This window comes from Euphorbia lathyris, chromosome 9 (genome assembly GCF_963576675.1).
Source record: "Euphorbia lathyris chromosome 9, ddEupLath1.1, whole genome shotgun sequence".
NCBI classification, from domain to species: Eukaryota; Viridiplantae; Streptophyta; class Magnoliopsida; order Malpighiales; family Euphorbiaceae; genus Euphorbia; species Euphorbia lathyris.
In genome coordinates, this window is record NC_088918.1 from 52,044,411 (window position 1) to 52,116,499 (window position 72,089).

At 36.7% G+C, this 72,089-nt stretch overlaps 4 protein-coding genes and 1 pseudogene across 4 annotated transcripts; 3 read left to right on the forward strand and 2 right to left on the reverse strand.

Moving 5' to 3' along the window:
- The first annotated feature begins 1,252 nt into the window (after positions 1–1,252).
- On the forward strand, positions 1,253–3,880 carry LOC136207320 (uncharacterized). The gene is made up of 5 exons (XM_065998597.1): positions 1,253–1,618; positions 1,860–1,899; positions 1,975–2,135; positions 2,212–2,928; positions 3,499–3,880. Exons 1-5 carry the CDS (start codon positions 1,412–1,414, stop codon positions 3,676–3,678), a joined length of 1,305 nt encoding a protein of 434 aa, XP_065854669.1. The 5' UTR covers positions 1,253–1,411; the 3' UTR covers positions 3,679–3,880.
- Positions 3,881–14,860: 10,980 nt separating this feature from the next.
- On the forward strand, positions 14,861–15,507 carry LOC136207372 (triphosphate tunnel metalloenzyme 3-like; annotated as a pseudogene).
- Positions 15,508–21,947: 6,440 nt separating this feature from the next.
- LOC136206606 (uncharacterized) lies at positions 21,948–23,399 on the forward strand. The gene has a single exon (XM_065997723.1). The coding sequence runs from the start codon at positions 22,007–22,009 to the stop codon at positions 23,261–23,263; it is 1,257 nt and encodes a 418-aa protein (XP_065853795.1). The 5' UTR covers positions 21,948–22,006; the 3' UTR covers positions 23,264–23,399.
- Positions 23,400–26,146: 2,747 nt separating this feature from the next.
- On the reverse strand, positions 26,147–26,895 carry LOC136206607 (small ribosomal subunit protein bTHXc). Its single transcript, XM_065997724.1, has 3 exons — positions 26,667–26,895; positions 26,498–26,562; positions 26,147–26,412 (listed from the first exon to the last, which is right to left on the reverse strand). Exons 1-3 carry the CDS (start codon positions 26,830–26,832, stop codon positions 26,290–26,292), a joined length of 354 nt encoding a protein of 117 aa, XP_065853796.1. The 5' UTR covers positions 26,833–26,895; the 3' UTR covers positions 26,147–26,289.
- An 8,016-nt stretch (positions 26,896–34,911) lies between these two features.
- LOC136206057 (auxin transporter-like protein 2) lies at positions 34,912–38,710 on the reverse strand. The gene is made up of 9 exons (XM_065996971.1): positions 38,243–38,710; positions 37,898–38,097; positions 37,630–37,815; positions 37,432–37,544; positions 37,160–37,343; positions 36,985–37,082; positions 36,519–36,726; positions 36,180–36,437; positions 34,912–35,453 (listed from the first exon to the last, which is right to left on the reverse strand). The coding sequence occupies exons 2-9, from the start codon at positions 38,069–38,071 to the stop codon at positions 35,232–35,234; spliced, it is 1,443 nt and encodes a 480-aa protein (XP_065853043.1). The 5' UTR covers positions 38,072–38,097; positions 38,243–38,710; the 3' UTR covers positions 34,912–35,231.
- Positions 38,711–72,089: the final 33,379 nt, after the last annotated feature.

Sequence of the window (72,089 nt, forward strand, 5' to 3'; positions counted from 1 at the left end):
TGAAGTTAAGAGACACTAAAAGGTGGAGAGCTAAGAGCATCTCCAAGAGACTCTTAGTGCACTCTCTAAAAATAATATAAATAACTGGCTCTTAGTGATTTAAGAGTAACTAAGAGCATCTCCAAGAGACTCTTAGTACATTCTCTAAAAATAATATAAATAATTGACTCTTAGTGATTTAAGAGTCACTAAGATATATCATCTCCAACAATACTTTTTATATTCACTCATTATTTGTTATTTTATTATTAAGATTAATATTTATTGTTATATTTACCAATAGTGTGAGGAGAGAGACTCATCAATAAAAAAATATTAATAAAAAATGAAGTAAGAGACACTAAGAGGTGGAGAGAGGATATCTATTAATAGAGACGATGGAGAGGCTCTTAGTGATATGAGGAGCCATTAAGAGGCTGTTGGAGCTGATTTTTTATTTTCTCTCCTCAAATTTTAACTTAAGAGCCAATTTAAGAGGCTGTTTGAGATGCTCTAAGATATATCATCTCCAACAATACTCCTTATATTCACTTTTTATTTATTATTTTATCATTAAAATTATTGATTGTTGTTATATTTACCAATAGTGAGAGGAGAGAGACTCCTCAATAATAAATTATTAATAAAAAATGAATTAAGAGGCACTAAGAGGTTGAGAGAGGCTCTCTATTAATAGAGATAATGGAGATGCCCTTAGTAATTTGAGGAGCCACTAAGAGACTGTTGGAGCTGATTTTTCATTCTCCCTCCTCAAATTTTAACTTAAGAGTCAACTTAAGAGACTGTTGGAGATGCTCTAATAAAGGGGATGAATAGGCTATTAGTGATTTGATGAGGTTGTTGGAGCTGATTTTTAATCCTCCTCCTCAAATTTTAACTTAAGAGCTAAACTAAGAGAAGGCTCTTGAAGATGCCCTAATACATATCATCTCGAATAATATTCTTTATATTCACTCTTTATTATTATTGTTTATATTTAACAAATGAGAGGATAGAGATTATTCAATAATAAATTATTAATAAAAAAAAAAATGAAAATACTGTTAAATGTTCTCATTCCATAGAGATTTGAGAACCGTGATTTTTATAGTTCCATTCTTATTTTTAACTTAAAGAATTTTTATCAAAAAAAAAAACTTAAAGAATTAAATTAAAAGAAGTTTGTAGTTTTTTTTTTTTTAAATAAAATTTTGGTTAATTTGAAAGGTTTTCCTCTTTTTCTGTAAAAGTCAAAACATATAATTGCTTGTGAAAGACGTAGTAGATGGTAAGAGGGCGACATAAACTGACTGATTACTGTGATGAGCTCGTTTATCCATGAACGGCCACACATATTAATACCAGTCCCATGATCTCCTCTTTCATTATTCAAACTTGAATGCAAAATCATTATCCAACTACAGTTTAAGTTATGAAAACCCTAGCTTCTTCATCCTCCCTTTTTACCTCTATCACTTTCTTTTCTTCTCTCAAATTCCATCCTACTATTCATCCTCTTGTTTCTTTCCCCCTCAACAAACTTCACTCTCTGCATTTTATTTCTGTTCAACGCTTTCATCTTCATCCTATTTCTTCTTCTTCTCCTCCTCCTCCTCCTCCTCTCTCGCCGGAGTCTCAGGTACTGCTTTTCTTCTTTTATGTTAATTTTGATTCAATATCCTTATGTTTCTAGTTCTGTCATTCTTCTCTGTGATTCAGAGCGAAAGAAACCTAAATGCCCCAATTTTAGATTTCATTTTTATTTATCTTCTTTCTATCTTAGTTATTGCAATGAGTTTTGGTTTATTAGAAGAAATTTTGTTGCCTGTTTACGTTCTCTACTCTGATAAAATCCTGCTGGTTTCGATTTTTTTTTCTAGACGGACTTGGAGCTAGCAGAGACCTTTACCCCAGAAAAATGTCAGTATTATTTCTTTTCTTGCTTTATTGATTTTGGAAAATTTCTGCAGAATTCTTACTTTTCATCATTTGCAGATGAATCAGAGACAGTTCATATCAAATTCCAGCTAAAGAAAGAGTGCTCCTTTGGTGAGCAATTTGCTATAGTAGGGGACGATCTAAATTTGGGCTTGTGGAATCCTGATAATGCAATTCCATTGAACTGGTCTGATGATCATGTTTGGAATCTTGAGCTGGTAAGTAGAAACTGGTAAACTGATGTGTCAAAATGTTTGGAGGTTGGTCTAATTTGATTTTGTTCTGTTATTTCAGGATGTACCCATTGGAAAATCCATCCAGTTTAAGTTCATACTAAAAGAAATCACTGGAAGTATTGTGTGGCAACCAGGCCCCGACCGGATTCTCAATACTTGGGAAACTAACAATACCATTGTTGTCTACGAAGATTGGGAAGATGCTACATCTCAGAAATTACTAGAGGAGGAAGAACCATTTTCTAATGAAAATGTGGATCCTGCTGATAGCTCAGAAATGAGGTTCATTGCAGAGAATTTGATGCAACCAAATGCGTCTGATATATACAAGGAAAATATCATTCCGGATGTTGAATCAAACCTGGAAAAGGAACCATTGCCATCCATTGTTGTAATTGCTGATACTGCAGCTTCATCAGAAGAGGAGGCTATCTCTATAGTTACTGTTGCTGATAATATCAGTAATTCAAATGAGGAAACTGCTGTGAATGCAAACCATCAAGTTTTCAAGGATGAATCGGATAAAGACGAGATAACCTTTGAGAAGATTCTTGAAAATAACACAAGAACTAGAGCAGTACCAACGAATTCAGAAAGCACAAATGTTGAAGAAAATCTGATGATTGGGGAAGGGGATCCAGTTCTAGTACCTGGATTGCCTCAAGTACCGGTGGATTATAGTAAAACAGAAGTTGATGATGAAGAAGCAAAAAGTATGAGTGCTTTTGATGCCTCAGTTGGAGTTAATGAAGTAGAGAATCACGATTGGCAGGAGGTAACTGCTTGATGAATGCTGATGTTCTGTTTCTTGTTTTTCATGTTTTGTCTTTTGCTTTCATATGGTTAGGGTAGCATAGCTACTTTTGGTTTGTCTCAACCTGTCTGGCCAAAGTTCTGTCCAGTCTTAATAAGTTTAGTGCCACTGCTTGCATTGTATTTCCCTGAATTGATATGTTTCTTGAACATGAACACTTGGTCCCGTGGTGGAATATTGGACTAATTAGCTCTGATACCATGAGAAGCTTGGGCTTTAATCTACCAAAAAAAGAACCTAAGACGGATTGACAGATAGAATCACGTGTATGAACGATGTAACATCTCTATAACTAGCCAATTTGGAATACTTAAATACATGATGGCCTGGGAAAATAATCAAAGTTGTGCAATTAGCCTTATATATGATGAAATTGATACCATTATGCACAGACAAATTGAGTAGCTGAAATTGCAGAATCAACTGTAAAGAAAGGATATGGAAATGAGTTCTTTTCCATAGCACAATGTAGAATTGATTGCTTATAAAAAAAACATTCTTACTATTGTTATTATTTTTGTTGAAAAGCAGAAGTGTATTAGTATTGAGTTAGAGGAGAAGCATGATGTTGATGAATCAGAAAAGGTAGAGGTTTTCAGTGATATGGAGCAACAAGTTGAAAAGGATATAGTAGAGGAGGAAAATGAGATACAATGGGGTCGTAGAACAATACAGAGGCTGCTAACTAATTTAGGATTACTGTACCAATAAAACCAAAAAAAGACTCTGCTGCTTACTTGCTTACCTTCTTTTAAGATCTTGGAGAACAAGGAGTCAAACATCTTCATAGCTTTGCTTGTACATAAACTTCCATATTATTTATTCATTTTGTACTATGTTTACATTCTTAGAAAATTTCTATTCAATAATGTTCTCTAACTCTTGCTGTTTACAAAATTGATTAATTTAATATATATATAGATTTAATACATAATCATACTTAGTTCTTTTTTTATTCTTTAGTACCTTTTATTTGTACTTGGCATATCACATGCATGATCTTGTCAATTTTGGACCTATTACACATATATTTGGATCTGGATGATTTGGCAATCTTCAATGGGTTTTTTTTTTTTTAATTCTTGCTGACAAACTGAATGTCCAAAATTGATAAGGAAATTGACATGTTGAAGTGTGTAATAGGTCAAAATTGATAAAATTTAAGGTGTGTACAGTGTATGATAGGTTAAAATATGAGTACAAGGTGAAAAAAGACTATATAAGTTTAGGTGGTAATTATATCAATTATATATATAAGTCAATTGGTACAAACACAAAGGTGAGATTCGGAATAACATAAAGAAAATAATAAATGTTATCTGGAGTGAAGGGGTATGAAGTTTAGGGAATGATGCATGCAGCAGCAGCAGCTTAATAACCACACCACATGGCCTTGCTTCCAATTCCAAAATTATAAGCTTTAGGGTTTCACCCAAATCAACTACCTCCTTGGATATACCACTTTTTAACAATTTCAATACCAATACTTAAAACTAACATTAAATGAGGGTGTTAATAATAAATGAGATGTTTCAACTACATGTAAATACGTTGAGTAGTTTTGTTAACTGATTTGATTAGCTGACTATTAAACTTGTTTATTAAAATTTAATTGATTGCTAATAGTTTTGTGTAAAATGACAAATAAAAACATGAATTTAAGGTTAAAAAGTAATAATTAAGAGTAAAAATGTCCATAAAAAGAAATGAAGCAATAAGCTTTTAAAACCAGTTTTTTCTAAATTAACTTTTTAGATTCAATAAGTTCTTTCAAATCTCTCCTCACCAAAATTATCTAATCAAGCCCTTAGTGGTCCTCTCCCCTCCTCTCTTCAGCTAGCGTTTTCCTACCTAGTTGGATATCCTCATCTCCTAACTTCACTACCTCCTCCACCCCTTCACCACCTTCCCCCGCAAATACACCTCTCCCCCACCACCCCCTACCTAATCCACTATGAACACCCCTCTAGAGGAAATGCTAGCCAAAGTTAAAATCACAAACACAGAAGATAAAGTCATTGACTTAGCTGCGACTTCCACATGTAATATTCCAAAAGGGGATCAGCGGAGCTTGGTAGGCAAGGTACTATCAAACAAGCCCCTAAACCTTAGAGGCATGGCACAAGCATTCATGGGTGCATGGCGAGTCTAGGAATTTTAGTTAAAAGAGATTGGCAATAGTTTGTTCTTATGTCTGTTCGGCTCATCAAAGGACAAGGACCGGGTGATAAAGGACGGTCCGTGGCACTTCAAAAGGCAACTAGTGATACTCCGAGAGCTATCCGGCGATGAGCAACCATCAGAACTGTTGTTCGATTCATGTAACTTCTGGGTGAGGATCGGCAATCTCCCCTTGAACCGACGAGACCCTGACTCCATAATCAAAGTAGCACAATGCCTGAGAGAAGTCCAAGAACTAGACGCAGAGGGTTTACACTAATGCGACACTTATGTCTGTGCCCAGGTCGAGGTAAAAATTGAAGCTCCCCTGCTTCGCGATACAAAGATTAGAAACAGGAAGGGTCAGTAGTCTGGGTGAACTTTAAGTACGAAAAACTCCCGACTTTTTGCTACTGGTGTGGTAAACTGGGTCATATCTATGATGAATGCCACTTAGCACCCGAAACTTTTGAAGAGGGCGATTAGCCGTATGCACAGAGTCTCCGGACAACGCCGATGAAGCTCAAAACAGCCCGAATAGACGCCACCTCCATCAAAAAAATCACTGAATTTTTGTCTGAGAAAAAATGCACTAGCAGACAATTATTTCCATGTGACAAGGCAGAAGGTGCAAGCCCCGATAGCGAACAGTTCATGGAGGTGGATTTCGAAACTCAAAGCGGTGCAATTAATACTACGGAAGACCAAGACAAAATCACACCGCTAATGAATAAGGATGCATGGAAAGGTACCGTGAGTGAGACAAAAATGAAATCTCCAGCAATTAAATTGGGAGGTGGACCTCCACATGCACAAGGCAGCCATTACACTTCGATGATGGCTATTCCCACCCAAGGTAATGAAACAAAAAAGATTGGACTGGAAACAAGCCTACACGTGGATCCCACTCTTAATGAAATTTGCACTCCCTTGACCTAACATGACCCGACAACCCCAAAGCTTGCTAGTGGCTGCCCTCTAACAGCCCCCATAATATCCAATGAGGGGATAGCAGCCCATGCAACCCATATTCCTGTCCAACCTCAACACAGCAATGAAAAAAAGCAAACTAAAACCACTAGGAAGGATCGATGGAAAAGCCGTGCACGGGGTCAACACTCAAATGAAGGAAAAACTAGTAATAATGCAGCAGCAATAGCTACCCCTGTGACAGGAGAAAAGAGAAAGTTAGACCAAGAAGAACAACGAGAGCTACATACTATATTCAGTGTTGATCCTTTGCCAAAAAAGCTATGAGAAGGCATTGATGAGCACTATCGGACTGATCTGGCGGGGACTGAGAATCAGTCCCGTCACACACAATGAAAATCCTAAGTTGGAACGTTCGAGGGATGGGCAATCCTCAAACGGTCTGTGCGGTATCTCATCTAATGAGATCAAATTGCCCAGACATATTGTTCTTGATGGAAACAAAGCTGAGAGGAAATGAGATTGACGGAGTAAAACAGAGGTTCTCTAGATACAACTCCTTTGTTAAGGAAGCCATTGGTCGATCAAAAGGTCTCCTATTACTGTGGAAAAATGTTGTGGATCTCACCATATCAGGTTTCTCCCTACACTGTGTCCATTTCATTATCAATCAGGGTGTTGGCAAAGCATGGAGAGGATCGGGAATATACGGCTGGCCGGAGGCGCTTTCAAAACCTGGAGTCTAATTCGAGAACTTAAAAGCAGAGAAATGCTCCCATGGATTTAGCTTCGACGACTTCAATGAGATCATGTTTTCCTCAGAAAAGGAAGGCGAGCACGCAAGATTCACACGCTCTATGGAAGATTTTCGCAACTGCCTCAGCGACTGTGACCTCTTTGATTGTGGTTTCTCGGGACCTAGCTTCACATGGTGGAACGGTAGAAAGGGCCCAAATGCTATCAGAGAAAGGCTAGACCGGTTTGCATGAATAGTGGAATGGGATTATCTCTTCCCTAACTCTATTGTGCATCACCTAGGCCGAGACGTTTCTGACCACGCCCCAATGCTCCTAAACTCTGAAGGTTATGACATCACAATTAATAAGCCATTCAGGTTTGAATCTTTCTGGACCAAACAGCAGCAGTGTGAATCGATCATCGCCGAATCATGGTCATCCTCGAGCAAAGGCCAAACACTAATCTGGGATAAGTTGTCAGCATGCTCCACCAACCTAAAGAGATGGCATAGAAACGAATTTGGAGCCATGTCTAAACAACTCTGTTTCCTCCAGCAACACCTAATCCACTTACAGAGCTTGAGATGGAATGATGATGTGGAAGTCCAAATGAGATCAGTGGCTAACCAGATTGAGTCAATTCAAACAAAAGAGGAACTGAAGTGGCAACAACGATCTCGGGTTGTGATGGTGCATGAAGTCGAACCGTGCACATTGGTTTATCTTGGACGTTGCTTATCACTGTACTAGTAGCTTCCATTATTTAATATTGGTCTAATGCTTCTCCAGTCCTTAACTTGTCCAAATTGGTCATTTTACCCCCTCAACTCATCGAATGTCCTATTTACCCCCTTAACTTCATAAAAGTGGCATTTCTCACCCCCTCAACTTGTCCATTTATCCCCCCAACTCATAGAATGTTCTATTTATCCCATTAACTCCATAAAAGTTGTATTTTTCACCCCTTACAATCTGTTATCGAAGCCTAAATTGATAACTTTTTTTAAACGTTAAACCTATATTTATGCTATTTTGTAAGTTGAACTTAAATTGATACTTCCGCAAAAATCATAGACCTATTTTGGTACATTATCCCTACATATAATGTATTTAACTTGTTTATATTAATGTGTTTGTTATTTGTATTTTTTATTCGTTCTTTCTCTTTTCAACTTTTTTTACTACTATAAAGGGATAAGAAATACAATTTTTATGGAGTTAAGAGGGTAAATAGGATCATAAGTGGTGAGAAATACCACTTTTATGGAGTTACGGGGGTAAATAGGATATTCGATGAGTTGAGAAGGGGTAAAATGATAAATTTGGATAAGTTAAGGGGGTGAGAAATACCATTTTTATGGAGTTAATGGGGTAAATAGGACATTCGATGAGTTGGAGGGGTAAAATGACCAATTTGGACAAGTTAAGGGGCTGGAGAAGCATTAAGCCAATAATATATAAATAAAAGAATTGTATAATGAACAAACTAAAGCAAGTGTAGTTTCAAAAAAAAAAAACTAAAGCAAGTGTATTTTTATTTAAAAAAATATAGTATTGGATTTTTTTTAGTATTATAGGCACTTAATAATATATAAATAAAAGAATTGTATAATGAACAAACTAAAGCAAGTGTTTTTTTATTTAAAAAATATAGTATTGTATTTTTTTTAGTATTAGGGGCACTTAATAATATATAAATAAAAGAATTATATAATGAACAAACTAACACACAAGTATTGTTTGGTTGAAAATTGACTCACATATTCTTTAACTGCAAAATTCACAAAGTATGTACCATTGTTTACTAACTTTTAAATCACGAGAATTGTTTTTGCAAATCAATCAAACCATAAGTTTATTTTTGTAATTCTCTCTTTTTATATTTGTCATTGATTGCAACAAATAAAAAACAATGATCCTCGAGTTTCTCTCATTCACACGGCTAATGTTTGCGGTCAATATTTGATGATCTTTAACTACATGATATTGTAATTTCAACTCGTCCAACTTACTTCCTTTAACTCTACCACTCTAGCCATAAACATCTCCATTTTAGTTTTTCATGTCCGTCTTCTCATTTATCTTTGCCTTGACCTTTGGGGTAAATTACACTCATAGCCATAGAACTTTATTTATTTTTATGTTTATCTTTGTCTTTTCTCTCGTTTATATGGCTGATATCCGCAGTCAATATTTGATCATCTTTAACTACAGGATATTGTGATTTAAACTCATTCAATTTAGTTAACCTTACTTCCTTTAACTCTACCACTCTAGCCTAAATATCTTCATTTTAGTTTTCATATAGGCCTTCTCCTTTATCTTTGCCTTTACCTTTGAGGTAAATTACTCTCATGGCTACTGAACTTTACTCATTTTCACGTTATAACCACTAAATTCAAAATATATAATATAAGTCACTTAATTTTACACTTTTTAATATTATGACCACTAAACTTCAATTGACGTCTTAAAATGATTGTTGACGATCTCAAAATAAAAAGTCCAAAAATTAAAATTGTTTAGAACCACATTTTTATTTTCACAATTAGGATGGGTTAATGAGTTATTGGGTTAACCCTAACTAACCTAGTAAGTGGCGGAACCATGACCCTAGATGATCCGGGGCTCAAACATATCAGTAAAAAAAAATTCAAACGTCAAAAAAAAATCGAAATTAACCGTGCGGTTGATGGTAAATTTTCAAAGTCCAGCCCGTTAGGGCTGGCACAATTTTTTTAGCCTTTAACGTGTTAAAATTGTAAAAATGTTATTATTTTTAGAAACTAGTATTGAACTAATAGAAAATTAAATATGACTTTTTAAAAGAAAATGAGGTTGGAGGGAGTTGTACATAGGACCTCTCAAATAAAAGTAAGCATCCTTAACCATCTCATCCACCTCTAAACATTGAAATAATCCTACATAAAGTCAATATAATTGACTCCAAAATATTACCAAACACCATTACTAAAAAAAATTCTAAATTCTCCAGCGGCCTGTTGGGGCTCGAGCCCACTCCAAACCCCTTGGTTCCGCCCCTGAACCTAGTTATATCTTAACCCTAATACACACAACAAAAGTAATACCTAACCTAACATTGAAGTGAGAGAAGAAAAAGTCAGCTCCTCTCCTCTCCTATCCCTGCTTCGATCGCCACGCCTTCTCTCTCTCTCAGTCTCAATAGTTCATTCTTAGTTCATGGATCATCGTATCTTTTGATTGACTTCAGCGTAGTCAATGCATAACCAGTAATACATGATCATTATTTATGTTCTTCCACTACAATAATCTCAATGTATTTTTGCGCCTTAAGAACCTAAAAATCTGTTTCCATTCAGTATTTATCGATTATAATCCTTCATGTATTTTTTTTTTAGCATTCTTAAAAAAATTGGTAAGTTGATTTTCAACTTAATTAAATATAAATCAATTCTAGTCATTTAATCATTTATTGAGCTTACACATATAAAGTAATGGGTATTAGTAGTGACATCCCATCTGTGAAATAATAGAGAGAGTAATTAATTATAGAAGTAATGAAAGAAATCGGACCTTATGAGCAACTTATAAATATTTTAATTCGTGTGTTTATTTGGTGCATCATTTAATTAGAAATATATTAATAATGAAAATGTTTAACGTCTAAATTGTTTTATATATATTATCCCAACTCATGTCTTGGTTGTTGGCAGATGAAGGGGCTGCCATATTTTTCTTTCTATTCATTGGTCAATCTTTTTCCTTGGAACTGCGTAACCATTTCCAATAGATGGTATTTAAAAAAGTATTTGGTAATGTAACAATGATTTTAACAATTTTGAAGAGTTTCATTTATTGAAGTAACCGTATGAGTGTTGAAATTTTCAAACAAAGTAGGAGTATTAGTTTTTGACAACCTTCTTAGAATGGTTAACATTTTTTTTAATATAAAATGATTTAGTTATCTATTATTGGTTTATGTTTATGATAATATTTAAGGTGAAAATAAATTATATATAAAATAATGATTTGTGGGTTATTGTGGTAATTTTTAAAGTTTCTTAAGTGTATTAATAAAAGTTGTTTAAAATGATATAAATAAATTAAAAAATAAAATATTATATTTTAGTATAATACGTGAATTTTAGATAATCTTTATATCAGTTTTATTTGGAGAAGTTTATCAAGTTTTCTAATTCAAAAATGGAAATTTCTAGCTCCATATAAGAGACAACCTAACTATCTAACCATTCTTAGAAGAACTGAAATTAGAAGATACTTTAGCTTTGAATACAAAATAATGATCAGCCGAGAAAGATTGGTCTCTGACGGGACGTTTGATATTCAATTGGGATAGAGATAAGGATAAAAGTTGGGATAAGGATAAGGATAAATTGTTGGGATAGGGATAAAAATATGATAGGCGAGAATTATTATTCTATGTTTGGTACGCGGGATAGGGATAAAGATAAAATAATACATTTTACTATTTTAATCTTATTTAAACTATATAACATTAAATTGAGAGATAAGATGGACTTTTCCATCCTATTAAAATCGTATGAGCTTATCTCACCTCCTTATACCACCCCCTTTTGGGTATAGGATTTGAGGGATAAGAGACTTATCCCTCGTCTGTCTCACTCTTCTATCTCCCAAACAAACACGAGATAACTTATCTCGTGTTTTTTTATCCCTATCTCAACTCCTAAATCCTTTCAAACAAACACCCCGTGAGGGTATGCATTAACTTAATTGATTTCTGTAAATAGAATTAGTAAAAATAAGTAAAAAGAAAAATATTGTTCTTTATATTTCTATCTAATATACTAGCTAGTATATATATATATAGGGGAGGGATCAAGTGAGAACCCTCCCCTAGATGAGAACCACCCAAAACTACGTAGTTTTGATAGGAAAATAAAATAAAAAACACTGCTATCTAGGGGATTCGAACCTGGGTCTCTTCATCCACATTCCACATTACTTATCACTAAACCAATTGCTTTTTTTTTGTTTATAATATCGCGCGTTGCTTAATATACCACGATCCTTTTAGCTTCCATTGTTTAGTATTTGACGCATGCACTTATTAATATCGATTAAATATGCATAATAATGAATTATGAACAGAAAAAAAGTGCATAATAATGAATTATTAATAGAAAAAAATCCAAAAATATGCTCTAATTTCTTATTTATTTAATTTCTTTATATTTTTGTAATTTATGTTATATAAGAAAATATATTTTTTAAAACATACGTTATAACATATATTTTAACTTTTAAAACACGAACTATGAAGTTTAGAACGTACGACATATTTTTTTGAACATACGTTATGTTTTTTAGAACACTTGTTATGTTTTTTCGAACATGAATTATAAATTATATTATAGAACAAATGAAAAAACGATCCAGATATCTACTGATTTTTTTAGAACATTATACTAAATTTTTGGAACACAAACTATATATTTTTTTAAAACAAACGTTAGAACATATATTTTAACTTTTAAAACACGAACTATGAAGTTTAGAACGTACGACATATTTTTTAGAACATACGTTATGTTTTTTAGCATGAGTTATAAATTATATTATAGAACAAATGAAAAAACGATCGAGATATCTACTGATATTTTTAGAACATTATACTTTATTTTTGGCACACAAAATATAAACTTTAGAACATACGTTATGTTATTTAGAAAATGAGTTATAAATTATATTATAGAACAAATGTAAAAATGGTCCATATATCTTTTTTTTTTAAACATTATACTTAATTTTTAGAACCCAAATTATAAAATTTAGAACATATGTAACAATATTTAGAACATCGTCCTTAACATTTTAAAATATAAATTACAAGAATATAAATGAATTAAATAAATATGCTGATCGGTTAGCAAACATTGGACTATCAGCAATCTCGAAGATGTGGTGGACATCTGCTCCGCCCCCTTGTCAGAGTTTCGTTTTTGATGATATATGTAATGTAGCTCACGTTCGCTTTAGGTGAACCTTCTTTGTTTTCTTTTTTCTTTCGCTTTCTCTCCCTATGTATTCTTTTTTCTTTTTATTAATAATATTCTGGTTGCAGGCTACGCTGGGGGTGCCAGCCTAGCTGGGATGTCCGGCCAGCCTGCGCGTCCCAACCTTCAGTTAAAAAAAATGAATTAAATAAATAAGAAATTATAGCATGTTCTTACATTTTTTTCTATTAATAATTCATTATTATGCACATTTCTTTTTTTTCTATTAATAATTTATTATTATGCATATTTAATCGATATTAATAAGTGCATGCATCAAAATTAAACAATAGAAACTAAAAGGGCAATGGTATATTAATCAGCGCGCGACATAAGTTACAAGGAAATTAATTGATTCAGTGGTAAGTTGTGTGGAGTGTAAACATAGAGTCTCAGGTTTGATCCCCCCAAGCAGCAGCGTTTTTTTTTAAATTTTTCTACTCAAAACGACGTAGTTTTGGGTGGTTCTTACCTAAGGTGAGTTCTCACCAGTTCTCACAAGAGCTCTCTCCTATATATATATATATATATATATATAGAGGTAAAGGTTATGGTTACTTTGTTTTTTATAGGCAAAAAGCATCCTGAGGCCCTGATCTTTCATTGTTTGGTGCATTAAGCTCTCGATCTTTTATTTAGACACATTGAGCCCCTGATCTTTCACCATTTGGTGCATTAAGCCCTCGATCTTTCATTTAGACACATTGAGCCCTTGATCTTTCATATATGAGTGTATTAGGTCCTTCCATAAATCAATTAATATATAGGTTTATTAAGGGCATGTTTGGTGTGACAACAAATGATGTTCTAAAAATAACAAATTCTAAAATAAAAAATATATTATACAAATTAATAAAAATTAATAAAAATAAAAAATAAAAAATTTATTGAACACAATAAAACCTTGTTTTTCGATAATTATGTTCTAAAAATAAAAATAATGTTAAAATTAAAGAACATTTTGTGGAAATAAGAAGGGTAATTTTATCAATGACAAGTAACTACAAACAACTGTTCATGAAAATAGCTTTTCATGAAAAGCTCCAAAATGTTGCAGTGTCCAGAGAAAATGCGAAATGCTGCAGTTATATAAACCTAACCAAACATGCCCTTAATAAACCTATATATTAATTGATTTATGAAAGGACCTAATACACCCATATATGAAAGATCAAGGGCTCAATGTGTCTAAATGAAAGATCGAGGGCTTAATGTACCAAATGGTGAAAGATCAGGGGCTCAATGTGTCTAAATAAAAGATCGATGGCTTAATGCACCAAACAATGAAAGATCAGGGGCCTCAGGATGCTTTTTGCCTTTTTTATAAAGTAAGCATTACTTTAAAAACAAAGTAAGCATAGCCTAACCCTAAATTAGTATAAAAAAAATATATATTATTTTTTCTATTAAATTTTTATTCTTATTTTATTCATTATTTAATATAATCTTTTAAAACTAATATTAAATATTATTGTGAATCTTAATAATTTATACATAAAGTTACTAGAGATAAAAACAAGTTTACATTTATAATTTTACATAGTTGTACTAATTTATGAAATGTTTTTCATTCATTTTTTCTAATAATAAAATAAAGGGAAAAGTACAAAAATAAATCTTGTGGTTTGGTCCATTTTCAAACTGCACTCATGTGGTTTAAAAGTTTGCAAAGTGGTACCATGTACTTCATTCCGTTAGCAAACACATACCAAATTGACTAACGGTGTTAAAAGTCAAAGGGAAAAGAGTTAATTTGGTCCTTATATTTATTTATTTTTATAAATTGACCTCCTTATTATCTAATTATCACAAACAAACCCCAAAATAAAAAATAAAAATCAATTTCACCATCTTCCCCATCTCTCTTTTGATTTTTTTTCTTTCTCTCTCCTCTCTCATCTTTCCCTCTCTAAATTAATTTGGATTGAAATTCCAATCTCTATCTTCCCCCTTTTGCAAAAGCTGTCGTAATCCCTCCTGCAGTAGTTCCTGAATCTCTTTCACTATATTTTCAACTGAATTATTGGAAGGAGGTATCATCAATTCAATTCAATTCTGATAATGGAAGTCGAAGTTAAACTCCGCCTCCCAGATTCAACTGCCCACCAAAATCTGTCCTCCCTCCTCTCTCCTTTCCACACCAAAACATTAGCTCAACAAAACTTCTTTTTCGACACTCCTAACTCCCAATTAACTTCAAACCTCCTCGTTCTCCGAATCCTCTTTTACAATGAAGATTCTCATTGTGTCCTCTCCCTGAAAGCCAAGCCCGTCATTTCCAATGGTATCAGTCGCGTTGAGGAGGAAGAAGAGCCTCTTGACCCGCTAATTGAACACTTGGTCGGAGCCATGGGGATTGGGATCGTTGGAGAGCTCAAATATAATGAGGAGATTCAGAGAGGAATTTGGCGTTAAAGAGAAAGAGTTAGGGTTTGTGGGATTGGGTGGGTTTAGGAATGTAAGACAAGTGTTTGATTGGAAAGGGCTAATGCTGGAGGTTGATGACTATTTATGAATTTGGAAGCAGTTGTGAGATTGAATGTGAGAGTAAAGAGCCTGAAAGGGATAAGAGGTTGATTGAAGATTTGTTGAAAGATAATGAAATTCAGTTTTCCTATTGAAAGAAGAACAAGTTTGTTGTTTCCGATCAGGGAAGTTGTCCAGGCTCAAGTGGAGAAGATTTAAGAAATTAAATTGGGTTTTTTTGTTGTGCATAATTAACGATTTATGGTACTGAATTTCTAGCATAATGCTTTATTAATTTAGAGAGAGAAAGATGAGAGAGAAGAGAGAGAAGGAAAAAAAATTAAGGAGAAATGGAGAAGATGGTGAAATTGATTTTTATTTTTCATTTTGGGGTTTGTTTATGATAATTAGATAATAAGGGGGTTTAATTTATAAAATGAATAAATATAAGGACTAAATTAACTCTTTTTCCTTTGACTTTTAACACCGTTAGTCAATTTGGTATGTGTTTGCTAACGGAATGAAGCACATGGTACCACTTTGCAAACTTTTAAACCACGTGTGTGTTGTTCGAAAATGGGTGTAACCACAAGGTTTATTTTTGTACGTTTCCCTAAAATAAAGGTACCTTCTATTGTTATTTTGTTTTTGACAAAGTACCATTACTTGGTGTGTTTTCACCATTGGATGATTGTGTATAAAATTAATCCAATGGTGAAAACACACAAAATAAGACTTACTTTGTTAAAAACAAAGTAAGCATAACCTTTATCTAAAATAAAATTTATGCCGCTAAATTAAAGCTCTATGCTTATACAAAATTAATAAATCAATTATTATATATATACACCCCAGAGATTAATATTATTTAGGGAAAAAACATAAAGTAGAAAAATAATTATTTTATTACTTGTCATCTATCTATACAATATACTAAATAAGTAGAAAAATAGATGACGTGTCATGTTTTTAGAGTATTAATTGCTGAGGTGTCTTTATGTTAGTAATTGCTTATTTCCTTATTATCGTTTCAAATTTCTATTTCCCCTAGAGTTGTTCTCACTATTACGGTTTCTCCTTCCTACGGTTTTTTCTTCTCACGATATGCTTAGCCGTTTCTATCACGTACTCACACGTTCTGCTTTATCTTTCCACAACTGCACGGGATGATTTTCATTCAATTTGTTTCTCATCTCCTAGGATTCATATGCTTGGTGAGTGAATTTCTCATCTATCATTGTTCCAAATCTGTTCATGGAGTTGCGATTTTCATGGGTATTTCTTTTAATTGTTTTCTTTTCCCAGGTTTATGATTTCTCAACGCAAGAATAAGATCTTTTCAACTTATAGCGATTTACCGGAGTTGTTGGATTCACTCCTTAAACAGCCATCACCTATTTCCGAAGAGTCCGAGGAAGAAGACTACAGAGATGACGCCGATCACAAACAATTCTACAAAGATCTCCTTGAAGCGTTCGAGATGGATGAAGAATCGTAAAGTTTATCGAAATACGAAGAATCATATGCCGCTAGCGAGGTAGATTTTGATTTTCTCATATTGATTTTGAGCAGCAAAACCCTTAATTTTAATTGTTTATTTTAGGGGTTTGATATCATACCATTCAAAGGCAGCCAACCTTTTCCTATATTCACTAAAGACGGTTGCAGTTTACTCCGGGCGGTGGATCTCCAAGGTACACGTCCGTTCGATTCAAAGTGTGAGAATTCTGTCAAGTATGTTGTTCACCAACATAATCTCAAGGTTACTTTTCTTTCTATTTCTTAATTATTGATTTTTATATCTAAATGTTATGAATTTTTAAATAAATTGATGATGGATTAATGCAGGGTGGGAATCTGGAATTTGTAAGAGTTATGTACGTATTTGGTTATTCATATTTAAAGTATTATGCAACCTTTGAAGCTAAAGATATTACTGGAGAAATCAAAGTTTATCAAACTTGCCTCCTTCAGTCCAGAAACGAGATTTTCATATTCATATTTCATTTTGATTTTACAGGTATCCTGATTTGTAAAGTACCATTTTAACTTTCAAGACTTTTGACTTTTTTTGGTTTTGTGGCAGTGATGAATTGCAGTCTCTTTTCTCAAATTTGATTTGCATAAATTACAGTTGGAACGATTTGCTAGATTTTATTTTCTTAGCACTAAGGGTTCATTTATATTTCTCTTTTCTGTATAATAATGTTCCTTATTTTTGCTCAGATTAAAAGAGAAACCTCCGTCACCAAAGCACAAGTCTCTTGCTAGGTAAATATATTGAAGTTATTTTCTGAAGTGTGTTTAAAGTTTGCATTTTCATTTTCATTTGAGTTTTGCTTTTGTTTATTAAAATTGGTCATCCATTACATTTTCCTTTTCCGTTCATATTTGTTTATTCCTTTTTCTTCTTTGTGTAGGAACATGGTGGGAATTAAGAGATTCTAGAGGTTCAAGTCACATAGGAGAATTTAAAGGTGTCATGAGATGCATGGAAAATTTAAAGGTATATTGGATGAAGGAAACTCCCAATTTTCCTGAACTCTGCCCAAATGCAATTCGAGGTAACTTTCTTTGTTCCAACCTCATTTTTAAATTTCAAGTGTTAATAGTTATATTTTGAATTTCTGTGTCCAGTTACCTCCTTCCAATGTTTGTCAGCTGTTCAAATTCTTAATTTCTAGGGAACTGTATCTCTGTATTTTGCGCCTTTGATATGCATTAATCAGTTTTTTTTTATATATTTTTTATTTAGTTTGTATGTCTTCCTTGCATACATAGCTAGACATATTGTTTTTACTTTTACAAGATTATGATTTCTAATCATATTCCATGGCTTAATTCTTGAGGCTACTATTTCAAGATTTGATCCTCTTTATTTGATTAGTCATTGCAAACTTTGATTTCTTTTCTCTATAAAAATCATATACCTCTTATTCCCATAAGTTATTACATTTACAATCTGAATTTGTTTTGATTATTTTTATTAATTTAATTGTTTTCTTTTTAGTGATTGATTTATGGTAAGGTGAATTGAGCTTTATTCCCAAAACCATCATTTTTTCTCACATATTCAACTCTTATTCTTGGATTAAAGCTTGGTCGTTAGGATCTCATTCTTCAATTTCTTCTTTGCTTTCCATCCAATGTGAATCAAATGCTAGACAAAATAAATTCACTTCATAGGATAAAATTTAGGTATATTGGCATTGGTCAAAATAAATTCACTCTCTCTGAATACTCTTATGTAGCTTCCAGGATAGTTGCTTATCCTTCAAATTTGTTGCTAACTGATCTCTAGTTAGATGGAATTCTAATACTGCGTTTAATCAGGTTTTTCAACAACCCTTTTTCATCTTGCTACTTATGATTTATATTTTTGTATGACATTATATGTTGAAGAATACAAAAATATGTATCTGTATGGATTTCCCTTTGGTTTGCTTTACCATAACTGATATACAGTATTCAACAAAACAAAAAGTAAGCATTTTGGTGTCAAAAGCTCATATCTAGCTTGTGCTTTTAACTTAGTTCAAGGGCTTAATGTTTTATGCCAATGCAAGTCCAATTTCAATTTTTTACCAAACACATTAGATGCCTTTTTGATGTTATTCATCTTTGTCTTTCTTTTTGTTCTATTTCTTCTTTACCTTTAACGTAGTAAACATGTTTTGGTTTTACAACTCATCAGTCTATGTTGTTACTTGGATAAGTCAAGTTGAAAAAATATTTTGATGATTGGAAACCTATTTCTTTGCTCTTTTTTTTAAAAAAATTTGCGCAATGCGCTTACATTATTAAGAAGAAAGAAAAATCCCCACCAGACCCGGATGTGATTCGAACCCATGACCTCCCAAGGCATATGTAAGCTCTCAACCACTAGGCTAAGAGCTTCACCACAATTTCTTTGCTCTTTCTCATGTAATATACAGATGAAAATTGTTGTTAGAAAATAGAGCAGTAAGCAAGTTTTTTTTTTTAATTTTCATAGAAAATTCCATATATTTGGCTCATATAATTGGTGTTTTATAGCCCTTTTTTTTTGTATATATATAACATTTTAATCTCTATATTACTTAATTTTCTTCCATTTCATTTCAGGTAACCTAAGTTTAAATGCCAGTTTAGTTGGTAAGCAGCTCTTTTCTTGGTCTGGTTATGGGAAATCTTGGTCTGGTTATGGGAAAATCTGCATCGCAATAGATATGCAAGTTTGCATGGGTTATTTAGAGGGAAAATGGAAAATAATGAAAAAAATGGTGATACATCAAGGGTCAAAAGCACCACCCTTTCTTATGGTGAACTTTATATGGAAAATTTGAAGCATCTTTTTCTTTCCAATCAGTGTTACAATAGTCTTTTCTTTTCTCAGTGTTTTAGGTTTGAGCTGTGTAATCGAGTGTGTTTTAGTAATATATCGAAAATGAACACGGAACGTGAGCTGTTTTCATTGACAATAAACTTGGATATCGATTTTGATTTACCCATAATGTTGATAATTTGGGTCAATTTCAGACACTATTATAAAATACCGATATTTTTGTTATTTATTCTGTATTAATTGCATATCAATTCGTTCTAACAAAATGATTTCATGTTTTTTTATAATTTAATAATAGAATTGGAGTTTAATATTTATAAATGCAGTGAATTTTTTTGATTTTTTTTTTTGTCTAAATCGTACAAAGACAGTGTATTTTTTCTTTTTAATTTTTTTTCACATTCCAACATATGTTTGTGATTTGTTACTGATAAAATGATGCACATGTAAAGTGTAGATAACAAGATTTATGACCGCAAAAACAGTTTGATGAATTATTTCTCAAATTAACCTAATTTATCAACGTTAGAGGTAAAATTGCACCATTTTAGACATTAGCGATAAAATTGCTCCTGGTCTAAAACGTTAGGGATATTTTTACACCTTAATCCAATAATGGTAGATTTTTACTGATTTGAGCATTACACCTATTTTTTTTACCAAGCTGCATATATGTATTTTGATATAATGAATTTCTTCTAACAATTTTATATATGTATTTTGGATAATAATTGTGTAAAAAACCTATAAAATTATAATTACCGTCACTTAATTTTGATTATTTTCATTACTACAATCACTAATGTTTAATGTGTTATTAAAAAATGGGAATTTTAAAAGGGTTGATATGTTATTGTTTAGTTATTTATTATATGAAAATTATCCTTTTTTATTTCTCTTTTTTACTCAATATTATATTTACAAATGTGAAACTGTAATTCTAAATTATTTTTCAACCGAAGCGAGTTTTTTTTACAAAGAAATGGTTTTTGAGTGTCATTATTCAATAATAATTTTTAAATTTTACATAATATGAAACATTATTCAACATCCTGTGCATTGCACGGGTATTCGTGCTAGTTATTTAATCTAATTTGGTTCTTTTGAGTCTAATAGAACGATTAAAGTAGTAATACAATCTATCCCTATATATGACATGTCATGTTTCCTTCTTCCACAGTTGTTCTACACGGAAATTCAAGGTTTAATCAGTCGCTTTTGGTGCGGTGGTAATGGCTCTTAACTACTAGTAAATGGGACGCTCTTTGTAAGTGGATGCTCTTTGTCAGTCAAAAGCTCAAGTCTTTTTAACCTTGCGCTTCTGGCAAAGTAGATTTGGCGCATTGTATAAAATCGGATTCACTTTGCTCCAAGTTCTCACGACTAAGTATTATCCGAACTCGGACTTGTTGGCGGCCGATCCATGTCCCAATGGCGTTGCTAAGCTTAACTGTGATACTGCATGGGAAGACAATGGCCTTTCCGCAAGAGCCGGGTGGTCATTCGGGATTCGTTAGCATAGGCCATTGCCTCGGCTGGCTTACTGCTGCAATCTTGCTGCTCGGTAGAGGCTGCCGAGTTACACGCAATCCGTAAAGGACTAACGATGGCTAAGAACTGCAATCTAGAAGCCATTTGTGTCAAGTCTGATGCCAAGATGGTCATCGATGTTTTAGCTAAAGGTCCTATTTCCACTCATCTCTTTATTATTTATATTTGGATGTTTTGGCTTTGGCTAACTCTTTTCTCTGTGCAATTTCCATTTTATTGGAAGGGAGGGGAATAGAGTAGCATATGAATTGGCAAGATGGGCTCGGGATCTTTAGTCACCTATGGTTCTGTTTCATGTTAGCCCGAGTATTATTTAGCCTTTGATTTGTAATAATGCTTTGAGCAATTGATTAATGCAATTTCTGTTTTAAAAAAAAAAACTTGGAAAGGGAAAAAATTAGAGATTATATTATTATTTTTAAAACAGAAAGATTAAATAGTATAATTATTTAAAAAAAATCTTGAAAATCGAAATAAAAAATGAATGCTTATAACGTGCAATGAAATGGACAAATATCGTCTTCGGAAATGTCTGTAAGACTAACACGAAACCTGTGGGGAAACATGTAATCAGAATATCATTAATTTATTGTATGTAAGAAAATAAGGATAGAGAAGAATATAATTTCTTTTAAATTATAGTAGTAAGAGCTGCAGATTAGTCATGGTTGAAGTTGAACACCAACTAATTAGAATAAACCATACGCGTGGCGGCTACTTTCTAATTTCTATATTGCCTTATGATTTCATGTTTGACATTTAAATTTGAAAATTCTAACTCATCACTTGAAAATTTGTTTCATTTCCATGCATTTTTCTTTTGTTTCTTTCTCTCTATTAGTATTTTCGTCATGAGAAAACTCAAATTATCTCCTCAGTTTTTAGATGCAAAGAAAATTAGTCTCTCTCTCATTCTAATTACTGCTTTAATCTTTCTTTTCTTTGCTCACTCTCTACTCTATAATGATTTTCTGCACTCTTCTTCTTCTTCTTCTTCTGTAAATGAAGTTGCTCATGTTCCACAACTACTTCATGTAAAGTCAACTATCGAATTACTTTCTACAAAGGAAGATATTCATCATGTTCATACTCATCACAATCTCTATTCTTTAATCCCTCCCTTCAATCTTACAGAAGAAGAAAGAATTAAATGGTTCCGAAACAAGCTTACCGAGCATCATCATTTTTTCTACTCAAACAACTCATCTCGAACAAGATTTCATAGGCGAATTCATGAACTTTTTAACAATAACTGCGAGCTTCAGTTTTTTATGACATGGATTTCTCCTGCTGCATCTTTTGGAGGAAGAGATTTCTTGGGTATAGAGACACTTTTCAAACTCCATCCAAATGGATGCTTAATGATTCTATCAGAATCATTGGATTCCTCACATGGTTACAGAATCCTCAAGCCCCTCCTCGATCGCGGCTTCAAGGTCACTGCAGTGAAACCTCACTTGGAATTTCTCTTCAGAAAAACACCAGCACAAGCTTGGTTTGATGACCTCAAGAGCGGAAACAAGGATCCTGGCGAAATTCCATTGCCTCAGAACCTTTCCAATCTTATCCGACTTGCAGTTTTGTATAAGTATGGAGGCGTATACTTGGACACAGATTTCATTGTCCTGAAAAGCTTCACAGGGTTGCGGAATTCGATTGGAGCACAGAGTGTGCATCCGGATTCTAAAAACTGGACCAGACTGAACAATGCTGTATTGGTGTTTGACATGAATCACCCTCTTTTGTTCAGGTTCATTCAGGAATTTGCTGCAACTTTTGATGGGAATAAATGGGGCCACAACGGTCCTTATTTGGTCTCCAGAGTCGTACAGAAAGTCACCGGAACACCAGGATATAACTTCACAGTCTTGCCCCCGATGGCCTTTTACCCGGTTGGTTGGACTAGGATTGATGGTTTATTCAAGAAACCAGAAAACCGTGCTGAATCAAAATGGGTAAAGGCCAAGCTGAAGCAGCTCAGTGGAGATACTTATGGGGTACATTTATGGAACAGGCAAAGCAGCAAAATCAGAATCGAAGAAGGCAGCGTCATGGCAACATTAATCTCGGAGCATTGTATCATCTGTGAATACGTACACAGCTACTGATGGATTAAAGAGTTATCAAGTGAAGATGAGTATAAATTATTTCTTGATTCTATTTTATTCTTTCATCTCAGTGTATATAACAGATTTCAGAAAAGGAATAAAAGAAGAAATCGAATTAATAGTTTGAATTTGTTTAATTTGTATGAAAATTCATAACAATTTACCGCGGAACAGGACCCTAAGCCGTTTTAGTCTCAACCCTAATCTAAATCTTGTGCCTCTCCACAAACAAAAGCCAGGCAATCTTCTAAATGAACTTTTTCTGGACAACTTTTTCCTGCCTATTCTAATCCTTTTATCCTTCAATTCGGGCTCTGGTTTCACGGAGCTAGCACCAGAAGAAGCAAAATTACTGACTCCATGATTTAGAAAACTGTGGAGAGTCCTGGCCTGCTTGATTCCTGCCCATGGATCAGCCATCTCGTTGTCGTTGTCGGTTTCGCTTCCCCACAAAGGTATAGTCTTTGTAATAGGGGAGCAAGAATAGTCCTGAAAATGGGTTCCCAAACTAGTATGCTCCATATCAAACAATCTCCTGAGAGATGTGTCCCCGCCTCGCATCAAGTCTAGCAAACTAGTGCAATTTTTGGATGAGGAAGCAGCTGAAGTCGAGGACAAGGACAAGGACGACGAAGAAGATGAAGACCAATAAATTGATTTTTGATAGAGAATTATGCTTCTGATTCTTTCCTTTTCAGCCTCTGTGTTGATGAAACTACTACTGCCTTCTTGGTCTTTCACTTCTACTATCTCTGATGTCATCCTTCTTCTCTTCCATATGATTACTGATTGAATAAAAGATGAAACAGAAGAACAAAAGGAACACTAAGGAAACAAGAAAATCGGATATAATAATGACTTTTTTTTTTGTACGGCCTCAAATTTTTAAGCAAGGTTTAGCTACTGATAATAACAAAAGATAAAACCAGGAGCCTGCTTAAGGTTTAATATTATTTTATTCATCCATGGTTGTGTACATCCAACATCTGGAACTAGTCCTGCTGACCTCCTTAAAAGAATTGTTTGATTCTGTTTGTAATAGAATGGTTATATTTGTTTTTATTGAGTGTAAATAAACTATCTTTGAAATAAAGAGTATTAAAGAGCTCAATGTTGTGAAATTAAACAATTCATAAATTAATTAATAAATAGTTTTCTGCATTATGCAATATGGGACACAGTTTTATGAAAAGAAGCTATTCAACCCTACTCACTTGGAATAATTATCTTGCTAAACAAAAGAGTTTTTGGAATAAAAATTAGAGGTTTGAGCCACTTTAGAGGTTTTGACTACTCAAATCTCTAATAGCTGTGTTTGCTAAATAGAGGTTTGAAAAAGCTTATTGGATCTAAAAAGCTGATTTTATGAACTTTTTCAATTAGCTTATTGTTAGATATCTTTTTTGAAGGACATTTATAACCCTAATTACTATCCCAAATAAAGACTTTACAATGTCTTTATCTGTCATTTTACACCGTCAGCTAACCAAAAACATAATATACTGAGCTAACAGTTATTTGACAAAAATGGTATTTGACTCTTTCTTGTCATGCTTTGGAAGGAGGGATGCGATCATAATGGTTTATTTAATTTAAAAAAAAATGAATTATTAATAAGAGTACTTAATTATCCTTTTTTGAAATTATTATTTTAATTTTTTTATAGATTAATATTGATTATTAAAGTACTTAAATATTAAATACTATATATATATTAAAATATTATAAAACAAGAGAGGATAACTTTGTTTAAATGAAGCCATACCTACCCTTCCAAACACCCCAATTTGAAGGGTTTCTAACCCTCCATATTCTCTTATAAACCCCACCCTCCTAAATTCTATTCAATTAAATTTTACTTGTTTTAGCTATTTATAACATCTTCAAAAACAGAAAGGAAAGAGATAACTTTCTACTTGTTTTCTTCAACGGTTTATCTAGTTTAAATTTTCCAAAAAGAAAATGTAACACAGAAACAAAAAAACCAGAAAAGGAATTGAAGGCAAACAGCTTTAGTTTTGTGTTGAAGATGATTGCCTAATCTTTGAAAGGCAATGTAGTTTCAGTGACCAAGGACATGAAGGACCCTTGATATTAGAGAATGCAGTAGGCATCAGAATTGCATCTTCAAATAGCTAGAAATGGATATGCAGCAACACAGATTAGAACTTGGTGAATCAAGTTCCAGAACTAAAAAATCAATCAAATAAATAATAAAGAATGCATATGCTGTTCTAGTTAAACTGAAGAATCTGTGGTGAATTTTGTAATCCGTTGATCCTTAAGAGTATGGTACTCAAGTAATGGCTATCCTCATTTGGCTGTGCTCCTAAGTAAAACCCAATGAAGAATAATAAAAAGCCTAGCAATTACATAGCACTACTACTTACCAATTATGGTTGGAGTCAGCAGTTAAAGATATCAAGTCTCTTAAGCTAGATGTTTGGAGTTCGAATCCTAATGTACATTAAACTTTAATTGGAAGTGATCCACCTAAAGGATGCCTAACGAGACTCGAACAGATAATTTGGATAAATTACTAAAAAGATCATTACTACAGTGATATGTGAATGTAAAAACATCTAAGTAATTATAGTAAGTGTTACTGTTATAATATCTTCATCTAAAATTAAGATTATTTCTAACTAAAACTGTCCATCACTTGTCACAAAATTCAAATACTGTGACAGTAAAGCAAAATGCCTCATGTCTAAATATTAAAACATTAATGAAGGGGAAATTCAATAACTACAATCATAGACATCAAATGCATATCTAAATTCATCTGAACTATGCACATGAAAGCAACCAGTAAATCAATCTTCCCTTCCCTTATCAACATAGTCACTATAAACTCTTCAAGGCTTAAAATTTACTAACCTCTAAGAAAAGTAATTCACTTGCAAGAAAAATGATGGAATATTGTAATAGACAATGCACAGCATACAAAGCTAAGAAAGAGGAAAATAAAATTCAAGGTTATAGAAAATTACACGAGCTAAATAAAAGAACTGAATTTAACTCATCTATTCATCGATTTCAATTTTGACAACTTCACCCACATCTTCAAATTTATCTTTTGATGGTGGAGCTGCAGGAACTGGAATCCTCGGTGGCCCTCTGCCTTTCTTCTTGTTGCGAGGCCTCGCCTATATATAGGAAATGAAAAAAACAATTTCTGCAAGGTTAATCTTAAGATTAATTAACTCAATCAGAAACAATAAAGATACTGACGTTGCCAAAAGAGTGATTGAATCGCTTCCCTCTTTCTGTCTTTCTGTCGCCTCTGCCACAGTAAACTGAACCAGAAGATTATCAATTAGAACTAAAATAACATGCTTAGAACATAATGGAGGAAAATGTTTAGAACATAAATTTGAAGCCAGAGAGAAAAATTATTTACCGAGTGGAATGGGTGAAGAGGAAGTAGCAGAGAGAGAAAGAGTAGGAGTTGAATGGGAAAGAGAAACGCCTAGGGTTTCGGATCGAGAGGAGGCTAAGCCAGAAGAAGAAGAAGAGTTGAGCGCTTGAGGGATCATCGGCAGAGCTCTCGCCATTAAGGACGCCATGACCGAGTTTGGAGCTTCCGGATTGAAGGATAAGGTCTTTCTTTACAGACCGTTGGGCCTCTTCTCCGCTTATAAGCCATTATGCATTCCTTGATTGATAGCGTGCATCGCGACCCACTTAACTGCCTTGTCCACCCTAATTTACAACCAATCATAGATAGCCAGCAGAACAAAATCGAAATAGGGACCAAAATAAATATTAAAACTCCATATAGGGACTAAAATCAATAATAACCAACAAATGGATAAATTTATTTACGTATTATTTTTCATGCAAAATAAATAAATAAAAAAAGTAAAAATATCTCAAACAGACCCTACAAGTACAATACTATTAAGGATTTAGATTAGCCCATTTTGACTGCGAGAAAAGGAGACATTATAGAAACGAATTCGATTTACTACTTCACTTTAGTCCGGCTCAAGTAATAAATCTAAGATCATAATAAGATTCATGAAAAACCTTAGAAAACTTATAAGCCACACAAAATGGTCATTAGGTCCAACTTATGAGTTTTGATTAATCAATTTAATCACAGTCAATATAAACGATTAATTGTATTCGAGTTAGGATTTGGTCCATCTCCAACAAGCATTAAGAATCATAAGTTAGTTCTTAAAAGGATAAACATGGCTTAATTAGGTTAAACATGATTACCACATAATTAAGGTTAAGCTCCGCTTTTAGCCTTAGTTAAGGGTGTTTTAACCCAAAATTAGTTAAGGGCGTTTTAAGATCCGCTTGCAGTAGTTGCAGTCATGATTTTGTTTGTTTTTCTTTTAGCTTTAATGATGTTGTCTTCAATTCATTATAATGATTTCAATTGCTATTCTGATTCATCATATATGAAAATGCAAACAGATTCGTGGAAGTTGAATTTTCATCGTCATCATGATTTCAATTGATATTCTAATTCAGCTTATTACAGATTTGCAGAAGTTGCATTCTTGATTTTGTTTCTGTTTCCTTCATCTTCAATATCATGTCCATTGCTTACTATCATAATTCTCATCATTATTCTGATTTAGCAGAATGTGAATGTGTTAACATGACCATATTTTTTACGCAGGTATGAATGTGTTAACATGATCCCATGACCTGTCCAACCAAACTATTTATCTATAGATTCATTCCTATGCCATGAAGAATAGCTTTCAGTTATGGGTTAGGGGAGAAATGGGTTCAATATGAGGTCTTTTGTTGACTCATGGGTGCTTCGGTTTATTAAGATTTTTGTGCAAATTCTTTTCTTAGAAAAATATACTTTTATATCTTTTATTATCTGCATTGTGCACTATCTCAAGGAATATATTTTAGTGAAAATCTTTTATGGATATATGATCTCGGTTGGAATATATTTTAATTACTCTTAGATTCAAAATAAGCATGTACTTTTTGTTTCTTTTTCATATAGTTTATAGTTATTTGAAGATCTTAAAAGATCAAATTTACTTAAGAGTTGCATCCAAAACAACTCTATATTTCAAGTTAAGCCCATTATATTAAAGTAATGCTGTAAAATTTTGAAAGTTTGAAAATGATAGTCAAAGATTTACGATCTTACGTAGAATTTACTAAAATTTTGGAAGTTTAAAACTGATAGTCAAATATTAACCCATTTGAGTGGTTATTTGTTCCAAATAAATAAGTTAAAGGGGATTAGTTGTCACAAGTCAAAATTCGGGAATCAGTTGCAGTTATGGAGACAATTTGGAAGGGTTGGGAAGGTCTTGTGTGCATTTAATATGGGTTTTGGAATTTGAGTGGCATTGATTCGATGTCAACTTTACTTGAGAAATTTCTTTTTGGTTAGTTGGTTTCTCTTTTATACGTGTAGTCTTATTTTTCGAATTCACCCAAATTTTAAAGAAAAATCTGTATTGTATCCAAAATGTTAATTTAAAGAAGTGTTTAATAATATTAATTAAATTGTTCATTATTTTTTAATATTGTAATACGTTAAATATTAAACAAATTATTAGACTAAATTTCAATACTTATATATTCATTAAAGTAATAATCTGTAAAAAAAATTCGATATCTATATAAAAGTGACGAAACCAAATAAAAAAACCGTGTAAAGTACGGGTCTAAAACTAGTAACATTATATTTTTCTAGTTTTTTTTTAATTGATAGAATAGTAGTACTAAATTTTATTTTATTTTATTTTTTTTGCGTACTAGAAAATAATTGTTGAAATAAAATTCCCATGACATATTTCAAAGAGAAAAAAGAAATAGAGAAATGAAATGAAATGAAGAAGAGGAAAGCATAAACAATTGTTGGGCTAAGGAATGCATTTATTGATGGGCCTTTTCCTTAGAATGGGTAGTAATTCAAGACCAATCTCCTTTATATATGGCAGTTTTTAGAAGTACTTCCATCTAAAATTGTGAAATACAAAAATAAAACGTTTCCTAACTCATTCATGGTAGGAACAAGAAAATAAAACAAAACAATAAAAACTAACCCGGGATCAGCCTTGGGAAGCTGACCCCCACCACATCATCCAGGAGGAAAGAGGAAAGAAAGTCTGGTGGTGAGGAATAAGTAGTGACACCAAAACTTCCTTCATGACCAGCTGCCGCCAAACGATCTGCCACCTTGTTTTGCTCCCTAAAGATATGGCAGAAAGAGATGGAAACAAAGGCATGGCAGAGCCTTTTGATCTCATTAATCAGATTTTTACTTTTCAACCCAATAGCAATATTATTTGAGATTAACCTGATAGCTTCCTGATTATCAGATTCCACAATCAGATTAGCAACCTCCAAACTCTTGGTCAGGGTAAGCCCAGAAAAAATACCCCACAATTCAGCCAAAAAAGAAGAGCCTTTACCAAGATTGTGCGAGAAACCAGAAATCCAAGCACCCCCATCATCTCTCAATACTCCCCCTGCAGCAATATTACCATTGGCAAGACAAGAGCCATCCGTATTAAGCTTTAACATACCCTCCCGAGGTCTTCTCCAGCAAAGAAGGTGAATATCCTTTCTTTGAAAACAATTAACAAGTGAGTCCTCCTTAAAACTATTAATAACATGATAAACTTTCTTAGCAAAAAAGTCAACCAAGTTGGGAATATTAATAGAATTAGATTCAAAAATCTCCTTATTTCTCCAATCCCAGATTTGGTGACAGACAATAGCAAAGAATATATCACCATGCTCCAGATAAGAGAGAAAATTTCCACTAACTCCATCCTTAAACCACTCCAGATTGGAATGAGAGAAGAACATATCCATCATATGACCAGTGAGAATTTTCCTCCAAATAGTTTTGCTTTTCTCACAATCCCTAAGAGCATGACAAATGGTTTCTTCCTGCCCTCTACACCTACTACAATCACCAGACTCCACCAAATGGCGCCTTCTTCTATCTAAATTAGTAAGAAGTCTGTTTTTGATCCAAAGCCACAAGAAACTTCTAACTCTATAGGGCACTTTGACCACAATAATTTCCAAATCTCTGACTTAGGTTCTTCATCACTGCTGCTAAAAGCCTCAAAGGCAGACTTACAAGTGTAAGCACCATTATTGGTAGAAGCCCAACAATAATTATCCTTATCTTCTTCCATGCTACTAATCTTCACTCCTCTAATTCTGAGGAGAGTATCCAAACTAAAGAAAGCCTCAAAATTAGCCCAAATCCAATCACCACTAGCATCCACCATATCAGCAATTTTCCAGTTACGACAATTATCAGGAGGGAGGGAGCTACAAACTTCTAACAGAGGCTTGTCACCAATCCATTTATCATACCAGAAGCTGATCGTCTTGCCATTTCCCACATTCCAACCAATCCCAGAACAAAATTCTGAAAAAATAGAACTAAGGCCTTTTCAGAGAAAGGAGCAATTACCAACTCTCTCCTTTGGCCCTCCAAAAATCTTATCTTTTCTATATTTTTCACAAAGTAAGCGGACCCAAAGCGCCTCAGGATTTTTCCACATTCTCCAAAGCATCTTCATCAATAAAACTTTATTATTATCCTTAGCTTGGCTAATTCCAAGACCTCCTTTCTCTCTAGGCATACAAACCTCCTTCCAAGGAACAAGATGAATCTTCCTGCTATCTCCAGAATTCCCCCACAGGAACCGACGATTAATTTTATCCAGATCATTGAGAACCGGCTCCGGCAATCTACAGGTTTGCATAATATGGTTAGGAACTGCACAATTGACTGACTTAATCAGAGTAAGACGCCCATTCTACTTTCTATTGTGGATGACTTAGCATTAAACTATTATATAGTAGGCACGACTCTTTATTATTTCTGATATTTCCATGTAAATATCCTTTACACATTTAAGCTATTAATAGGTTTATTCTATTATTTTTAAAATTTTCATAATAAATGGATTGAAACTATAGTCTTCTTAGTCTAAACGGCTATGACATTATATTTCTTTTGAATTTAATTACCCTGTAAAAGACATCTTTAAAAAATAAAATTATACTATACTTTTAATGACACAATATCATTATAACTAGTTGATGTCTTCAATTGTGAACAACATTTTTCGATTTGTCTTGCGATGACTTGAATCAATAGCAAACAGTTAGGGAGAGACTGAAATTCGGCGTCCATCTCTCATGCTTAAGTCAGAAAGACACTTAGAAATAAGTATTAACTTGAAAGCAGTTAATGAGAGAGTGTGAATAGTGAATGTACCTAGAGCTCTATTTCAATGCTATTTATAGATGATTTCATACCTAAAGTGTAATGTACTTTACACGTGTCAGGTCATGCTTATTGTATGATTGTAAGAAAGCAGCCCCTTCTTTCGCCCTAGAACTCAAAGTGCTAACAGGTTTCTAAGAATCAGAATTACAACGGCATTCCATTTTGCGGCAAAAGTAATCCTTGGGAATATGGACATTCGGCATTAGAAGTGTTCGGTTTTAAATTCTTCACAATTTGTATTTTCTTATTTAAGAAAGGACGTCATTGAGGGCTAACTTACTAATAAACCATGTCTTTGTTCAACTTCTTATGAGGATGCCAACAAGACTGAAGCAAAGATCTGGTTATGTTGACACCTAAATCCAAGCATACCTTATAAAAACGAAAGTAATTCTAACCAGGCATTAGGAGTGATTTGGCAAGGACTTAGGTTGAATTCTCTTAAGGCGGAAATGACTCCTTATGGTAATGGAAAACACATGTCCCATGGAAGATAGCAGGTGAAAATTCCTAAGGTATCTGGAGTAAGGTTGGAAGCTCTTTCATTTTTAGAAGGAAGGCTAATAGACATCTGTTTTAGCCAAGGATATACAAAGCTACAGTCTTGGCCATATTGTCTTTGTTAAAGTAGAAGGCTGTGAAAACACATTTAAATTTACATTTTTGGCCTTGGTATGAGACTTTTTAGGGTTTTTTTGCAGAGCCTTTTGAGATATAGAATGACTCTTTTGTAATTTAAGAGCCATAACAGGAATGGAAGCAAAATCTTCTATAAAATTTTCACAAAAGTTATCAAGAAATGCAGAAATATGAAGCAAAAATTTATAAGATTTGTAGAAAAGAATATGAAACAAAAGGGTGCGAACCGAAATCTTTACCTTCCCAAAATTTATAAAGGTAAGCTAGAGGAATGTCAAAAGACAACCGGTTTTGCAATTATGGCCTATTTTGTAGGTCTTTTCGAAAAGCAAAAGATAGGTGATAAATTCATATATCGAAGCGATAACAGTCAAACAGAAGATGTGCTTCCAAGATTAAAAAAAAACAATTAAGCTCATCTTTGTAAAAATAGTAACAAAGTCCTAGGGGGACATTTGATATCATACGGAATTAAGGTTTGGACACATAGACTAATAGGGAGCTTTAAGCATAAAGCATAACTACCTGGACACATGGGCCAATAAAAAGGTTGGATTTTAAAGATATGTTCCTAATCCCTAAGTCACACCGCAAAATGCGGAAAAGGGGAAGATACACGGAAAAGCCAATCAACTGCCTGCACATGTAAAGTTACTCAATGGTAGGTACGTTCCAGTCATCAATAAATAGGCATTCCTAAAAGACTACTATATACGTAATGATATACATCTAAACCTGGACACATGGGCCAATAAAAAGGTTGGATTTTAAAGATATGTTCCTAATCCCTAAGTCACACCGCAAAATGCGGAAAAGGGGAAGATATACGGAAAAGCCAATCAACTGCCTGCACATGTAAAGTTACTCAATGGTAGGTACGTTCCAGTCATCAATAAATAGGCATTCCTAAAAGACTACTATATACGTAATGATATACATCTAAACTCTACTTTCAAGTCTTCTTGCTCTCTTTAGTAACATATTGCCTTAAGCATTAGAGAAGAAACGCCGAACTTCGAACTGTCTCTGACAATTTGCTCATTCTATTCTGATGACTCCAGCTCAGTTTGATCGTGATATTCCGTGGATTCACAGATATGAACATGCATGCAACTTGAAATAACCGAAGTTGGAAGCAATAAGATTTAGATCTTAATCATTATTACAACTAACATGAAACCGTTGTATTTCCAAGATGCTTAATTCCACATGGTTATTGGACTAACAAAAAACTGTTTTTAGTCAGTAATTAAATAATTGTGGAAGCTTATAGCAAAAACAAGTGTTTATATTTATTTATTAAAGCTTATAGTCAACTTGCTGTTTCTTGCAACTCAACATAATCTTGATATTAATCAAAAACATTTAGATCTAGATGCACCTTCTTCTAACGGTAATTCTAAGAATCTTGGCCACCAATATTTATCTCTTTTTTACTACTCAATTAAGCTACCTTATCGAGGAAGATTATAGATTAATTAATTAATTAATTAGCTTCCTAAAAGGAATCAGGAAGTGTAAAATACAAGCACATTTATTTTATTTTTGCTCTTTCTTTTTTTTATGTCCATACGGGTTTACTATTATTAAATTTTGTGAAGATTAAAAAAGAAAACTTGTATATCAGGTCAATCAGTATAATTTTTTTTTTTTTTTTGAAGCCAGTATAATTTATTTGATGCTTTTAACTTAACTGGAAAAGAATAGCTCCAAGACATTCAAGAAATAATTTGGTTGACTAATTCATTATTTCATTTTACTTTTATTCTACTAAGTTTATGCATATTTCAGTTTGTGTATATGGTTTCATATGGTTGACAGTTGACATGTGAAAATCTTTTTTTCTTCAATGTGTAAATTGTTGACTAATTGAGATGTAGTTCCGTACTATTCAAATGTTGGTTTGAGTGATTAAAGGCATCAATCGCTTAATATAAAGATCTTAAATTCAAATTTGAGTTTTAGCTTACGTAGAAAACTTTAATCGGGAGAGCATCCATCCAAAGGGTACCGGATGAGTCTCGAACCGAGAAAGCAGATAACTCTATATAAAAAAAATGGTGTGGTTTCATCATGTATGTTAAGTTCGAACCAAATAAATCCTTACCAAAGAAGAATTTAACCAACTAGAAATAAGAGAAAAGTCAAGTGAGCAATCTCGTTCAATTTCCGAATAGAGTGTACGAATTAAGGTGTAAAAACTTGTGAGCTAAATACTTGTCATGAAAATATAAATGCCTCTTATAAGAATGTGAAAGCTTGACTAATAACAATTAAAGCAAAAAACGTTGTGTGAATTGTAATATATAGAAGTTTGATATTAGAGAATAAGGAGGATAAAAGAGAGTCAAAGATCTTCTATTACACTCTTTAAATAAAAATAATTAGGATTAAGGATACATGAATGAATCTTACTAGAGTTGGCCTGGCCTGGCCATGTGAGCTAAAAAAAAAAGAAGAAGAGAATATTTAGGAGTAAAGAATGGCACGTGAGAAACAAGTGCTGTAACGTGCAATCCATGTGAGTTGTGGAGATGGGCCCACGGCCCACTCTCTTAATAGATTCTGTTGGTCAAAAAGGGCCACTTAGCTATGTCCACACATGGCCTTTTAAGACCAACCCACGTTCCCTTCCCTCTCTTTTATATTAAAATTATTAAAACACACCCATACTCACTCTATTTAATAATCTTGGAAACATGCTTCTAATTAATAATGCCACCGTAACTCATCATTACTTAGAACAATCCCAAAAGAAAGAAACTATTTCTTTATAATATCCCTCCAACCAAAAGGACAATAAAGACAATATACTCACTATATATATATATATATATATATATCAATTAATTAATTAATTGCCCTACTACACTTTAATTGCAAAGGATTCGTCACAATCAATCAACACGCTAATTATCAACTAATTCAATTAAAACAAAAACAAGAGGGACAATATATATATTTAAAAAAAAAAAAAATCCATCACACATCACATGTAGGGGAGATTTGGTATCTTCCATCTTCTCCTCCCGTTGATATGATTCAAAATATGGAATAGAGAGTGAGTTATGATCAGTGATGAGTAGGAGGTGATGCGGTGGCCGGAGGTGGAGGTTTACATTGGTAGCATTTGGCGAAGAGGCCAAAAGTGTCAACTTGCCTGACAAAATTGGTGACGCTTGCCCATCCTCCGAACCCAAAACCAACAACAAAAATCCATATCACTATAAATGCATTTATTACATACATCCCTGTCCAGCTTGGAATAAAGAATGGAGGTTTCTCTGCTGCATTCTGCATTAACATTCATTTACAATATTTCATTTTCGATAATACCGAATCTTTCCCTTTACAAAAATTCAATTTTTATCTTTTCCCAAATAAATACTAATCAGTGTATAATTAGTGACAAAATTAAATTTCTTAAATAATGGTTCTTTAACTTATCCTGTTCTCGACTTAAACAGCTAATAAGACACTTTAAGCAATTTAATGGAGCTAACGAGATACCACTAGAACTTAAGGGGAAAATTGGGTTTTTTTGAGCCAATTTCATATATTAAAATTTTAAATTATTTGTAGAGATAAATTATTTATATGGTGTTAATATAATTAATTATTTTTTGGCATATAAATTGGAAAATAGACAAGTGATTAGAATAGAAAGACAGGATTGATACAATTATACAAGAATCCAACTGGAGCAGTATAACTAAATGAAAACGACATACCACCTATCTATCTATGTACCTTTCTACCATGTACATGCATAGTATATATACATACATACATACATACATACATACATAATATATCCAAATCTATGGCTTTAATGCTCATCTATCTATCTTGTTACCCCTCCACACACTAGAATGTGGGATTCCCCACCAAACGCGGAGACTCCACTCACTCTACTATCTACAATATCCCTCATTTTCACCTTTCATCATTACTCTAATTAATATTCTAATGTCCTCACTAAAATGGTTAAACAATTTAATACTAGTAGATGTTTTTTACCTGTCTGGCGGAAGATTTCCTGTAGGTAAGCATATGGGCTAAAGCTGGGATAATGTAAACAGTGAAGCTGACGAGAAGAGCTCCTACGGCTGAGTTAATAGGCCCAAAAAATGGGAAAATAATAGCCAAAAACCATATTGGTATGACTACTGGCAGCCTAGCAAGAGCTCTTAGACATATGCTCTTTGTATCGTGCATTCCAATCACCTTCTCCCACACGAAGTACAGTGGTGTGCATGCGAACCCAAATGTTATAAACTGCAATTTTTTCTATTTCTGTCACTTTCACTTTCATTAAAGTTCATATAATCAAATTATCAAACACCTGGTATGCAGTACCTGGTGAATAAGCATTAAAACAACAGCTGCGTCACGGAACCCATTCTTAGGCAAAAGCGAGAAGCAATTTGAGTGATTGAGCAGCTCATCGCCGAAAGCCCAGTACACGGCCGAGGCTGACGGAAGTGTTAGAGTGAATACATAAATTGTAGCCATCAAATATATGTACTTGAACTTCTGTGGCTTCCACATGGCATGCATAATTTCCCTGTTCAAAATCAAACCCATTTCAACTTTAACCATATTGGATTCTCTTGTTTGTAGTAATTACTACTACCCATGATTAGATATACATAGAGAACAAAAACAAATTTTCTAGTTAGGGAACAAAAAATATATAATGGTATGATTTTGTCTGCGAGTCTCGAAACCCAAGAAGACCGGCAAAAGCTGCAAATAGAAGCTGTGTAGAAACAAGTGAAAATAATAGTGTCTCTAGCTTCAAAAAGTTTGTTAAAAAGCTTACACAGTAACAGCATGTCCTCCGAATGTGTAGAGGATATTGGTGGCTCCGGTGAAGTATAGCACTAGCTTTTTTGGACCCGAGTGTGTTACTCCGTCCACCTGAAAAATCAATACAAACAATAAATGAATGAAACTAATAGATTAATGATAGGAATAATAGTAAGAAAGTTAGTTACCTGGCCATGAACAAGAGCAGCTACGGTTAAATACCAGGCAGTGTAAGTGGTCATACCCAGACCAAGAAAAGACCAAATACGGTAGTTATGGAAAGAGGGTATGAAAACAGTTGTAGCACAGCAAGCTCCAAAAATGTATGTCCATGTCCTCTTGTCCAGATGGTCATTGATGTAATATATGTTACTGTCATCACATCAAACAGTTAAAAATCTAAAATCAAGAAGCAACACCCACCAAATTAGAAAAAAAAATGAACAAGTTAAGTTGCTACCTGGCACAACCAATAAGCTGAATTACAGATCCAAACAGAAGGAAAGTACAGTTGAAAGCAAGTCCTAGAGCTTTCCAGTATGGACCCAGTAACCCATCAAGCACTTCAAACCACTGCAGTAAAAAATAGACAATTCTCAGATTTGAAGATTGGAAACGAGTGGGTTGGGTTTGATGATGAATGAGGAAGAGAGTAAACCTGTATGACATGGTTTTTGAAGTTAACGTTCTCTTTCTCCTTTCGGCTTCTGTACTCAATGTAGAGTACACTGATAAGATAAGCAGTCCAGCTTCCAATAAGTCCGTAGAATACTTGGAATACAATCCCTGACACCATACCCAGTTGAGAAAAAGAATAAGGCAGTGTCAATAGTACTTGAGCTACCTGCAAATTTGTTTTGTTTGCCACATTAAAATCCATAACAAATTAATGATCTAATAAAGATGATGAAGTGGAAATAAGTTACTTGATTAGAAGCGCAGCTAAACCAGGCATCCCAGACGGAGCCGCCGTGCCAGAGGAAACTCTTGACACTAAACATGGAGTGATCTTCATCTTTGTCTTGTTGATTTCCATCGTGCTCTGTCTCGGTCAAGTTGGAGACGACTATTGCTTCTTCTGCTTGCTTCTGACCCAACATTTTTCTCAAAATCCTGCTAGCTAGATCTATAAAAACCCATGAAAAGACACTATATGAGACAAGAAAACTAAAATAAAAATCTCAAAACCGCAGCCCCAAGAAAACGAAAGCGGATACATAGATATTTAAGAGTTTCCCCTTTTTCAGATCCAAGAGAAAGAAATAACTAACCTCAGTTGTGAAATGCCCCAAATGAATATGAATGGTTTGTTTAGAGAATGGGGGAAAAGAGACTTCGAGAGAAGGGGGATTTGAAGAATTAGCAGATCAGAAAGTCATAAATGTAATATTTGAACTTTAATGCATCTCGAGAGACAAAAAAGGCGCAGTGCCGAAGTTGAAAGACGGCGAGACCTCAAAAAGAGAAACAAAAGCTGTATGGTTGGCAGCTATGAATATTATAGCATTCTATACCAACATTAGGCAAAGTATGGAATTGAAATTGGTGAGGTTTTAAATAATAAAGTGAGAAATGAAGGGAAGGGAAGGGAAGTTGAGTGTATTCCAGTTCTGATTCGATTCTGTGTTAAGAAATGAAAAAACAGAATTTTAGAAATGAAAGAGACAGAGAGACTTTGTTCTTCTCGTCACTTTGCTCTGCATCTTCCTTTTTATAGCCCCAACTTATTTGCTTCAACACTTTTTTTTCTTTTCTTAATATCCAAAACTATAACGTACATTTTCATCGGCCTCCTACTCCTACATATAGCAAAAAAGGAAATCAAAATATAAATTGTTTTAGTATTATAGAAATTTCAAATGTTAATTGGATTTTTTTTACTCTCAATAATGCTATGTTAGCAATTTATCCATTTAAAAGGCTCAGTTTAAAATATTACGTATTGTAGTACTCATTTTTTTTAACCATGATCAATTGAAACTGGTGAATTAATCACTAATCTTTCGAACATGGATCGTTCTGATAAGATATTTCAATTATCATAGGATTGGTTTTGTTAGAATAAATCCCTATTTATTAGGTGTTAGCTGCTAAGTTTTTGATAAGTTATCGTTATATTTGTATCTCTAAATTAGTGGCTATTCTTTCTCTTTTTCTGTTTTGTAATTGCTATTTAAGCAAAGTTCAGTTGTTGAATAAACAATCAATCATCCATATTGTGCAGAGTATTTTACTTAATCCTTACAATTTGGCATCAGAGCCTCCCACTGGGGCCTGAAGAAAAAAAACAACCAGCAGTTTTTTTTGAGTGATTTCCAAACACAAGAAGAAAAGCGAGAGAATGAGTGAAGAAAAGAATTTCATGCACCCTTCTGTTCCACGTTTCGATGGTCATTATGACCATTGGAGTATGCTTATGGAAAATCTGTTGAGATCCAAAGGGTATTGGAATTTGATTGAAACTGGTTATAAGAAACCAATTGAAGGAGTGGTGTTGACTGAAGCACAACAGAAGGAACAAGAAGAGTTGATGCTGAAAGATCTCAAAACCAAGAATTACTTGTTTCAGGCTATTGATAGAACAATTCTTGAGCAAATAATGGAGAAAGATACTGCAAAACAGATCTCGGATTCTATGAAAACAAAGTTCGAAGGAAATGCTCGGGTGAAACGGTCGACTCTTCAAGCTTTGAGGAGAGATTTTGAAGTTCTAGAGATGAAAACAAGTGAATCCATTACAGAATACTTTGCTCGTGTCCTGGGTATAGCAAATAAAATGAGGAGCAATGGACAGCAGATGAAGGATGTCACTGTTGTAGAAAAACTCCTTCGAACCCTAATTGAGAAATTCAACTACATAGTTGTCTCAATTGAGGAATCAAAGGACATTGATGCACTCACAATTGATGAGCTCCAAAGTTCATTAATTGTGCATGAACAGAAGTTTCGGAAGAACAACAGTGAGGAGCAAGGCTTGAAGGTGACTATGGAAAAAGATAGATATGGAGGAAGAGGTCGAGGAAGAGGTAGCTACAGAGGCAGGGGAAGGGGCAGAGGTCGCCAAAGCTTCAATAAGGCTACAATTGAATGCTATAGGTGCCACGAACTTGGCCATTTTCAGTACGAATGCCCAACTTGGGAGAAGGAAGCCAATTATGCAGAAATAAATGATCATGAAGAAATGTTGTTGATGTCTTATCTTGAGGTAAACCATGTATTGCGTGAAGAGATTTGGTTTCTTGATTCAGGTTGCTCAAATCATATGAGTGGGAACAAGGCTGCATTTTGTGAGTTGAATGAGGCATTTCGGGAAACAGTAAAATTGGGAAATGACACCAACATGAGTGTTCTTGGAAAAGGAAGGGTGAGACTATACTTCAATGGCAACAATCATGTGATCATTGATGTGTTTTATGTCCCAGAGCTAAGGAATAACCTTTTAAGCATCGGTCAACTTCAAGAACGGGGTCTTGCAATTCTAATTCAATCAGGAAAATGCAGCATTTATCATCCGGAGAGAGGACTTATCATTCAATCTCAGATGACAGCCAGCCGAATGTTCATTTTAATGGCTAATTCTGAGTTCGATAGAAAAAAGGGGGCATGTTTTCACACAACTACCTCAGATTTATCTCATCTTTGGCACTGTAGGTACGGACATTTAAGTCACAAAGGCTTAAAAACACTACAAACAAAGAAGATGGTTCATGATCTTCCATTACTTCCAACATCAGATGTCACTTGTACTGATTGCATGGTGGGAAAACAACATAGAGATCCTTTCTCAAAAAAAAACCACATGGAGAGCTACAGAAAAGTTGCAGTTGATCCACGCAGACATATGTGGTCCGATCTCTCCAGCGTCAAATAGCAAGAAAAGGTATTCGTTATGCTTCATTGATGATTTCAGTAGAAAGGTATGGATATATTTTTTGAATGAGAAGTCTGAAGCATTCAACATGTTTAAATGTTATAAAAAAACTTGTTGAAAATGAAGCTAACTCATCCATTAAATGCTTACGTACTGATAGAGGTGGGGAATTTAATTCTAAAGAATTCAATGAGTTTTGCAAGGAGCATGGTATTAAGAGACAATTGACAGCAGCATATACCCCTCAACAGAACGGAGTGGCGGAACGAAAGAATCGAACAGTGATGAATTTAGTGAGAAGCATGTCGTCTGAAAAAAAGATGCCAAGAAATTTTTGGCCTGAAGCTGTTAATTGGGCAATTTATGTTCTAAATAGAAGTCCTACATTAGCAGTAAAAGATGTCACACCACAAGAAGCTTGGAGCGGGGTGAAACCAACAGTGAAACATTTCAGAGTCTTTGGCTGCGTCTCCCATGTGCATATCTCTGATGAAAGAAGGACAAAGTTGGCTAGCAAGAGCCTTCCTTGTGTTCTTCTAGGTGTCAGTGAAGAGTCAAAAGCCTATCGACTATATGATCCTATCTCAAAAAGGATCATCGTTAGTCGAGATGTTATTTTTGAAGAGGAGAAACAATGGGACTGGGATCAACAACTAGAAGAACAAATGTTGGTGGATTTGGAATGGGGAGATGATGAGGACTGTATTGCTGATGAAGAAATAGAAGAACGGAATGTTGCAGAAAATGGTGAGCCAGACTCTCCAAATGACGAGCCAAATTCAGCAACATCCGGTGAATCAAATGGTGAGTCAAATTCAGCAACATCTGGTGATACAACAGAAGATGATTTAGATGGAGGAGGACGAATTCGAATAGCTCCAGCTTACTTGACAGATTATGTCACTGGCGAGGAAATCTCAGATGAAGATTTTGAAGTTAACATGGCTCAAATCATGCCACCAGATCCAATTAATTTTGAAGAAGCCCAAAAGAGTCTAAAATGGAGGCAAGCAATGGATGCTGAAATGGAGGCGATTGAGAAGAATGAAACTTGGACGCTAACTGATTTGCCTGCAGGTGCCAAGAAAATTGGGGTGAAGTGGATTTATAAAACTAAATTCAATGAACTTGGAAAAGTGGACAAGTACAAAGGAAGATTGGTGGCAAAGGGCTATTCACAACAACAAGGAATTGATTACACAGAAGTCTATGCACCAGTAGCAAGGATGTATACAGTTCGTATGATCATTGCTTTGGCAGCTCAAAGAGGATGGAAGATTTTCCAATTTGACGTGAAATCCGCCTTCCTTCATGGAGATATAAGTGAAGATGTATATGTAGAACAACCAATGGGATATGTGCAGAAAGGGAAGTAGCAGAAAGTATATAAACTGCAAAAAGCCTTGTACGGACTAAGGCAAGCTCCCCGAGCTTGGTTCAGTCGTCTTGAATCACATTTTGTCAGTGAAGGGTTTCAAAGGTGTCATAGTGAGCAAACTTTGTTCATCAAAAACAGCAGTGGAGGTAAGATTCTTGTCGTAAGTGTTTATGTAGACGATTTAATATACACTGGTGATGATGAAGTTATGATGAGTGATTTTAAAGATTCCATGCTAAGGGAATTTGATATGTCTGATTTGGGGGGAATGAGGTTTTTTCTGGGCATTGAGGTTCTGCAAAGTATTGATGGTATACATATCTGTCAAAGGAGATATGCATTGGATGTTCTAAAACGGTTTAATATGGAGGATTGTAATCCTGTTTGTAGTCCTATTGTTCCAGGTTCCAAGTTGCATAAAGATGAAACAGGGGTCAAAGTGGATGAAACGTATTTCAAGCAAATAGTTGGTAGCCTGATGTACATCACTACAACTAGACCTGATTTAATGTTCGTTGTGAGTTTAATTAGTCGCTTCATGTCTAAACCCGCAGAGTTGCATATGCAAGCTGCCAAAAGAGCTCTTAGGTACTTGAAAGGGACGGTGAACTACGGAATATTCTATAAAAGAAATGAAACTGAAAAGCAACTTTTTGGGTTCACTGATAGTGATTATGCCGGAGATATAGATGATCGCAAAAGCACCTCTGGATATGTTTTTTTGATGACTTCAGGAGCTGTTTCATGGTCTTCAAGGAAGCAACCTCTGGTCACATTATCAACCACTGAAGCGGAATTTGTAGCAGCTGCAAGTTGTGCCTGTCAAGCTGTATGGATGAACAGAATACTGGAAAAATTGGGGCATAACCATAAAGGAAGCACAACGATCTTGTGTGACAGCAGTTCAGCCATAAAACTCTCCAAAAATCCAGTGATGCATGGAAGAAGCAAGCACATCGATGTGAGGTTCCACTTTCTGCGAGATTTAGTTAAAGATGGAGCTATTAAAATGGAATTTTGTGGTACAAAAGATCAAGTTGCTGATGTGATGACTAAGCCTTTAAAGTTGGAGGATTTTATGAGATTTCGAAAGATGCTAGGAGTATGTGAGGTCTTACATAAACCAAATACTTGAAAGTCTTTAGTTTAAGGGAGGGAATGATAAGATATTTCAGTTATCATAGGATTGGTTTTGTTAGAATAAATCCCTATTTATTAGGTGTTAGCTGTTAGAATAAATCCCTATTTATTAGGTGTTAGCTGCTAAGTTTTTGATAAGTTATCGTTATATTTGTATCTCTAAATTAGTGGCTATTCTTTCTCTTTTTCTGTTTTGTAATTGCTATTTAAGCAAAGTTCAGTTGTTGAATAAACAGTCATTCATCCATATTGTGCAGAGTATTTTACTTAATCCTTACACGTTCACTATATTTGTGAGAGACAAATATGACATACTGAGTCTATTTTTTCATATATTGGTCTCACTAACATTGGTTATTGAGTAATAAGTGTTAGTTTCCACAAGACGAAGCACCACTAAAGCACTCCATGAAAATGAAAATGAAAATGTGGGAGACAATAGTGCATGGACCACATGATTGCGTTTGTACCGAAAAATATCACAGGTATCCATCTACAAATTCGTGAAACCACAAGGCATCTATTTGAAATTAATCCTAATTTATATTTGTAAATAATTATATTTTTAGTTAGTAAATGAGTTAAATACATATATTTAGTATTTAATAAGATATGAAAATGTTTATATTTGTACAAGTGTATAATTTCTATTTGTAAGTAATTACTACTTCTGTTTCATATTGCATGTCTTTCTAGAGATTCTTTTTTGTTTTATATTACATGTCATTTTATATGATCAGTACATGTTAAGTCATGCTTTTTTCTAATATAAAACGCGGGTTTACGAAAATTAATTAGCATAATAGACTTATTATAGAATAAATAAATATTGGAATTAATAAATAAGGGGCAATAATGTCTTTATTCTAATATCCTTAATTTCTGTATAACTCTCTAAAAAATCATGTAATATGAAACGGAGGGAGTATATTTTTAGTTAGTAAACGAGTTAAGTAAATATATTTGGTAGTTAATAAGGTATGGAAATGTTTATATTTGTAAGGAATTATATTTTTAGTTAATAATTGAGTTAAGTAAATATATTTGGTAATTAACAAATGAGTCGTAATTAAAGGTCTGTTTGGTTCAGCTGTTAGCTAATAGCTGTTGCGGTTGCTGTTAGCTGTTTGCAGTTGCAGTAAGCTGTTAGCTGTTTGTTATTAGTTGTTTAATTACTAGTGTTTGGTAAAATTATATTGAACTGTTGTTGTTCGGATTTAAAATGTCTAAAATGGACATGTTTTAAATTAATCAACGATGAAATTATAAAAGGAAAAATATGAAAAAATGCACATAACGTTTACAACTAGAAATAATTTTACTCTTAATGTTTAAAATGGTTCAATTTTATCCATAACGCTGGCAGTTAAGAGCAATTTTACCTCTAACATTGACAAGTTAGGGCGATTTCAGATATTATTAGAAAACATAGATATTTTATTTCTTATTATACACCAATTGCACATACCAGTAGTTCTAAAAAAAATATTTCATATTTTTTTGTGATATAATAATAAAATTGAAAATTAATATTTATAAATTCGATGAAATATCGGGAATTTTTTGTCCAACTTGTACAAAAGATAATATTGGGGTATTTTTGCACCTTATACTATTATAAAATAAAACATGTGTTACACAAATTAATAAAAATAATCTATATAAAAAATAAAGAATTTATTGAACGCAACAAAATCTTGTTTTCCGGTAATTATGTTGTAGAAATATAAATAATGTTAAAGAATAAACATATTTTGTGGACATAAGAAGGATAATTACGAGCCGGAATGCCTCGGCCCGCTTCTAGTGTCAAACTGATTTCTTCTTCGGACTCCTTAACATTGCTCGCTTCGCACTCCATGAACTTTGGAGACCCACTCTGTAAGTTCTCGCAATGTGTGACTGATCGCTTTCGCTTAGGGTCAAGAAACTCAATACCGTCATCATCCCCAGCATGTGGAATGTTATTTGTGAACTTAGCCCCACTCCATGGAATATTCTCCTTGTTACTGTGCTCGGCTGCCGAATGATTCAATGGTGTAAATCCTGGGGGGATCTTCGTTGCCACTTGAGGTATGCACACCGTATTGTCACTAAAATTCCCTGGTTGAGGTAACATCTGCAAAGGTCGTTGTAACATGTATTTAGACTGTGGCTGATTTTGGGAACGACGGGTAGGTGCTCTGAGCCACGGGCCATAAGCTCTGTCAACTTTATCTGGTTCAGCCACCTGTAGCAGTGCTTGACAAAATTTATCGGCGTGTCCTACAAGACCACAGACAAAACAAAAGGTAGGGAGTCTCTTGTATTTAAAATTAACCCAAAAGACTTTGCCTCCAGCCATACTGATCTGCATTTTCCTCTTTAGCTGACGGAACACATCAATCGAAACACGAATACGGAGATAGGTTCGGGCAATCCATATAAAATTATTCGGGTCAGCTTCAACATAGCTTCCTAGAAAATTCCCAATGCTAGAAGTAATTTTTTCTGACATAAAACCAATTGAAAGATCATATACATGTATCCAGAAATCAGAGTGGGTTAACCTCATATCCATGGAATTTTCCCCTCCTCCAGGCGGTGTAGAATTAGCAAATGTTGTTTGAAGGTCCAAGGCCCTCCCTGGATTACTCTATCACGCTCCCACAGATGGTAAAATTCAAAACGGAAGAGGTTTGGTCCCAAATCTTCAACAAACAGCCCCTTCGAGGGACTCCATACATCAGCAAGAGTCGTTTTCATAAAGGCACCCTTGATTGGTTGATCTGTCAAAAAGAGCCAAGCAACGACCACGATTGAGGCCTCGCGCTCTGCTCGGTTTCTTCCGGCTGGATTATCAAACCCGACTGAGCTTCCTCTTCCAGCGTTAACATGGCGCTCATATTGATAATAGATTCCATGGATAGGTGAGTTCGAATATGGTGAGGGGAGAGTAAGGGGAAGATCGGTGGTGGCGAAGGTCGTGGATGAGGAGAGGGATTGGGCGACGACGACATGGTTTCAGTTTGTGACTCGTCAAAGGCGAGAGTTTCTTATCGTCTTATCACCATCTCTTTTATATTTAATGCTTATCTGAGTAAAACTATTTAGAAGTATAAATTAAATGTAAGTTGTAACCTGAGAATTTGTACCCTATCTCTATTTTCCAATTTAATCCAAAGACAAGTATGCAAACTACTAGCTCAGATCCAAATAATCCCACTCATCAACTTCCTAAATCCTCCTGCTTTTTTTTCTCAATAAATTAAATACAAATGAAAGTTAATTTGTGGAAGTAAGTATGAATTTAATTCAACAAACACCCTCCTTAATTAGAAATACGGAGATTCTTAATTAGTACTCTCCAACTCCATCATCATACATTAAATAAGCAAGAAGGGCTTGTTTTGCAGTCCAATAAGCGAGTGGGCCGTCTGACCCGACCCGCTAGGTAAATGGATGACAATTTATTAATTTCTTTTATGAAAAATGGTTCAACAGGGGCAACGTCAAATCAGCATTGATCTCCTTTTGTTTGTTTCATATTCAGAAGAAAGAGTTGGCTGAAGCCGAGCCATTATGTCCAAAGAATTTTATCACGCTTTTAAAGATAAACACGCGCAATCAAAACCCCACTCACCGCCGGCTCATCATAGCCACACCACACATGCCCTTTTTACGGCTCCATCTTCTCCCCCTCCTCCGCCTAGGCTAGAACACCAAATGTAATCAATATGGAAAAACTACTATATGCAACCATCTCTAATTTCTGTATATTGCCGCTAACGAATTTTGGTTTTTAAATAAAATATAAAATATAAAAAGCTCAAACTACTATTTAGAAGCCGACTTCTTTCTGAGTTAACGACAATTAATTCTTAGTTATATGTATGCCTTTATTGGGCGGACCTAGGTTTAGAGTAAAATTACAGTTTCTTTTATTAATCAAAACATTTAAACGATTTGAGAAAGTGAATTAGATGCAAACTCCTATTTTAAAAAATTGATAGTTTTAATAGTTTTTTCAATTAAAGAATTACAATATTTATATTAAAAAATTTGTGGGTTACTAAACCCAGCCCCATATTCACACTTCCAGCCCCGAAAAAAGACCTAACCGTCCTTTGAACAAAAACTGAAAATTTGAATCCCTTCCAAACTCTCTCAAAGTCATTTTCATCCGAATCAAAGACAACACGTTTGATGGAAGACAATTCGTTATCACCGAGAGTAGACGGGAGTGATGCTACGTCCGAATTCGAGGTATTTTTCCGATTTAACTTCCTTGCATTTCTGTAATTTGAATTGGAAAAAAAAAATCTGGTTCGGCACTCGAGCGTGTGAGCATCACGCCCCACCTCATGGTGGGGCGTATGAGTATCACGTCCCACCATGTGGTGGGGCGTGATAGCCACACGCCTCACCATGAGTTGGGACGCGATACTCATACGCCCCACCATGAGGTGGGGCGTCATGCTCACACGCCCCACCATGAGGTGGGGCGTGATACTCATACGCCCCACCATGTGGTGGGGCGTGATGCTCACACGCCCGAGCATATTTGTGGCTGTTTTTCGGGTTTAGACACCGAAACGCTGTAAAAATGTCACGTTTTGGAATGTAATGTTCGTTATTAATCATTTACAAGAGGTTTCGTGGGAAGAATTTGACGGAAACGGCATAGATTACAGCTCGCAGTTTTTTCCCAAACAAACATTTCAAACATATCATGAAGCTGTTAACTGGGCAAAACAGACGGCAATTGGGATCGAGTTTGAGTTGACCACAGCGTCGCACAAGACGGGGCGCAAGTCAAAGTGGATATTGGTTAAATGTGCTCGTGGTGTTAAGAATTATAAAAGGAAAAAGGATGTGGATATGGATGTTATACTACGGAAGAATACAAAAACAAAGTACTGTGGTTGCAAATTCCAGATAAAGGTTATGGAAATCGGTGAATTGGGTGGTTGGGTGGTGAATGGGATTCCTAGAGATAGAGGACATCACTGTCATCAGTTGGCTGTATATCGTCAGGGCTACAGACAGATGAGCGGACTAAGCCCGGCTTCTAAAAAACTTGTTCGTGAAATGAGTTCAGCTCAAGCTAAGCCTTGTGTTATTTTTGCTGCAATCAAAGAAAAACATCTGGAGGATTGCCCGACACAAAGACATATCTATAACTACAGGGAGAAAATCAGGACTGCGAGCTTTGAGGGTCGGGATGTAATCGGTCAGTTTTATCGGCTTGCTATAGATAAGGACTATATACATTGGACGCAAGCGGTGCCGGGCAGCAATGTCGTGACTCACTTATTTATGGCACATCCAACATCAATCACACTGTTCCGATCTTATTACTTGTTTGTTGGTATGGATTCAACATATAAAACAAACAAGTATAAGATGCCATTCTTTGAAATCATTGGAATGACGCCTTCAAACAAAAACTTCTTGATCGCCTATGCAATCATGAAGGATGAAACCGAGGGTAGTTACATGTGGGTGTTACAAAAATTGAAGCTTTTGCTCCAACCTGATGTGCATCCGACAGCCATTGCTACAGACCGGGAGTTAGGACTGATGCGGCCGGTTCGTGAGGTATTTCCTCATTCTCATCATTTATTATGCACATGGCATATTAATAAAAATGTAGAGGATAGAGTTGGCAAGTTGAGTAGAATGAAGAAGTTTGGTGAAATTTTTAAGAATTCCAAATGGAAACGTATAATTAAAGCCCCGACAGAAGCTGAATATGAGGCGGCAGTGGTAGCCATGAAGAATACTACTGGCAACTGGCCTGGTGTGATTCAGTACGTGGAGACCACGTGGCTAGTGCATAAAGAGAAGTTTTGTCGAGCATGGACGAACAAGGTGTTGCACTTAGGAAACACCACAACCTGTCGAGTGGAGAGTTCACATGCACAGTTGAAACAGTGGTTGAATTCATCTACTGGTGCACTTGATACAGTGTGGGCGAAGGTGCATAATGACATTGAGGCTCAGATCGAGGCGATCAAGTAAGACATTTATTCTGTTATTTGCTTTAATCTTTTAAAATTTAATACATTAGTTTTGTAATCCTTCATTGTATATAATCAGATACTCACTCGAGGACTCGAGAAGAAGATCTGCGGTGAATCACTGTGGAGAACCTTTCGCGTATCTCGACTTACACGTTTCACATTACTGCTTTGCTGTACTAAATGATGAGCTCAAACGTATGCAGGGATTGAGTATGGATGTGGTAAGTGAATGCGGATGCGTGTTGCCCATGACTCATGGCATTCCGTGTGCATGTGAGCTTAAAACATATATTGACACAAATGAATCGGTCCGTGTTGACCGCATCCATCCTTTTTGGAGATCTCTTGCGTTTGAAGGGTTGAGTGACATACCAGTTACTGCTCCAGTATATGCTGACGGGTCTGAGGATCACCGATTTTTTCAATCTCTTGTGGAAAAGGTTGAAAAATTAGATCCTTCAATGGTGCGTAGCATATCGATGATGATTCATGATCAGATAAACCCGGAACAAAGTGGCTTTAAAGAACCTGAGGTCAAAGACACTGTTAGGGGTAGACCAAAGGGAAATTCATCAACAAAACGAAATCTGAGTGCATGGGAGTACAGTCAGTCACCACGAGGTCGAGCACGGTCCTCAGGTTCGAGGAGTAGTCGTAGTCGAGGCCGTTCTTCATCCTCATCTGTGCATAACAGCCAGATGCTGGGTATATTTTATTTCATTTATATATATGTTGAAGTTAAAGTAAATATATTTTTATTGATAAATTTCATATATTAATATTTTCAGTCGGATTTGATGCGGATATCGCCAGTTACCACCATTTACATCGGGTTCAACGTCTCATCGTACCATTTATTACTGGATTCCATGATGTTGTAGCAGATGGTAACTGTGGATTTCATGTTTTAGCCGATGCCATCATTTATAACCAAGAGGAGTGGAAGCTGATGAGAGTGCTCATAGAGAATGAGATGCGGGCAAACCGTGATCTATATGCGCCAGTGTACGGGAACGGATTTGATGCTGCCCTCACACGTATTAAATGGGCAGGAGCGGGTTGTGGTGAGTCCCACTGGATGGTGAGTCCGGATGACTTATATGCTGCTGCATCTGTATTGAACGCAGTAATTTTCCTCTTTACTACAGAACAATTAGGATGTTGCACTATACTGCCGATGCGTTCGGACGATGGAAGACCACCAGAGCGAGAGATTATGATTTGTCATTTGGGGAGTTATCGTCACTACATACGTCTTTATTTACATCCTGCATTTCCAGTGCCTCCCATTGCCACCCAATGGCGATTATTTTGTCATCAGAGTGTTCGTCACTTGGAGAATCTATACGCTGAAAGGAGAGAGGCTTGGACTAGATTATATTAGTTTTATATGTTGTGATTAATAATATTTATTAATTAACTTATATTATTTTTTGGTTTTAAGTACAATTCTATAGTTACGGGTTTAACGGACTATTTACGGGTTTAACGACCTATTTACGGGTTTAACGAACTATTTACGAGATAAAAAAGCTATTTTTTTTGCCATTCCGACACGCGGGTATGTGGCCATCACGCTTCACCTCGCGGTCGGACGTGATAGCCTCACGCCTCACCGCGTGGTCGGACGTGACAGCCACATGCCCGACCTTTCGGTCAGGCGTGAGGCTGTCACGTCCGACCACGCGGCGAGGCGTGAGGCTATCACGTCCGACCGCGAGGTGAGGCATGATGGCCACACGCCCGCGTGTCGGATTGGCAAAAAAAAATAGCAATTCCCCTCCCAAAACCCATGAAAGGGCATTTTCGTCCTTTCACGGGGCTAGGGGTGGGAAAATGGGGCTGGGTTTAACAACACCCAAAAATTATTATCACCAATTACTATTCTTACCTACAAATGCGGTACTTACCAGTAGGTAATATCTAAGTTAGGCCTTAAACTCATTATTGTTATTTTTTGTTAAAAAATTTGAATAAATTGAAATCAATTGAATTAAATTCTACCAAAAAAATGAAGTGTTCGGAAAAATTTAATTCGGCATCTTCCTTGTCTAAAATCTGATCATGCCCTTATTCTTGTTTCGTTTTCTCACTTTGCAAATAACCCTTCTGATGAGGGCATCCCTTACCCAAGCCCGAGCTCGGAGCCAAGAGACAGGGACGATAAGGACCGGGTTAACCAACCGAGCACGCGAGGCGTGGTCAATAGGACGCGGAGCATGTGGGACTCCCTTGCCGAAGAATTGTCCAGGAGAGACCTGACGTGGGGCGCCTCCCCCAGTACGCGGAACGTGAAACCAGAGCCCGAAGCGAAGGCTGTCTAGGAGGCCGACTACGCGGGACGTACCACCAAGGACGCCACGCGTGAAGTCCATCAATAGGAGTCACCAAGATCAGAGGCTCCAATACGCGGGGCGCGACCCCTGTGACGCCACGCGTGAAGTGTTCTCCAAAGACTCTTCAATCTCAGAAGCTTCGTCACGCGGGGCGTATCCTGCCAGAACAATACTTCTCCTCCAAGTTCTTACTAAGAGGGGACCATTTCTGTTGATGCTTATTTACTATTTTGCCCTCGACCTATTATTACTAAACTGCCATAGACTCTTTCCTTTCCTATTCTATCCTTAGTCACTTGTCTTGCCCAAAACCTTATTCATGGGGTTTTGGTCTTTTCCCTTCTTATTTGGGAGAGTATTTAAACTCCCTTCGTTGTAATGTTAAAGAACTTTTGATGAATTTTGAATATAGCCTCCATTGGAGCACCAAGGTTTCACCTTGTTTGGGTTAACTCAACCTTCAAGTCTAGCTTGAGAAGATTGAAATCTTTGTTGGTTTAAGATCAAAACCTCCAGTCGACTTTAATCTATATCAGTTGGTATCAGAGCCGAGTCGTTTTCGTTCCCGGAGACTTCTTCTTGGAAATGGTTCAACCGCGTATCACAAACGAAGCCACCGGATCCATAGAGCAGCGAGTTGAGACGTTAGAAGGCAATGTAAAGCATATCACGGAGTCTCTAAGCACGTTGGAGGAAAGGCATAACACAAGCACTCGAGATATTCTTCTCGCCATCGAAGAACTCAAAATATCAATCCGCAATACCCAAGCTCTTATAACCGGAGAGCCTCACCGGTGGCAAGAAGAACAAGCCCGCCCTCTGCTTGACCGATAACCATCACCACCACCAAGGAGAACGTATGCACCCCAAGCCATGGACCCTCGGGTTCAAGAGGTAAGACAGACTAATCTCGTAATCATTAGAAATGCGGATAGTGATAGTGATGGGGACTTGTTTGATGATTACGATATGCCTAGGATTGTTAGGAATATGGGGATTAGGATGGATGATAATGCTATGCATGATAGACCTAGACATGATGTGCATGTGAATGATGTTGTTGGTCCCGCGCATGTGCGTGCCGGGAATATGGATATTGTGCATAATGATGTTGTAGGTGGTTATGAGAGGGGGAATGATGGTTTGAATGACCCGTATCGGGGTCGGGGTAATGACAGAGGCGGATATAGAGGCGAGTCGAATGTAAGAATGAGGTTTGGAGGAAATTTCGAGAGGGACGATGCCTTCAAATTGAAAGTTGACTTACCGTCATTCAGGGGAGAACTCGACATAGAGGGTTTTCTCGATTGGTTGTTAGAAGTGGAGCGGTTCTTTGATTATGCGGGAATACCGGAGGATCGGAAAGTCCGTTTGGTAGCTTACCGGTTGAAAGGAGGAGCTTCAGTTTGGTGGGATAATATGAAGGAAGGGAGAAGAAGAGGAGGAAGGGAGCCGATTAGATCTTGGCTTAGAATGAAGTCGATGTTGCGGGAGAGGTTTCTACCACTCGATTATGAGCAGTACATTTACAGTTCCTATCGGAATTGTTCTCAAGGTGCTAGGAGTGTGCACGAGTACACCTCGGAGTTCTTGCGGCTTTCGACAAGGGCTAACTTGTCGGAAACCGAAAGCCAAAAGACTTCAAGGTATCTTGAAGGATTGAGGTACAACATCCAAGATCGGATTGGAACACAGATGGTGATTCGGGTGCAAGACGCCCGTAATTTAGCATTGAAGGCCAGGGCACAGTTGAGTTTGAGGGGACGTGAAGGCTATAGGAGAGCCGGGGCTGAGAACACTTATGGAGGGAGAGGAGCTCCCAAGGGAATTGATAAGGGTAAAGGGGTTGCAAGTTCAAGTGATTCTAAGGCGCCAAGTGCGGGAAAGGCACCTAGTGGAGATGTGAGGCCTTTTAAGGCGACACAACCCCCTAGGGGCAACAACCCTTATGCGAGGCCGACTCCATTCAAATGTTTCCGATGCAATGAGCCGGGCCATCGTTCCAATGAGTGCCCCAAGAGAAGGAGCGCCAATGTGGTTGAGCGGTATGAAGACGATGAGGAATATGATGATGAAGGGGATGTGTGTTGTGAGCCGATTGATGGGGAGTATGATGGGGGATAAGCCATACATGTAGTGAGAAGGCTTTTGGTCTCAAGTAAGGTGGAGTCGGATCAACGGCATCAATTGTTCCGAACCCGATGTCTAGTGCAAGGGGTGAAGTGCAATATGATCATTGATAGTGGAAGTCAAGAGAATATTATCAGCGACACCGCGGCTAAGAGATTTGGGTTGGTGATTGAAGCGCATCCTAGTCCGTATAGTGTGGGGTGGATCAAGAATGTAGGAGAGATGAGAGTCACTCAAAGGTGTAGGGTTCCTCTTGAGATAGGGGAGTACCGGGATGAGGTCTACTGTGACGTCGTGAAGATGGATGCGTGCCACTTATTGTTGGGGCGCCCATGGCAATTTGATCGAGACGCTACCCATGTCAGAAAGAAGAACACCTATCGGTTTGTAAAGGACGGCGTTCGGTATGTGCTAACACCTCTATTGGGAGAGGCCAAGAACAAAGGGAAGTCTACCTTGATCGTTTGCCTAACTCACAAGGCGTTTATTAACGAGTGTGAGGAGAGTCAAACAGTCTATGTAGTGATGGTGAAGTCCAGCACGCCGACGGATGGGGTAGGAAGTGAAGACGGAGAAGTTCCGGAAGAGGTGGGGAGATTGCTCAATGAGTTCCGTGACGTCTTTCCGGAAGAGTTACCCTATGGGTTGCCGCCTCTACGGGACATCCAACACCATATTGATCTAGTGCCGGGAGCTAGCTTACCTAGTCTTACTCACTACCGGATGAGTCCCAAAGAGAGTGAAGTGATGAAGGAGAAGGTGGAGGAGCTAGTAAGAATGGGCTACATTAGGGAGAGTATGAGCCCATGTGCGGTACCGGCTTTGTTGACCCCCAAGAAAGATGGGTCGTGGAGGATGTGTGTGGATAGTCGGGCCATCAACAAGATTACCATACGGTACAAGTTCCCGATTCCCCGACTTGATGATATGCTTGACCAATTGGGTGGGTCCAAGGTCTTTTCGAAGATTGATTTGAGGAGTGGGTACCACCAAATTCGGATCAAGGCGGAAGATGAGTGGAAGACGGTGTTTAAGACGCGTGATGGGTTGTATGAGTGGCTAGTGATGCCATTCGGGATGACCAATGCACCGAGTACTTTCATGAGGTTGATGAACCAAGTATTGCGTCCGGTGATTGGGAAGTTTGTGGTGGTCTACTTTGATGATATTCTCATCCATAGTAAGACGTTAGAAGAACATGTGGAGCACTTGGGGACCGTGCTAGCTTTGCTCTGAGAGAATCAACTCTTTGCCAACACTAAGAAGTGTGACTTTGTGATGGAGAGCTTGGTGTTTCTCGGGTATGTGGTCAGTGGGAACGGTATCCGGGTTGATGAAGAGAAAGTTAGGGCTATTCGGGAGTGGCTGACTCCGAAGACCGTTGGGGATATTAGAAGTTTTCATGGATTGGCTACTTTCTATAGGCGGTTCATCCGGAATTTCAGCGCTATCGTGGCTCCTATGACCAAGTGTTTGAAGAAAGGTAGGGGCTTCAAGTGGTGAGATGAGCAAGAGAGCAGTTTTGCATTAATAAAGGAAAAGCTAAGCACCGCTTCGGTTTTAGCGTTTCCAGATTTTGATAAGCTCTTTGAAGTTGAGCGTGATGCAAGTGGAGTAGGAGTTGGGGGAGTATTGATGCAAGAGAGGAGACCCATTGCTTATTTCAGTGAGAAGTTGTGTGACTCGAGGCAAAAATGGGCCACCTATGATAAGGAATTCTATGCGGTAGTGCGGGCTCTCAAGACATGGGAGCACTATCTCATTGGAAAGGAGTTCATGTTGTATACCGACCACCAAGCCCTCAAGTACTTGGGGATTCAAAGGCAACTCTGGAGTTCCATGCATGCTAGGTGGTCCGCTTTTGTGGATAAGTTTCCCTATAATCTTCTCCACAAAGCGGGTCAACAAAACAAAGTAGCGGATGCTTTGAGCCGAAGGGTGGCACTCCTCAAGACAGTAGCCTTGGAGTTAGTAGACTTTGAGCACATCAAGGGGGAGTACTTTGACGATCCAGACTTTGGAAGTGAGTGGGAGAAGTGCAAGAACGATACCGAAGGGGGGAGTATCAATTAGTCGACGGGTTCCTCATGAGGGGTAGTCAATTGTGCCTCCCGGGTACGTCCATACGAGAAAGAGTGATCCGAGAACTACATGGAGGGGTGTTGGGAGGTCACTTCGGTCGAGATAAGACTTTTGAGGCGGTTAGCTCCCGATATTTCTGGCCTAGGATGAGGAGAGATGTGGCGTACATCGTGGAGCGATGCGAAAATTTCCAAACCTCCAAGGGACATGCTACTAATGCCGGATTACGGATGCACCTCCCGATCCCGGAAACCATTTGGGAGGATCTCTCAATGGACTTTGTGTTGGGACTACCAAGGACCCAACGGGGTATGGATTCCATATTCGTGGTGGTGGATAGGTTCTCAAAAATGGCTCACTTTATCCTGTGTCGAAAGACTAGTGACGCCACCGCCATTGCTAAGCTTTTCTTTCGTGAGGTGGTGAGACTCCATGGGGTACCAAAGACCATAGTATCGGATCGGGACACCAAGTTCGTTAGCCACTTTTGGTGGACTCTTTGGGCCATCCTCGGATCCACTTTGAAGTTTAGTACCACGGCTCACCCACAAACGGATGGGCAAACTGAGGCGGTAAATCAGACTTTGGGAAACTTATTGAGAAGCAAATGCCGAGACAAACCCAAAATGTGGGATTATGTGATCGCCCAAGCCGAATTTGCCTACAACTCCGCCGTGAGTTCGACCACCGGGAAGTCCCTTTTCGAGGTTGTGTATACCAAGGCACCAAACCATTTACTTGATTTGGGTGAAGTCCCGAAGGGAGAGAAGAAGAGTGTAGCGGCACATCACTTGGCCAATGACTACCACCAAATGCACCAAGAAGTTCGGCATAGTATTGAAGAGAAGAATAGTAAGATCAAGGCCAAGGTTGATAAGCACCGGAGAGATGTTCAGTTTGAGGTGGGTGATGAGGTGATGGTATACTTGGGAAAAGAGCGACTCATGCATGCTCCTAGTAGCAAATTGAGGCCAAGGAAGTATGGCCCCTATCGGATCACCAAGAAGATTAGTGCCAATGCCTACCAACTAACCCTTCCTAATTGGCTTGGGAAGATGTCTTCTTCTTTTAATGTGCAGGATCTTAGCTTGTGGAAGCCGGAGGGAGCGTTACCAACCAAGGCACCGGGGACGGAGTCCGCCTCTTTAAAAGAAGGGGAGAATGATGAGGGCATCCCTTACCCAAGCCCGAGCTCGGAGCCAAGAGATGGGGACGATGAGGACCGGGTTAACCAACCGAGCATGCAAGGCGTGGTCAATAGGACGCGGAGCGTGCGGGACTCCCTTGCCGAAGAATTGTCCAGGAGAGACCTGACGCGGGGCGCCTCTCTCAGTACGCAGAACGTGAAACCAGAGCCCGAAGCAAAGGCTGTCCAGGAGGCTGACTACGCGGGACGTACCACCAGGGACGCCACGCGTGAAGTCCATCAACAGGAGTCACCAAGATCAGAGGCTCCAATACGCGGGGCGCGACCCCTGGGACGCAATGCGTGAAGTGTTCTCCAAAGACTCTTCAATCTCAGAAGCTTCGTCATGCGGGGCGTACCTAGGGCCACGCGGGGCGTATCCTGCCAGAACAATACTTCTCCTCCAAGTTCTTACTAAGAGGGGACCATTTCTGTTGATGCTTATTTACTATTTTGCCCTCGACCTATTATTACTAAACTGCCATAGACTTTTTCCTTTCCTATTCTATCCTTAGTCACTTGCCTTGCCCAAAACCCTATTCATGGGGTTTTGGTCTTTTCCCTTCTCATTTGGGAGAGTATTTAAACTCCCTTCTTTGTAATGTTAAAGAACTTTTGATGAATTTTGAATATAGCATCCATTAGAGCACCAAGGTTTCACCTTGTTTGGGCTAACTCAACCTTCAAGTCTAGCTTGAGAAGATTGAAATCTTTGTTGGCTTAAGATCAAAACCTCTAGTAGACTTTAATCTATATCACCTTCTTGGAAGCCCTTTCGATTTGAAGCAATCTAGTTACAGTACTGTGATTTCCGAAGATTTATTGAGCAAAATTGGGATAAGCGTAACTCTATTTCTGATGCTCTTGATATGCTTACTCCTCCTCTGGAGGTATGGTACAAAGCTGTTTTTGGTAATGTTTTTGCAAATAAAATACGTACTATCCGCCAGTTGGAGGGGGTTCAGCGAAGTTTAAGCTCTCATACCACTACTAGTATGTTGCGTTTGCAGAATAAGATTTTAGCTGATCTGAATGAGATTCTTTTGTAGGAAGAAATCCTTTGGTATCAAAAATCAAGGGTTAAATGGATTTGTCATGGAGACAGCAATACTTCAATTTTCCACTCCTCTACTGTCATTAGACGAAAATGCAACCATGTTGAAGGTTTACAGTATCACTCAGGTGTCTGGGTCTAGCTCGGAACTTCTTTATTGGTCCGTACAAGGAAGAGAATCACTTCCGCTCGACGCTCTCTACCCATCATTCTTTTCCTCCATTGAGTGAGAAGTTAATTGATTCTATGACTAAGCCGTTTATTGTTGATGAGGTTCGTCGGAGCATTTTTTATATGCATCCTTTTAAAGCTCTGGGGCCATATGGATTTCAAGCTTTATTTTCTCAATGTTTTTAGGGTGTTGTTTGTTCTCAAACTTCTTATTAGGTTCTAGCTATTTTGAATAACATCTCTTATGAAGATCATTGGAACGACACTTTGATTTCGCTCATCCCCAAGATCATTCATCCTGAAAATATTTCTCAGTTTCGCCTGATTAGCCTTTGTAACGTGTTATACAAAGCAGCTACCAAGTGTATTGTGCATCGCATTAAGCCTTTTCTTTTTTTTATATTGTTAGCCCTATGCAGAGAGCTTCATTCCGAGTAGGCAGATATCTGATAATATCATCCTTATGGAGGAGGTCATCCATACTATGAGGCAGATATCTGATAATATCATCCTTATAGTTCTTAAACTAGATCTCGAAAAAGCTTATGATAGAGTTAGCTGGAGTTTTATGTGCAACACTTTAACTATTTTGGGTCTGATTGATCATTGGGTTAATCCGATAATGCACTGTGTGACTTCTTCCTATATGAATGTGTTATGGAATGGGGAAAAAACTCGAAGGGTTCAAAACCCTCCTGGGGCCTTCGACAAGGGGATCCACTTTCTCCCTATTTGTTTGTCCTATGTCTGGAGCGTTTACCTCACATGATTGCTGATGCAATCCAGCATTTTTATTGGAGCCCTAATCGGCTTCCTAATCAAGGTCCCTCTCTTTCTCACATTTGTTTAACTGATGATATTATCTTGATGTCTGAAGCTTCCATTGACCAGGCTCTAGTAAGTGCTAATATTCTTAATCACTTTTGTGATGCATCGGGTCAACGAGTTAGCCCAGCTAAGTCTCGTATGTGTTGGGCTATAAACAGACTCATGATCTTGCGATGTACTTGGGGGTCCCTCCTTTGCATAATAGGGTGACTAAGGAGACCTACAAATATGTGGTTGATCGTGTTCAAAATAGATTGAGTGGCTGGGAAGCTAAATGTTTGAATCTGGCCGATAGAGCTGCTCTTATTCGTTCAGTCATGTCTTCTATATCAAGTTATATTTTTCAGTATTCTCTTCTAATGGTGCGAAAAAGGTCAATCTTGTCCGATGGGGTATAGTTTGTCAATCTCGTGTTTCTAGAGGTCTGGGGATTTGTAAGATGGGGGAATTTAACTTAGCCATGATTGCAAAATTAAGTTGGAAGCTGCTGATCAATGAACGCTCCTTATGGATTGATGTTGTCAAGGCTAAGTATTGCAGAGATCGATCTGAGCTTGCTTTGTTCTAGAGTAAACCTTATCATTATTTTACTTAGAAATGTATTGTGCGTGGGGCATATGTTCCTCGAATCGGGTTAGGAAAACTTATTTGTAATGGTCGTAATACACTTTTTTAGCAAGATATGTGGTGTGGTAATTCTCCTCTTGTTCAACATATTGATGTTCCAATTTCAGATTTCATGTTATCAAGAATAGTAGCAGATTTATGGTGGGAAGAAAGGGGATGGGACTGGGAGTCCGTCTCCTTACTGTTGCCAATAAGTACGCTCTTTCATTTGGCTTCTTTGGTTATTTTTCCTGATGTAGAAGAGGAGGATAAGTGCTTCTGGGTTCATTCTGCTACTGGTGTCTATATGGTGGCTTTAGGTGACAAAGAAACTTTTTTCCCCAACTAGTGGTAATGACATCAACATGTGGGCGGTTATATGGAAGCTTTGAATGACAACAACGTTGATGAGTGTAAAATGTGTATGATATTTTGTAACAATTTTGGGAATAAACGAACAATAATGCAACATATCATTCTCATAATACATTGTTTTCGCAGATTGTTTGTGATAATGCAGCTGCCTGTTCGGTAGCAGAATCCACACGGTGAACAAGCAAGAAAGGAGTGCGGACAAGCGAAGAACAAGGAAGAGAACAAGAACTCATGGGAGCAATTTGTACCCGAAGAACTTGATCAATCATCCTTAAATCATTGGAGACCTTTCCAGAAGAAGAATTAATGGTGGAGGCAGAACAAACATCCCTCACAGAAGAAATCATCAAGCATGGGCGGACTGATGTGTTGCAGACTGTTCCTGACTGTCAGAACAGTCTGCCAGACCATATCTTCTTTATTTTATTATATCTTGAACAATCATTTCTGGACAATTTCGGGCTATTTAAGGAGCCCTCATCTTGTATGTTGATCATTCAGATTTTCGGATCTGAAGCCTTGTTGTGTAACTTTGTTTTATGTGTTTTAATATATTGTTGTTTTCTTCATTACACTTTTGTTTTATCTCATTCAATCATGAGTGAGTAATTTACTAAACAGGTATGCAGCGGAGCAGAAACAGGTAAACAGGGCAGGTTAACTCCTCTCTAAACTCATTAAGTGTGTGTGGCTTGGCTGTTCAATGAGTAATTAACGATAAATATGAGTAGCTAATCTGTTTCCAAGCTGAGCAATCACGAGGAGACTCTCTTTGCAAAGCTGAACTTTCATTGAGCACATTTAATTATGACACGGAGACGTAATTAATTAAATGTTAAGGGTTTTAATTGTTCAAATTAAATGATTTCCTGTTCTTAAAGCTTAAAAATATATTAATCTCAAGGAGACTTATTTTGATTGTTTTTAAAAAACGTTGGGAACAAGGGAGACCTGACTCAACCGATTTTCGTGAAAGATACCTTAAGCCAAAGCTGTTCCCACCTAATGAACAAGGAGAGGAGTGCCTGTTTTGAAACCGTTTTGTGTATGTTGTATACCTGTTGTGTTCTCATCTGAATTTCAATTAAACTCTTTGATTGTTTTACGTTTCATATTGTAACAAACCACCTTCAAATCAACTTAAATTTTTGGTTACTTTTTAAACTTGGCTATACATACTTTTAATGGGAGTAAGAGTGTGGTTGTTCTATCCTCATGGAGACGATATCTACTTATCACTTCATTACTTGGACCCAGTGCACTTGCTAGGGTAACAAGTTTTTGGCGCCGTTGCCGGGGATAGGAAAGCCAAACATTTCTCTCCAAAAGTGTATATTAGTCGGTTTAACCTGTTTGTTCTAGTGTGCAGGGGTCTACTTGATCTATTCGCTTGTTCTTAGCGTTGAAGGAAAATAGACAAACGTTTGGCAGCGGAAATATAAAATTTTTACCTATTTCCTTTTCTCAAGATCCATTAATCGTTATTTCATATGAGTGATTGAACATAAATACCTTTATGACGATCAATCTACCGTTGCAAACGAAGTGCCCACAACTTCAAAAGAGATGGAAACTGTCTACCAATCTGCCCATGTCCGAACAGACCTTCCTGACCTCCGAACGACAATCCAAACGGTGGAAGTGTGGAAGAATATGTCTAGAAGCTCCTGTCCAAAAATCGCGACGATCCGACGGTTCAATCTCCGGAAATCCGCGAAATCGTTAACCGACCTGATGTATGAGAAGCAAAACGAATTTCTCCTTTTGTATGTCTTTTCTACATTCATGAACATAACAAAACATATAAGTAAACGATTAGAACTCAACCAAGTAATAGCAATCAAGATAGATTGCCTCTAATTAATCAACACAAGATCAAGGAGAAAAAGAAAGAGATGAAATCAATTGATTCGGAAGCAACTGGTGGAATTCTGTCCTCTACTGTAGGGGTCGAAATTCTTAGTCTGCGGGAGAGACTAGGGTTGGCCGAAATTCACAGTTAAGGGGGTATATAGCCTCTTCCATCTAAACCCTAGTTAGATAGAATTAGGTTACTGAATAAGAATTTAATTCGGAATAAAATTCTTATTGTTATTATCTATAATTAAATTAAATATAAAGATAATAATAACTTATTGATAGGATAATAATAGAAGCAATTTAATTTCATTAAACCTCCTAACTTATTTATCCTATAATTAATTTAATTCATAATCATAATCTAATTATAATTGTTTAAATTAAATTAATTCCTTTATGTATTTATTATACATAAATCGCCCCCCTATACTACTGGGCCTTAGTGGACTCAGTTGGGCTTCCGTCAATTAATTAACATCTGTTTCTCTTTTGGGTTCCAAGTCTTATGTGTGACCCATTAGGTTCTTATTGCTTCTAGCCGTATACAACTATTAAATTAATTTTCTCAGAATTATATTTAATCTTTGTATAACGGAATGAGTACGCGAACTGTGATTGGCAGATCCGAAACATTCCCCCAGAGCTATAAGAAGACAGGTTGATTCTGTCGTTGACCTTTCCGTATTAGTTACAGTATAATTCGATCCTTTGTCAACTACATCCTTGAACAGAATCTTATGACTATGGATAATGTCAAGTCATATATAGCGAGACGTTCGTTTTACTTGTACAGGCCGAGTTAACTCTAATTAGATAGGTTAAGTGAAATCTGCATTTCAAGTCTTAAACTATCACCTTGCAAGGATTTAGAGTTAAGTCTTCCACAAGCGATCCTTGGACGTATCTCCCATTTATCAGGAGTGACAAATGCTCAATCCAATGTATAACTATCCTGCAATTACTTCATGTGATACCCAACGTCTGCCGTACACACCCCAGAGTCATCCTTGTTATGGATCGTGTTACAACAGGATCAAAGCATCACATTCCATAATCCAGAATCACTAATTAACATTCCTTTGAGTCTTAGGATTACTTATACCTATTAATACCAATGAGAAGAATAGGTGACAAGGATAAATCTACCCATCTTGTTATCTCAAGTCGGGTCCCCAATCCTAATGAACCCCTTTCATTGGATCCATGTAACTGTCCAGATATCTGCATATCTGAAGCTTGTGAGATCAGCTCTCTGTCTCGACAGAAAACATTGTTACATGCAAGTCTCAACAATGTTATGTCAATCCCTATTCAAAACATATCACTTGACTTGGGGTGGTTTTAAGTTTATTAGTTTATTATAATGTTTCGTCTCACTTCATGCTTGTATGAACACTTTATAATCACTTTAAATAAACTTAGGAATTTCCTTTTATTAGACTTATTTAGTTCTTTAAAAGAGGTTGCCTTTATACAGTTATGAAACCATATCTTATTAAAACAAATGACATAAAGAAAAATTCATTTACAGCTGGTTTATATCCTAGAACAATTGTCTATAGGACACTAAACCCCAATATACTCCCACTTGGACTAAAGCCAATTGTTTCTAAAAACATTCCCAAAAAGCGTTCGCATGACCATTATGAACCTTTTGGCGTTAAGGCATTCTGTAAATGGATCTATAAGATTGTCCTTTTATGGGCACTCCGTTTTGATTCTCACATCTACTCTTGTTGTTATCTCTCGGTAGAGATAGTAACGACTGAGGTAGTGTTTGGACGTATTATGAGACTGCGGGTCCTTGGCAAGAGCAATAGCTCTATTGTTAATCTCATTAACAATGTTAGGTACCACACTTAGTTCATTAATGAACTTCCTTTCCAAACTTCCTATCAGCTGCTTCCAAAGCTGCCACATACTTTGATTTTGACCTTTGGCTCAGCTACGGTTTCCTGCTTGGAACTATTCCAGCTAACCGTACCTCTTTCAGAATAAACTTGTATTCTGTGAAATCATCTTTATCTGTTTGATGACTTATATCTGAAAGTCTCCAACTTTCAATTTACCATCTCCATATACTTGGAACATGTCCATAGTTTATCTTAAGTACTTAAGATTGTCCTTGACAACAATCCAGTGACTATCACTTGGATTGACCTATAATCGACTTTTTCATGCTTAAAGTAACAATGATGTTAGGTCTAGCGCGAAACGCTTTGAGCACTTTGTCAATGCATTTAGACTGGGAGGGGTCAAGAAGTCTTCTTAATCTTAGATCTTAATCTTTAAGATGTAAGCTACTTCTCCTAAGTCTATTATGGAGAATTTTATCCGATAACCAAAATTTTCACCAATTGCAGTGTAGCTATGTCGTTCCCATTAGTAGAATATCATCGAAATGTCATACTAAGTAAACGACAAAGCTCCCACTAGTTTACATGTAAAGGCTCATACGAGCTGCCACTAGTTTACATATATAGGTTTGCAAGAGTCTCCTCATAAGCTGTAGGTTCATCGTCTAATACTTGAACCTCTTCGTTGTCTCCCACTAGAAATTCAAATCTCTTTGGGATTTCATCGGCTCCCACTAGAAATCCAAATCTCTTAGGGATTTTGATGAACTTGACCAGACCTATGAGTTAGTAATGTCACCAGTGTCTCATCTTGTGAGACAGATTCGTGTTCCACCACCGCTTCCGCTATTTCAGCCTATCCTTCCTTTTGAACTTCATCAAGTTCAATTACGCTTTCTATTTGTGTTTCTAGAAGAAACTCTTTCTTTAGAAGTATAGAGTCTTTGGATATTGTTACTTTTGATCATCTGGATGACTGAAGTAATATCCTACTTTTCTTTCGGATATCCAATGAAGAAGTATTCATTAGATTTAGAATCTAACTTATCTGATGTTATGTGTTTAACATATGCTGACCACCCCTAAACTCTCATAAAAGAGAAACTGGGTTTCTTTTTCCATGAACAATTCAAATGGAATAGAACTGGCGGATTTTGTGGATACTCGGTTTAAGGTACATAAGGCGGTTTCCAAGGTGTAGCCTTAGAACATCTTTGGAAGAGAGGTAACACTCATCATGGATTGTACTATATCTAATAGAGTACAATTTCTCCTTTCAGATACATCGTGGTGTATACGGAGGAGTCCATTGAGAATGAATCCATATTCATTTAGATAATTCAGGAAATCATTTGAAAAACATTTTCTGCCTCGATCTAATCGAAGTGCTTTAATAGTCTTTCTTGTTTGATTTACTACTTCATTCTTGAATTATTTGAACTTTCTCAAAAGCTTCTGACTTATGCTTCATCAAGAATATGTATGAATATCTGGTATGATCATCTTATGAAACTAATGAAGTGACTGAACCTTTCTCTTTGCTTGTGTTGACATATGACTAACTACATCTGAATGTACTAGTCCTAGAGTGTCTGATACACATTCTCCTTTATTGCTAAAGGGTGTCTTTGTCATCTTTGCCTTTAAACAAGACTTACATGTGTCTATTGATTCAAAATCAACTGAGTCTATAAGCCCATTCTTGATGAAGCTTGAACATGTGTTTTTCGTTTATATGGCCTAGGTAACATTCCCACAAGTAGGTTGAATTATCTATCTTTTAATTCCAAATGTAAAAGCACCATCCTGACCCGTCTTCTAGAGAGAGTCTAAGTACTTCTTACAGTTCTTCTTCCATTTCCTTTCTTTACCATATTGGTGGCATTCCCTACTTGCTTTTATTGACCTGGGTTCTTTAGAATTGGGAAAATTCCATTTTCACTCGTGAGATCCCTCAATACCAAGTACTTACATCACTTTCTTAAGATTTGGGCTCAACTGACTTGAGCATATTCAAAAGCTCTTCTATAGAGGTCTTTGAGTTTATTCATGATGAGCTTATGAATAAATCTTCAGGAGGGATCGCAGAACTAAGTCGACACTTAATTCAAATCTAATACTAGAAAGCTTCGGTGATGTAATTAATCGTCTTGACACAAAGTGCCATAGCTGCAAGTGTGATACATCCTGTACGTTCGTCATCTGATTGGTGCTTCCAGCAAACATCAATCTTTTTGACAGGATCATCATCTACTAGGGCATTGGGCATCGGCATGCCCAATCTTTTCGAACTTCAAAACAATTTTGAGTTTGCCAAAGTAGTCGGTGAATTTTGAACTATTCAATTTGTTATCGGTTAAAATATTATGTAGATCCATTTTAGATATGATGATTCAGAGTATTTACTTTAACTTGAGAGTGAGATAGAGTGACGTATGTTTATTCATTTGTTTTAAAGTATATCAATTTAAAAATTATAGGTCTTTTAATTCATTTTAAATTGCTCCCACTATTTTGCCAAATTAATAGCCCTCCATATTAATTCGAAGAATTTCACAAATCCTTTAGTGAGCTAGGATCCTAACTCCTGAAATTTCACCTTGAGTTTACTCAACAAGCTAGTCTCATTTGTTAGGTAGATTCATATAACCAATCACATCAACAATGTGATTCCTAGGTTATTGGGTTACTAAGCACATTAGTAACTAATATGTTATTCATATTAATCCCAACCATATTGCCCATTAGTTTATGACAACATGAGTTTACCCATCCAATTATCATAATCTAATTTAAGTATTACCCCATATTCATTAAAAATCAATTTTCGATAATTCAGGTGTTACCAAAAGACCCCGAGCTTGAGTTTACTCAACAACCCAAAGGCCCCCAGTACTGCCGGCTGAATTATAATATTAGGGAGGGGCAACCGATTTTAATAACTTGCTTATTTACTTAACTTTTAATTAGCGAGGGATTTTTATTTTAAGTCTCATAATCTAACCTAGTCTTGATTTGCTTTAGCATACATCAGACAAATATAATTTACATTGGTAGTTATGGACATATCATCTAAATTATTCTGTTGAGCCAGAAACGGAATAAAGGTCACCCTAGGGTAAATACTAACTATTACATATTTATCCTCCAGGTCCTCCGTCTTTTCCTTGGCGCCTTGAAATTACATCAACATCAATTTCTATACTACTAGAGAATACTTCAACTAATTTGAAGGGACTTGATGAGAAGAGAAAATACAATAGAGAGTAGATAAGGCAGGACACGCAGGTCCTATTTTCCAAAAATACCAAAAGACTAAATAACTATTATAGAGGGTCCAAATATGTCCATAACTCCAAACATGCAAAGACTCAATTAAATAAATTTAATTGGTTGATTACATAAACCCTTTATGTAATATTTAAGTTAATCAAATTAATCCTTTAGATTAATTACATTTTGAATTTAGTCCTTTAATTAACTTTACTATCTAATTAACCTTTAATTAATTTTGTATCATCTATATTTTATCTTAATTAAAGTATATCAAATATAAACTTAATTAGACAATTCAAAATACAACTATACAAAATATTAATTATTTGTGTTCAATTATTTTACCAAGATTATTTAACGTGTTTAATTCAACCGTATCACATACAAATAATTAAACTTTGTAAAATCAATTCCAGAACACAAAACTTTTAAGACGAGAGATTATACATCATTGTGTTTAATCATTTTACCAAAACCGTTTAAAGTGATTAACTAATATATCAAGTATATCTACTAAGCACAAAACGGTTTGCAAAATCAAATTAAAACACATACTATTACCATATCCTTTTATTAATTAAAGCGATTAATAAATTTATATGGGCTGATTCGTTGTTTCTAATTTTTTTTAATTTTGTATCAATGAAATAGTTTATCTAATTAACCGTATCAAAACATCTTAATAGACAACTGAATTCCATCTATACAATTTAAAATAGACAACGATTAAATCATGTGGATCAATTAATTCTATATATATTAATTTTAATTTTCACAAAATCCAAAGTATTTAGGAAAAATTAAAATTGGCAACCAAATGTGACGGGAACGAAAACTGAGTTCGTCCCCGTCGCGGATCTGATCCGCGAAATTGAGAGTCCAACTCTCAAGGGAGTCGGACTCAAGAAAGGGAGTTGGACATTGTCCAACTCCTGGACTATGTCCAATTCTTCAAAGAAGAGTTGGACATAGTCCAACTGCTGTGTTCGAATACAGCAGATAATGTTGTATTAAAAAACAACCTATTTTTGTCACGTGGCACCGCCACTGGTGCTTTGCGATTGAAAAACGCCGCTGCTGTGATTTGTCTCTCTCGAGCCTGTAACCCACGAAGTCGCCGCCTCCGCCTGAGCTACCCTGGTCGTGGCCGTCGTCGTGCGTCTCCATCGCCGGTGAGAGGGTCCTTCCGATCTGGTGAAGGTAAGTCTCAAATCTTCTGAGAGTATGTCGTGTTCTGTTTTCTGTTCTCGATGGTTTTTTCTGAATGGGTCTTGAGCGATTTTCCTTCGATTCCTTGCCGGTTTGCTTCGATTCCTTGCCGATTTTGCTGTTCTTTAATGTTAGAAATGTGGCTGATGAATTGCTGGTAGCATCTTTTGTGGTGTGATGTTGATCCTGTCCTGAGTCTTGATGTGTATTACTGATTGTGAGGAGTCGTAATCTGTTTTGATTTGCTTTGTGTGCCGTGTTTCCGTATTGCTGTACTGGGTTGGGTAAAGCTCTGGCCTATCCTTGCAGTTCTTTGGGTAGATGTGTGGTCGACAGATTTCTAGTTGATTTTTTTGATTAAGGTGTTGTTTTGTTCTGGTTTTTTGCCGTTTATTTCCGGTTGTGAGGAGCCGATCTATTTGCTGACAGTGAGGAGCTATTTCTCTGCTTTGTGTTGTCTTGATACTGCCTCTACGTATTGTTTGATTGGCCGGTAAAAGTGCTGGTCTGTGGTGTATTGAGGGTTGCAGTTCACTGGAGGGGTATTGGGATTCTGCAACTGTATGCAATGGACAGGGATATGGAAAGGCTTTGAATTGAAGGAGAGGAAGGGGGGCATCTTGATTTGTTGACATCGCCGATAGCAGAGGTGGTGGTGGATGCGAGACTTCGCTTCCTGGGACGGTTTGTTGCAGATAGACCGCTCAACTTTTTGAGTATGAAAAACAGAATGGCAGTACTGTGGAGACCGGTGAGAGGAGTTGAAATTCAAGAGGTAAGCCCTAATTTGTATTCCTTTGAATTTTTCCACCCGATTGATAGGGATAGGGTGCTAGCTGGAGGCCCTTGGTCTTTTGATAATTATGTGTTGATCATGAATGTCTGGAAGTTTGGAGTCCATGTGGATGAGGTGAATTTACTGAATTACTCTATCTGGGTGCAAATTTATGGGTTACCTGTGGGGACTATGTCTGAGATAGTAGGAAAACAACTAGGCAACTTTCTTGGGACTTTTGAGGAGTATGATATGAAAAATAATACTGGTATTCATAGACAGTTTATGCGTATCAGAGTCAGCCTAGACAGTGAGCGTCCGTTGAAAAGATTTAGAAGTTGAAGAGCACAGGAAATGTTTGGTCCTTAGCAACCTTTAAATATGAACGGTTGGGGATCTTTTGCTATGTGTGTGGTTGCCTGGGTCATACGGAACGCTTTTGTGAAAAAGTTTTCAACCTGCAGGGGGGGAAATTCAGAGAGAGTGGGGGGAATGGCTAAAGGCCCCTATTAGAAGAGGAGGGGATCAAAGTGGGGCGAAATGGTTAAGAGAGAGCAATGGGGGCAGTATGGTAGGAGGGAGTCAGAGGGGATTTGGAGGTATGAGAGGAGGAGGTATGGGGGTCATGAGGGATATAACTAACACAGGGAGAGGGAGAGGGAGAGGGGAGAGGGGATCAAACAAACATGTTGGGGAAGGGGAGAGGGAGGTGCTGATCTGCCCAATCTCAGGGCCATTTTTTAAGATCATGTTAGAAGATGAGGGTGGAGGGGAAATGGGAGAGGAAGGGGGAGATAAGGGTGAGGACACTGAGATGGAATTAAACGATGTTAGAAAGAGAAGAAGGGAGGGTCAGGGGGAGGGGAGGGAGAAGGAAGGGGAGAGTGGACAGGAGAGGGAAATCTTTGTTCCTGGAAAGGATAAGGGGATTTTTACAGAGAATGAATCGGCGAGCCCTAAAATGCAGGGCCGCCGGGGAGAATGAGTTGTTTAAGCTGGAACTGTCGTGGCTTGGGAAACCACCGGGCAGTTCGCTCTCTGAAGGAGCTTGTTTCTTCCCAAAGTCCCAGTATTGTATTTTTAATGGAAACATTGGTGGAGGATCAGAGGTTAAGTGTCATTAAACAACAGTTGAAGTTTGAGGGAGCATTCCCTGTGTGTAGGAGAGGTCGTAGTGGTGGGTTAGCGCTGTTATGGAAAGCAGGGTCATAGGTGGTGGTCAAAAGTTTTTCTGATCATCATATTGAGGCTATTATCTCTGATCCGATCCAGGGAGATTGGAGATTTGTTGGCTTTTACGGGTTTGCTGACCGTAGTAGGCATGGAGAGTCATGGGAGCTATTAAGGAGTTTGGCTAGAGATGTTTCTCTTCCGTGGGTTGTGATAGGGGATTTCAATTGCATTCTTAACACTTCTGAAAAGGATGGGGGAGCCAACTACCCCTACCTTTTAATGCAGGACTTTGCCAAAGCAATTGAGGAGTGTGGTTTGTGTGAGCTGGAGCTGAATGGTAACCCATTTACATGGGAAAGAGGTAGGGGCTCTCCGATGTGGGTAAGAGAAAAGTTAGATAGGGGCTTCGCGTCAGCTGAATGGCTGAACCGATTTGACAATTATCACCTCAAATCTTGTATGACAGGGTATTCAGATCACCTTCCACTTTCACTCTGTCTGGAGAGGGCGAGAAGTAGAGGTAGAGTAAACAGATTCTTCTTTGAGGAATCTTGGCTTAAAGAGCAGGAATTCCGGAATCTGGTAATAAGGCAATGGAGAGGGCAGGCGGGTAAACCAGTGAAAGAGAAATTGGAGGATTGTGTGCAGAAAGTGGCCGAATGGGGAAAGGGTTTTAATACGAGATTCAAAAGCCAGATTAGAAAATGGAGAACCGAAATGGAAAGATTACATGGTAGCAGGGATAGGGAGTCCATTGCCTCCTATTTCCTTGCCAAAAGAAAACTTAATGATATTCTAGAAGCTGAAGAGACTCATTGGAGACAGAGGGCTAATGCGTTCTGGTTGACTGAAGGGGACAGAAATACACACTTCTTCCATGCTCATGTCAAAGCAAGAAGACAACAGAACCGTATTGCCTCACTAATTGATGAGAATGGGGGTATGGTCGAAAATCAGGCTGATTTATTGGACCATGCACAGAGGTATTTTTAGGAGGTCTTCTCTGCTTCGAATTTGACAAGAGTGGATACGGTCCAGGTAATTGATACACTTATTGACTCCCCCACAAATGATTACTTGTTGCCCCGTTTGAACTGGAGGAGTTTAAACAAGCACTTTTCTCAATGAGTCCTAATAAATCACCTGGTCCTGATGGGCTAAATCCGGGGTTTTTCCAAGCTTTTTGGGATACAATGGGGGCAGAAGTGGGGGCAGCCTGTGCAAAGTGGCTCCAGGAGGGAGAATTTCCTAAAGGGTTAAACGACACTACAATCGCCCTTATACCTAAGATTGGCAACCCTCGAATGCTTAAGGATTTTCGCCCTATCTCTTTATGTAATGTCATCTATAAAATTATTGCAAATGCCTTAGCCAATCGATTGAAAAAGATTCTCCCTCAAATTATTGGCGAAACCCAGTCTGATTTTGTTCCAGGCAGGTCTATAATTGATAATGTTCAGGTGGCTTTTGAGAGAATACACTTCATGAAGAGATTGAATAGAGGGAGGAATGGCCAGGCTGCTTTAAAAATTGACATAAGTAAGGCCTATGATAGAGTTGACTGGGATTTTCTGAAAGCAGTTATGGCTAGGATGGGATTTCACGAGATTTGGATTGGATGGATGATGATGTGTATCACAATAGTGAAGTACAAGGTGGCAGTGAATGGGGATTGTTCTGATCAGGTTGTCCCAGGAAGAGGCTTGCGACAAGGAGACCCACTATCTCCCTATCTCTTCATACTATGTGCCGAAGTCTTATCTAAACTAATAAGGAAAGCTGAAGATGAAGGGCTTATCTCTGGTTG

Coding starts and splice junctions, on each gene's coding strand:
- LOC136207320 (XM_065998597.1), top strand. CDS start 1,412: ATGAAAACCCTAGCTTCTTCATCCTCCCTTTTTACCTCTATCACTTTC. Junction 2,136..2,211: donor ATGTTTGGAATCTTGAGCTG/GTAAGTAGAAAC, acceptor CTGTTATTTCAG/GATGTACCCATTGGAAAATC. Junction 2,929..3,498: donor AGAATCACGATTGGCAGGAG/GTAACTGCTTGA, acceptor GTTGAAAAGCAG/AAGTGTATTAGTATTGAGTT.
- LOC136206606 (XM_065997723.1), top strand. CDS start 22,007: ATGAGAAAACTCAAATTATCTCCTCAGTTTTTAGATGCAAAGAAAATT.
- LOC136206607 (XM_065997724.1), bottom strand. CDS start 26,832: ATGGCGTCCTTAATGGCGAGAGCTCTGCCGATGATCCCTCAAGCGCTC. Junction 26,563..26,666: donor CTCTTCACCCATTCCACTCG/GTAAATAATTTT, acceptor CTTCTGGTTCAG/TTTACTGTGGCAGAGGCGAC. Junction 26,413..26,497: donor TCAATCACTCTTTTGGCAAC/GTCAGTATCTTT, acceptor TCCTATATATAG/GCGAGGCCTCGCAACAAGAA.
- LOC136206057 (XM_065996971.1), bottom strand. CDS start 38,071: ATGTTGGGTCAGAAGCAAGCAGAAGAAGCAATAGTCGTCTCCAACTTG. Junction 37,545..37,629: donor TCAAAAACCATGTCATACAG/GTTTACTCTCTT, acceptor TTTTTACTGCAG/TGGTTTGAAGTGCTTGATGG. Junction 37,344..37,431: donor CAGCTTATTGGTTGTGCCAG/GTAGCAACTTAA, acceptor ATGTGATGACAG/TAACATATATTACATCAATG.